At 40.1% G+C, this 71,479-nt stretch overlaps 29 non-coding genes across 29 annotated transcripts; all 29 read right to left on the reverse strand.

Moving 5' to 3' along the window:
• Positions 1-18,769: 18,769 nt before the first annotated feature.
• On the reverse strand, positions 18,770-18,841 carry trnap-cgg. The gene has a single exon. It is a non-coding gene; the product is annotated as a tRNA-Pro (tRNA).
• A 375-nt stretch (positions 18,842-19,216) lies between these two features.
• On the reverse strand, positions 19,217-19,288 carry trnap-agg. The gene has a single exon. It is a non-coding gene; the product is annotated as a tRNA-Pro (tRNA).
• A 386-nt stretch (positions 19,289-19,674) lies between these two features.
• On the reverse strand, positions 19,675-19,746 carry trnap-ugg. Its single transcript has one exon. It is a non-coding gene; the product is annotated as a tRNA-Pro (tRNA).
• A 731-nt stretch (positions 19,747-20,477) lies between these two features.
• On the reverse strand, positions 20,478-20,549 carry trnap-agg. The gene has a single exon. It is a non-coding gene; the product is annotated as a tRNA-Pro (tRNA).
• A 384-nt stretch (positions 20,550-20,933) lies between these two features.
• On the reverse strand, positions 20,934-21,005 carry trnap-cgg. The gene has a single exon. It is a non-coding gene; the product is annotated as a tRNA-Pro (tRNA).
• A 384-nt stretch (positions 21,006-21,389) lies between these two features.
• On the reverse strand, positions 21,390-21,461 carry trnap-ugg. The gene has a single exon. It is a non-coding gene; the product is annotated as a tRNA-Pro (tRNA).
• A 731-nt stretch (positions 21,462-22,192) lies between these two features.
• Positions 22,193-22,264, reverse strand: trnap-agg. The gene has a single exon. It is a non-coding gene; the product is annotated as a tRNA-Pro (tRNA).
• A 384-nt stretch (positions 22,265-22,648) lies between these two features.
• On the reverse strand, positions 22,649-22,720 carry trnap-ugg. Its single transcript has one exon. It is a non-coding gene; the product is annotated as a tRNA-Pro (tRNA).
• A 749-nt stretch (positions 22,721-23,469) lies between these two features.
• Positions 23,470-23,541, reverse strand: trnap-agg. The gene has a single exon. It is a non-coding gene; the product is annotated as a tRNA-Pro (tRNA).
• Positions 23,542-23,925: 384 nt separating this feature from the next.
• Positions 23,926-23,997, reverse strand: trnap-cgg. The gene has a single exon. It is a non-coding gene; the product is annotated as a tRNA-Pro (tRNA).
• Positions 23,998-24,353: 356 nt separating this feature from the next.
• trnap-agg lies at positions 24,354-24,425 on the reverse strand. The gene has a single exon. It is a non-coding gene; the product is annotated as a tRNA-Pro (tRNA).
• A 384-nt stretch (positions 24,426-24,809) lies between these two features.
• Positions 24,810-24,881, reverse strand: trnap-cgg. Its single transcript has one exon. It is a non-coding gene; the product is annotated as a tRNA-Pro (tRNA).
• Positions 24,882-25,265: 384 nt separating this feature from the next.
• On the reverse strand, positions 25,266-25,337 carry trnap-ugg. The gene has a single exon. It is a non-coding gene; the product is annotated as a tRNA-Pro (tRNA).
• Positions 25,338-26,068: 731 nt separating this feature from the next.
• On the reverse strand, positions 26,069-26,140 carry trnap-agg. The gene has a single exon. It is a non-coding gene; the product is annotated as a tRNA-Pro (tRNA).
• A 384-nt stretch (positions 26,141-26,524) lies between these two features.
• Positions 26,525-26,596, reverse strand: trnap-ugg. Its single transcript has one exon. It is a non-coding gene; the product is annotated as a tRNA-Pro (tRNA).
• A 731-nt stretch (positions 26,597-27,327) lies between these two features.
• trnap-agg lies at positions 27,328-27,399 on the reverse strand. Its single transcript has one exon. It is a non-coding gene; the product is annotated as a tRNA-Pro (tRNA).
• Positions 27,400-27,783: 384 nt separating this feature from the next.
• trnap-cgg lies at positions 27,784-27,855 on the reverse strand. The gene has a single exon. It is a non-coding gene; the product is annotated as a tRNA-Pro (tRNA).
• A 356-nt stretch (positions 27,856-28,211) lies between these two features.
• trnap-agg lies at positions 28,212-28,283 on the reverse strand. The gene has a single exon. It is a non-coding gene; the product is annotated as a tRNA-Pro (tRNA).
• Positions 28,284-28,667: 384 nt separating this feature from the next.
• Positions 28,668-28,739, reverse strand: trnap-ugg. Its single transcript has one exon. It is a non-coding gene; the product is annotated as a tRNA-Pro (tRNA).
• Positions 28,740-29,489: 750 nt separating this feature from the next.
• On the reverse strand, positions 29,490-29,561 carry trnap-agg. The gene has a single exon. It is a non-coding gene; the product is annotated as a tRNA-Pro (tRNA).
• A 384-nt stretch (positions 29,562-29,945) lies between these two features.
• Positions 29,946-30,017, reverse strand: trnap-cgg. The gene has a single exon. It is a non-coding gene; the product is annotated as a tRNA-Pro (tRNA).
• A 384-nt stretch (positions 30,018-30,401) lies between these two features.
• trnap-ugg lies at positions 30,402-30,473 on the reverse strand. Its single transcript has one exon. It is a non-coding gene; the product is annotated as a tRNA-Pro (tRNA).
• Positions 30,474-31,204: 731 nt separating this feature from the next.
• trnap-agg lies at positions 31,205-31,276 on the reverse strand. Its single transcript has one exon. It is a non-coding gene; the product is annotated as a tRNA-Pro (tRNA).
• Positions 31,277-31,660: 384 nt separating this feature from the next.
• On the reverse strand, positions 31,661-31,732 carry trnap-cgg. The gene has a single exon. It is a non-coding gene; the product is annotated as a tRNA-Pro (tRNA).
• Positions 31,733-32,116: 384 nt separating this feature from the next.
• Positions 32,117-32,188, reverse strand: trnap-ugg. Its single transcript has one exon. It is a non-coding gene; the product is annotated as a tRNA-Pro (tRNA).
• A 749-nt stretch (positions 32,189-32,937) lies between these two features.
• trnap-agg lies at positions 32,938-33,009 on the reverse strand. Its single transcript has one exon. It is a non-coding gene; the product is annotated as a tRNA-Pro (tRNA).
• A 384-nt stretch (positions 33,010-33,393) lies between these two features.
• On the reverse strand, positions 33,394-33,465 carry trnap-ugg. Its single transcript has one exon. It is a non-coding gene; the product is annotated as a tRNA-Pro (tRNA).
• A 743-nt stretch (positions 33,466-34,208) lies between these two features.
• trnap-agg lies at positions 34,209-34,280 on the reverse strand. The gene has a single exon. It is a non-coding gene; the product is annotated as a tRNA-Pro (tRNA).
• A 356-nt stretch (positions 34,281-34,636) lies between these two features.
• On the reverse strand, positions 34,637-34,708 carry trnap-agg. Its single transcript has one exon. It is a non-coding gene; the product is annotated as a tRNA-Pro (tRNA).
• Positions 34,709-71,479: the final 36,771 nt, after the last annotated feature.

Genomic DNA, 71,479 nt, shown 5'->3' on the forward strand with positions numbered 1-71,479 from the left:
TGGCGTGGTTGAGGTGTGGTCCTGCTCCTGAAACTTCGCTGAATAGCTTCAATATCAGAATCCGAAGTGAGCGCATGTGTTTGCAGCAGGGTACGATCAGCTTGTGACAGGAAGAGTAGAAGGTTGTGTGATGCCATCAAAACCTGCACAAGAGCTACTAATGGATCCTGTTGAGGGATGGTTTCGCCAACTGCTTTTTCCAACAACAAGAACGAACTTTCAATCTCAAAATATAAAGAGGTTGCAAATGTTGGTGGGTCAATAAAATGAGTATTAAATATTTAGAAAGACATTTTGCCTTTTCTATCTAAAGCTTAATTGACAGTGGCATTATAAAGTTTGATTAACAGAACACATTATGGTATGTTGATTTATTGTATCTAAATTCAAAATAGTAGACGCGCACAGTATACTGTAAATATTAGTATATACCATTGTACATACTTTTTATGGAATTGGAACATGGCATAAGTGTGTGCTGATGCCTGTGGGTCATAAACCTCAGAAAGTTGCTGACTGTAAGCGATATGACACCAAATATTAAATATTATGCCTTTAAGTCCATATTAACTTGTTCAATTACTTTTTCTCCCCTAGAATGAAGCTGCTGTGTATAAAAAGCACCACCTTCCTACACTGTTCATCTTACGTGGATGTAAACACCCTGAAATTTAAAGGGGAGAGTCAGCACTTTAACCTCGTAGTCACTGTTTAATTTGAAATCCAAAGTGCTGGAGCACAGAGCCAAACCACTGAAAAATGTGTCACTGTCCTAATGCCTTCTGACTGCACTGTACACAGCAGGACGATAAAAAGGAAAATACGATGAAACTCACAGCCAAACAGCAAAACCAAGCACTGCACACAAATGTGATCAGTGTTCTACAGTGGCTCCCTGCATATATTTCCTTTGGGAAATTTGCATTTAGAGTAGGGTGTGTAGTGCAACCCACGTTCACCTCGCAGCTATGGAGCAATGCAGCATGCCGACTGTAAATGATGCCAGTAGCAGATTAATGACAACCATCAGGATTAAATAATTAGCAACACCACAGTAAAGCAACCTACAGATGCTATTGACTTTGTCTCCCCCTCTCTCTTCCTCTGTGGGTGAGGAGAGGGGGTAAGGCTGCCTCTGTCTGATTAACGAAGAGGAGAAATATTGAAGCCTTATCTCTCCATTTTCTGAGAGAAGTCATCATGAAAAATGTTAAACAGTATTCGTGTGGTGAATCCCGAGTGGGACAGGCCTCAAGGGCTTTGTTCAGACTACAGGCAAATCAGATTTGTTTCTCAAATCAGATCGTCAAGACAGACTTTATGCACTGTTATTTGCAAGTGATCAGATCGGATTTGTGTGTCCAGACATCACCAATCTATCTTCATGGGTTGCTGTAGTAAAGACGTAGGCGTCAGTAACTATGTACGCTGGTGACGCAGCTTTCCAACGTGGCTTTACGTGGAAGCATGAGAAATGGAGATCCGTCATCCCTCCAAAGTGCCAACAGACAATTTATTTCAGCGTCTGACCACACACTCTCTGTGTTGTCTTCCATACTGCTCTGCTAGTAACAGCATGGATTCTGCTCAGCCGCTCTGATGCACTTCCGTCAGCCTGGATTTGACGTCGCCATTATGTGTCCCGTTGTGAGTGACGCAAAAGACACTTTGAAATCTGATTTGAGTGGCCAGAGCATCCGAACTGAGAAATCCGATTGGAATCACATTTCAAACCACCTCCAAATGTGGCTTGGATCCGGTTTGCAAAAATTGCATTTCATGTGGGTTTTTGCTGTCCAGACTTTCTAAAATCAATCTGGATATGCCAAAACAACAGATTTAGGCTGGCCATCTGAACAAGGCCAATATGTCACGTTTTGGTCTTGTTCAGACTGCAAGACCTCCAGTTATTTCCCTTGTGTTTCCATGTGTCTCCCTTTTTCCCTGTGTCTGATGTTTTCCCCCCCGTCTGTCTCTGTGTGTGGGTATGGTTTCCTTCCTTGACACTCTCTGGCTCCCTCCTGATTGTGGCTCATTGGCCCCACCTGCCCAGCCTGCACATCTGCCTTCCATAAACTCATCAACTCAACAGTATATCTTCTCCGGTTCTCCATCCACTCATCACCTGTTTCAACCACAGTGGAGTGGTAGTCTCTTGCTCTTGGCCATTCTGCAATAACATATTCAGTTTTTCCTCATGTTGTGTACATGACCTGTACTTAGCATGTTTTCTTGTGTTTCCAGGATCACTACCCTCCAGTCCCCCTGCCTGCCTTTCTCACCAACTTGTTTACTAAACCCCCCAGCTTATCCTCAGCCAGTTATGCTCACACTCTTGTCCACCTGTCCTGCTCAGCTCAACTCTGCCATCCACCATCCATCTCAGTTTAGCTCTGCCATCCACCATCGCCTCTCTACCTTCTGCCTTGCCTGCCATCCTTATTCCCTTTTTTTCCTATAATAAACCCCTTTTTATACTACTTAATTCCATTGTTGATGTCTGTGTTTGGGTCTGCCTTTACTGATCATAATGCAAAAAGTGAGACACAAACAAACAATGGAAAATGGAGAAAATATTTACTAACAATTTCAAGTTTGCACAAGGGCAGGAATGCTGCTGAAAGCACTGCTGGAGGAAAGAAGTACATAATAAAATGTAGTTTTCTGACGAAGTTTTCAGACTTGAGTGGGCATAGTAATTGCCTGTCCTTGAAAAGCATTTTTGATTTATGAAAAAAAAAAAACAGTTGACAACAAATACCCACAATGGTGTGTATGCAGCATTTTCTTTCTTGTTTTCATCAGTGACATCACAAGGAAAATTTTTGGCTAGTTTAGGTTTATTAGTATATGTTAGCAAGTTAGTAGCCTAATGACATGTTAATAAGTCTGAAGACAATGAAAGAGACACGATTAGAGTCTGGACCCATTGGAGGCTTTGTGATGAAAAATGATTATTTTGTAGTTTTTTTACTGGGGTTAAAAAACAAAGCCAGCTACAACTTAAAACAGTTCGCTATTTCAGTAAAACTTTATATTCACAATTACAGTGAATACAAAGGACTAGATTGATATAGTTTTCCATAGTTTGAAAAAAAAGCCATAACATGCCTTTTGTGAGTTTCTGTTATTCTTACACTGTTATGATGTCGGATGTCTATGTTAAACATGGTCAAATTTACAAAACTTAAGGTGAACATGTGTAAAAATGCCCCTTGAAAGTCAAAAGACAGGGCTTCAACGTGCTCTGCATGCTTCGTTTCTTACCTCCACTTCCTCTCCATGATGACATGGACATTGTTTGCACACGCCCACAGACATCCATCTGTTCTGTCGTCTTTGTTGCTAAGGATGTTCCATGGGTTGTTTGCATTGTCCACTCTCATATTTTGGATCAGATTTCGGCTTGAATGTGTACGGATGTATTTGAGAAGTTGACATTTTGAGTAAAGAACAAGAAAAAGAAGTGAAATCCTATTATTGTTTGTTTACATAAGCACTGGAGCCAATGGAAGCCAGTGGAGCCAGTCTCTGTAAACGTCAGTGTTTATGTGTTATACAAATTTTTCACTCACAGAAACATAGATTTCAATGAGATATTACAGGTGAATGCACTAAAAATAAGGACACACGCAACAAAAATGATAAAACAAACACTACATGTCCCCACAGACAAGGGGTTACATCACAATTTAATTCCAGCTGTATGGGCTAAAGTACCTTGTATAACATGCTATCACATGGAGTCACTACACATGAGGCTTGTTAACATGTCTCAGCTTGAATTATTGTTTGCCAGAATATCCAATAAATCCTCTCTGTTTAATGATTAACCAAATTCAGAAGTACAAATACAATTATTAAAGACAGGAAGATGGCAAATAATTCTTGATTAAATGCATGTGAATACGTTTCCTGCCCAGCATCTCAGGCTGCTCTCGTAGCAAAGCAACTGCTGTCAGTTCCTCATATAAACACAAAATTCTTTGATATCTATGCATAGTTCTGCACTGTCATTTACATATGTAGGTTGTCCTTATTTCACAAGTGTCTTTGCCATGTAACAACCAAGCATCCTCATTTTAGATGTGTAGTTTGATGCACAAATTAGATGAACTATAATATCACAATTTGGTTATGTTAGATTTTAACATGCGAGAATAGTTTAATACAACATTTAGATACATTTACATTGTTTCCTGTTCATATCTCAACCTTTTCTAAATGCAAAGGACTGTGCTGTCTCCCCTCTTTGAACACAAGCTTAGACTGTGTTTTGACTGATAATGAATGGAAATGCTAACAGAGACTTTGCATTTTGTTGCACTGAATATTACATTATCTTATAGCTGTGTTTAGTCAGCTTGAGTCTCTTGGTAGTACTAACACTTTTGTCAAGAATTTAAAGGAAATACCTGCTGTTGGAAAACAGATATTAGTAATACAAGCATCCATTTTGTTGTTTTTTAGCCACGCTTAGCAGTGTGGCTCTAATCAAGTCAAGTCAGGTCAAGTCAGTGTTATTTATGTAGCACCAAATCACAACAAGAGGTTATCTCAGGGCACTTTTCACATAGAGCAGGTCTAGACCGTGCTCTTTAATTTACAGAGACCCAACATTCCCACATGAGCAAGCACTTGGTGACAGTGGCAAGGAAAAACTTCCCTTTAATGGGAAGGAACATCGAGCAGAACCAGGCTCTAGGTAGGCGCCCATCTGCCCCGACCGGTTGGATTGAGAGAGGAAGAGGGAGGGGGAGAGGGGAGAGAGAGGCACAGAGAAGCACAGCAACAATAATAATAACAATAGAAACAATAATAATAGTAGAAATGTGACTAATAATAATAGCGGTAGCAGTGGGCAAAAATAACTAATAATAGCAGCAGTGGAGGGTGATAAGCCGGACAGTTGGTCTGCAGACAAAGGTCTCCTGCGAGACAAAAAAGCACAAAACTACGGGGAAGATGAGAGTTAGTAACATGCATTACTGGTACATGAATGCGTACAGATGGAGAGAGAGAGGAGCTCAGTGCATCATGGGAAGTACCCTGATAGTTTAGGCCTATAGCAGCATAACTAGGGGCTGGTCCAAGGCAAGCCTGGGCTGGCCCTAACTATAATATACAAAAAGGAAGGTTTTTAGCCTACTCTTAAATGTAGAGGTGGCAATGTTGGTCTGTTGGTCCACCACTTTGGTCCAAACTGAAATATCTCAACAATAGTGGATGGATTTCCTCGACAGTTTGTATAGTCATTCATGTTATGTGGGTGATAAAGCCTATTGATGTTGGTGATCCCCTGATTTTTCCACTAGCGCCACCATAAGGGTTACATTTTACGTTTTTTGTGAAATGTCTTGACAACTGCTGAGATATTTGGTACAGATATCTGTGGTGCCCAGAGGATAAATCCTAATGACTTTGGTGATCTCCTGAACATTTCTATTTGTTTTTTAATGACAAAATACTTGCAAAACTATTGACATTTCCACAAGCCTGAGGTGTAGCTGTAGTGCTGATTAGCAAATTTTAGCATGCTAATGTGTTGCACTAAAATTATGAACATGGTAAAAAATTATATCTGCTAATTATTAGCATGTTAAAGTTATCATTGTGAGCATGTTAGCATTTCAATATTAACATTTGGTTCAAAGCACTGCTGGGTCTAACTACAGCCTCACAAAACTGCTAGAATTGCTGCAGAATCTTAGTTTTGTGTTATTACATTCCAAGATGGATAACCAGCCAAACATGGATGAGGAGACATTCCCAGCACAACTACAGTGGTGTAAACAGCTGCTCTAGATCAAACTAATATGTCCTGTAGGCTCACTATTTTGAACTGATGTTCAGTGACCACACAGGAAGAAACTCATTTTTGAAGATGAGATACCAATTTTCCTCCTGAAGATGGTTTTCCACCTTCCCCACCCACAATGTTTGTGATTACTGAAAGGAGGGAAGAAATATTGCATAGTGCTTCCAATTTTTGTAGGGAATGTATACAAAAAAACTCTCCAGTACCACACAAACTTTACTCTGGTCACAAACAACTTACAGCAAGTTGAAATACACCCATTCTCTGGGGCTTGTTGAAAGTCATTCCAGGGCTAAGCAGGAAATCACTCACTGAAGCAGAAGTAGATGAGGCAGGTTGAGTGAGAGTGGGTACAACAAAAGGTAAATTACAGCACTTCATCACAACAAAACCTCTTGGAATACACTGAACATTATAAATCAGTGTAGTATCCAAGGGATATTTCAGCTCTTCTGAAGTTAAATACCATTCATCAAAATCTTGCAGGGATATGTTTATGATGTCAGTGTGGTCAAGATTCAGAAAGCAGCGAATACCTTTTGAATACCTTTTGAGGTAAGTTCACCAAACAATAGAGTGATTATTAAAAGCTATTTTCCTTGAAGGATTACTGCTGCTGAGAATATGTATATAAATCAGGAACCTGTATCAAATATATGGTCACATTTGTTTTTTGTCTGCCTAATTTATGTGTACTTTTCTAATGGTTTGAATGGTTTTATTTCTTAAAGTGTAGTTCACTTACAGCTAGCTTTTTCTTGTATAAAACAGGTTAGTAATGTGTTTTATCTCATCACAGTTTATTTCTAAGGACGTCTAAAATCTTTCCGATGAAGGAAATTGTATGTTTGATGAGGTTTGATCATCTACATCAGTAGCCTAGTTAATACTGTTGACTGTATATTAAGAAAGTGTAACTTATTATTTATCTCAGCGGTTTAATATTTGAACTTGTTATGTGTCACAATGTAAATAAGATCTGTTCAAATGTTCTGGTTCAAATCAAGAGAAAAAAACATAACCCTGTTTTATACCAGTCTGTTAGACAAACACAACTCATGTCTCATGTCTCTGCTTTCTCATCTGTAACATGTGACACTCTATTCTTGACTGTGTGTAAGACATGTTGAGGAAGTAACTGGTTGGATGTCTTGCAGGTGTCATATTGTGACCTTTTCTGTATTACTGCAGCTAGCTGATAATGGCTAAACCAGTCGACATTGCTGCTGGTCACATAACAATATGGTTGTCAGGGGTGTCTGTGTGCAAAAGCAGACAGCACAGAGGATACCAGAGACGTCTCTGACACTATTGATTATTGTGTTGATGGAAACAGGTTGACTGGCTTGACCACATGCCAGCATCTCCAGGCCTGAGTAGAGGCTCACAGAAGCTGGAGTCTATCACACGTCACTCTCTCGGCTCAACAGGGGGACAGATAACCTTTCGCTAACAGATGAGGTTGATGTGAGCTGAAAACATGTACAGTACGTGACTGCCACACTGGTGACTGGTACTGCAGGCAACTCTGCAGCACCTTTCTGGAAATATCCACTGGCACTGCTTGAAAAATGAGTGTCTTCTTCTAAATTATGACACCAATTGACCTCTTTCAGTTAATAGATTGTTACTCCTTAACCTTTACTTGAACTCGTTTAGAGTTTTGTTGCATCAACCAGACTTTTACATTTTCAACTATATGCATTGAATCTTATCACAATGTTTAAAATGTAGCTGCTAGAAACATATGTGGAACCAATATCGCCTGAGAGAAAGGAACAAGCTGTGGAACTTCCCAAAGGCTGAAAGGAATGACTTTTTACCTTACTCTAGAAAAGATCATTTACTTCACAAAAAAACAAGTTTAGCAAGTTTTGAGAGATTTGGAACATTTTCTGGAGAATAATCAGGAGAAATAATGTTTTGATGGAATAACCTGATATATATGTATATATAATTTGTTTAATTGGGATATTTACTTATTATTTAGCTATTTTATTTTATTATTTTACTATTGTCTCATTATGTTGTATTTCAAAACCAGTGTGTGCCTTGATATTTTGTTTTCTCTTTTGTATCATACAATAAAGACAAAAAACAAAACAAAACAACAGCAAAAACAAACAAACAAAAAACACCCCAAACAAAACAAAACAAAACAAAAAAACATATAAACCACCCATCACTAAATCCTCCACCTCCTCTTGATCTCTCCAGTCATTATATATCTGTATCCACTCACCTGTTACTGTTCTATTAATGGCTCTTGTTCCATTTGCAAGCCTCACAGATAACCATCACTTTGGCTAAGAAGCAATGGAAGAGCACAACAGTGACAGTGATAGCAGTGACAACTGTATGAGCACAATATATTGGGAGACACGGGAAGATCTTTGCACCAAAACTTGAAATGACTATGTGGACATTGCATCATCCTTCTCAGTCCATGTTTTCAGCTTCAAGTTTGACAGTGTCATCAGTTAATGTATTAAGACTTGATTCCTTGGACTGGCTAGTCAGCCTTTGATTCAAGAGACTGCAAAGTCAGCATTAACGTTCTCGACTTCATTTGTATTTGTCTCCAGTGAAGCAAAGTCTTTTTTTTAATTCTCCCTGACACCATGTGTGCCTCCAGTAGATTATTCAATGCAGACATGTTGTCATTGCTATTGTTAAGAGTATTTGTATTAGTGCTTAAGTATTTGACATTATTATTATTATTATTATTATTATTATTATTATTATTATTATTATCAACTTTGTGTGTTTTAGATGCAAGTCTGGCGTATCTACGAAATGCTGCATTATTTGTATGTGACCACTTTTCTCTGTAGTAGCAACTTACCTGAGAAAGGTAGCCTCTTTAAGGCAGCTGTACAATTTGGGTATTGTATCTGTAATAAGACATGGAATATGGTTTGTGTCTGTGTTTATCAAGTGGGTTTTAAGAGAAAGACAGCGACAAGCAAATATGTTTCAGAGATTTCCTTCAAAAGATCTTGACTGATACTGCTAAAGCATCATATTAGCTTCAGCTGAAATTTGGAATGCAGAATGAGGGTTGTGGATTTTTTGGGGGGACATAGCTTCAGGGTCAGTATGGACAGTAGGAATTGTTACAATGACCATGAACCATTTCCACGCACATATGAGCATGTCAGTATTGTATTAAGACAGACTTGAAAAAACCTGAACCTGTCATTATCATTAAACATTAGAAGGAATGCCGCCTTCCCTCCATACTCCTGATAGCACAAAATCTGAGGTGTGGTGTGAAGATGGCACACACACAGACACTCATGGTACTTCCATGTCACTGGCCACAAGCAATCTATCTCTCTCTCTATCCTTCCTGCCACCTCACTGACTTTCTTGCTCTCTCTCTCTCAAGTACACAACACACCTTATTCCCAGCTCCATATCCCCTACAGAGCTCCAAGCAGCCCGCTGTCACTCTCCCCCCACCAAAGAGCAGCACTCTCTTTCCCTGCCTGGCCCTGCAGCACTGAGTGTGGGAGCTTTCATTCCTGCCTGTCAGAGGGAGTGAGAATGGAGACGCCAGGGTGGTAATGGAACCGGAGTAACCAGCTCTCACTCCAAGGCTGACAAGAGCATACATGGCCAGTGTGCAAGACTTTCCCTGGAGCCAGCTCTGAAGTCTCATTTGTATGCAGTACATGACATATGATGATTTTGATTATTAAAATCTATCTTGGAGGACAATGCTCTTAAAAAACAAAACACTACATCAAAGTTTTACACTGATAAGAGCTGAAGGAGAAGAGGTGAATGTTCATCACATTCAACACAAGTATTGTATTACTGTTTGTTTTTGGTGAACCAAGACAGTTCAATTTAAATCTTTTTCTTTGTTATGAAAATTTTTGAGAGACCATTACCATTAAGGACCATCAAATGACATGTTACTACTATGTTGGTAGATGATATTACTGCAGGCATATAGTATGATTACTCTTGAAGTGCGAGAGTTTCACACATCATCCACAAACCCTCCCAAGAGAGGCCAGCTCCGAGCTTGCAGTGGTTGCTGAAGGACTTTTGAAGCAGTGGCCACTCAATGTGTGAATGCACTGATGTTCCCACCGTACATTGTAGAAGCTGTTTCATCATAGAGCCTATAGATTGTACATGCCGTGACTACAAAGAGTGCTTGTGCCAAAGATCCAAGAGGGACAAACATGTCGAACTGAGCCAGTTTCTCTTTATCAGTGCTTATTGAATATTTTTTCTGCCAGTGATTCTGAGCGCATTAAGTTTTGGTTTGTGGTGATTTTATTTACAGGCTTAGATTGCATCTTGTTACATCAGGATGTACATAACATTCTAACAAAGCTGAATAGTTGACTGATACTGTATGTATAGATGGATGACAAACTAAAGGAAAAAACAACAAAGTGGCTTAGTAAAATAATCTCAGGACGCCACATTACGGGCAAACGGCAGCAGGCAGAAAATGGAACCCATCCGAGGTGGTGCAGCATGCGAAATCTACTCTCAGGCATGGAGATATTGTAGGCCAAGTGCAGCATGGAAGAAGCGGCTTTGGGCTAGGCACAAGTAGACCCACATGGCACAGAGCAACACCTGCCCAGAAGAGAGGGCTGGTGGTGAAAGAGGTATGGCAGCAGGAAGAAGCAGAATGATGTGCAAAGGCTGTCTCATAGGCAGAACAGGGCCAATGGGCAAGATAGGAAAACCTTGAACACCAGAAGCTTGCCTGGAGGGATCTTTGGGATTGGAAGAAAGCAGAGCCATCTACAATGTTCAGTAGCTTACCTTCCCACCGGAGATCATTACAACCAGTCTCAGTCTGGATCTGATCATGTGGCCAGCCTCACAAAAGGCCCTGTTCATCATAGAAATGACTTTTCCATAGGAAGATGCAGCTGGTGAAGCATACAAATGCAAAAAGCTGAAGTACTCTGATTGAGAAACTGAAGCAGAAAACAAAGAGAGCTAGAAAACAAAGGTGCTCTCCGTGGAGGTCAACTGCAGGGGTTTTGTGGCCAGGTCAACCACCAGGCTGCTGAAAGGGATGAGAGTCAGAGAACAGGATCTCTGACAGGCTATCAAGTCACTGGCAGAGGCTGCCGAGTGAAGCAGCATGTGGCCCTGGCTGAAGAGAAAGGACAAGAACTGGGCGGCATAATGACCATCAGCCAGCAGGAGGGATAGAAGCGGAGGGGGGTGCACCTGGGATGCCAGGTGTCACTGTTGAGCCCCCTGGAGGTGTTGTGTTTATCAATGAATAACCAAGGAAGGAGGGTGTCTACCTGATCACCCCAGTGAATCTTCTACCACCACTACTCCCACTGCTGGTTATGATTTACAGTATGCATAAACAGGACTGAATCATTGACAGAAGAAACCTGGACTCAACTGATCCTCTGGAAAGTCTGTTGCTGCTGGTTATGATTTACAGTACGCATAAACAGGGCTGAATCATTGACAGAAGAAACCTGGACTCGACTGATCCTACTGAAGTTCTGTTGATGATTTACAGTCTACATAAACGGGATTGAATCATTGACAGAAGAAATTTGGACTTGACTGATCCTACTGAAGTTCTGTTGATGATTTACAGTCTGCATAAACGGGATTGAATCATTGACAGAAGAAACTTGGACTTGACTGATCCTCTTGAAGTTCTGTTGCTGCGTGGGCCTATTCACGAAACACCAAGGAAACAGTGCCCAACTGATGACCTCAGTGAAGCATTTATCCCCCACCCCCACTCAAGGAATGATTGCCAATTACAATACGTAATTGTAAAACCAAGTCCTATGAGCCCAACAGTAAGGTGTTGGGCCACTACGTGCTGCCAGACAACCCAGTCTCACGGCATTCCATGAAATAGTCACAAAATTTAATCTATAGATTCATGTACATGGACAAGAATTTTCCATTTTTTTCGTACACTCAACACAACTTTCAAATTAATGTATTTCAATTGGAAAAATGTTTTGAGCCTGCATGACGTTTTTTTGTCGGTTAAGACTCAGAAGCTGTATTGTTTTATTTATTTATTTATTTATTTTTAAACTATAACCACGACATTATTCAACATTTAATCACAAGATTTTATCCTTTTTTTATTTCTTAATTTTCTATTTTATCAGTCTTGTTGGTGGACTGAAGGACCCGCCGCCTGGAAGTATTTTCCTCACCATGTTAAGGTTAAGGATATCTTTAACATTTCTCAACACGGAAGCACAAAAGTGTCCTTGATAACTCAACAATATGATAGGTTAATGCTGCGGTGTCAGTTTAATTATTTCTCCTTCGATTCTGAGAAATAAGGGTTTTTTTTTTGTCAGTATTTGATAGCAGTAGCCTACAGAAGTGCATTGTGTTGTGGGTGGAATTCATGCCTTCGATTACTGTTTTGGGTTCTCTGCCATCAGTGGGCTTCATTCCATTTCAAATTGCTGCCAGTCTGCTGCAACCCGAATCCAAACGCCACTATCTCTTAAGAAAAAGTGTTTTATAGCCTGTGATTATAAAATGTGAAGTTGCTCACTTAATTTTATATTTCCAAGAATATAAATAAATGTGGTTGAGGATATTTAATATAAATTCATCCATCTTAAAATAGAGTCTTCCTCAATTAATACTGAGCCATGTCATCCAATAAAGTGCTCCAACATTTTGTGCGTGTGTGTGTGTGTGTGCGCACACATCAGTGCCACATTGAAGATGGGGTTATCAAACTGGACTTAACATTTCACATCCCTTATTTAATCCCTGCACTTGTCACTTTCATATATTTCATCAAACTGGACTTTACATTGTACATTGCATTCAACCTCCACTTTTACATAATTTATGATTAATTTATTATCATTATTATTATTTCCTTTGTACAGTCCATATTTCATTTCAAGTTTTATATTCCATTTCAAAACTATTACTTTTCCATTCTGTAAATAGATTTTAAGATTTCAATTCAATTTTAATATTACTATGTCTTTATTATTACCTTGCTTTTGTCTATTTTTATTCTTCTGTGTTGTGTTTTTTGGGAGCAAACGCCAAGACACATTCTTTGTATGCTTGCATTGGCTAATAAAACAGATTCTGATTGAATGGACTATGTCATGCTGACATAAATTCCCAAAACCAAGAATCATAAAGATACAAACATCTCCAGGGTTGTATAAATAGTAGCCTATGCATGTGTCAGTATATGATGACCTAGGATTGAGATGGAATTGGTCTTCTCAGCCCTAACCCTAACCCTAACCCTAACCCTAACCCCAACCCTAACTCAAGCACTTCAGGCCTTCCTCCAAGCCTGTAGTAATCCCTAGATTGTCAGCGGTATTTTAATCTCTGAAGGTGACTTAATTTGGTCACGATTTCCACTAAAAAAAAACAAACAAACAAAATAAAGCTTAATTTTAAGCTGAAGTGCTCTCTGAAACTAGGCCTGAGATGACTTGTGTCCATAAAATGATAAAATTAAAACTTTGTTGTAGAGCACAAGAGCACCTTGCCCAGGCCACCTTGACCTGAGACTAAGACACAGCTTTCTGACAATGGGCTATATGTTTCATTCCAAAATGCCTTGATAGTCTTATGATTTCATTTTGTCCTGCACAGATTCAAGGCACCCAGTGCCTGAGGCAGCAAGGTAACCCCAAAACATCACTGAGCCTCCTCCATGTTTCAGGGTAGGCATGGTGTTCTTTTCTTTGAGGGGTTCATTTTTTTCCTCTGTAAACATGGGGTTAGTATGATTTACCAAAAAGCTCTAATTTTATTTAATTTGTCCAAAGCACATTCTCCCAGAAGGATGGTGGATTGTCATCATGCATTTTGGCATTTTTATCTTAATGTATGTACTGTACCTTGTTTGTGTTTTATGTTTTTTCTAAGGGACTCTTAGTTTGACAATAAAGTTGACATCACATAACATAAACGTGTTCAGGACATTGATAACTAATAAGCAGATAATAATAGGTGCTAATAATAGGTGACACCTTAGTGCAGAAATGACAGAGCTTGTCACTCTGGCACAGACCATCAGAAACCTGGATAATGTACGACTCATACAGGCATATCCAGCAGCAGAGGAGAGAGACTGAGATAGCGATGTAACCAACCTGCATGCTGGTATTTGACATGGGTTTTTTTCTTCCCAAAAACAAATAATTTTTGAAATATTTGTATGAAACAAATATTTGTAAAAAAAAAACCTCTATTTGTATTTTGCCGAGTAATGTATTTGTATTTGGGCACACCCCTACTACCTACACACAATGACAGACAGTAACCTATTCAACCTCGATCGACTGAAAACTTAAACAAAGGTCAGACCAGTCATCATCTGGGACATGCTGTTTGCTGATGATGCAGCAGTGGCAGCACACTCCAGGAATACCTGCAAACCCATGGACTGGTTCTCCCAAGAATGCCAGGACTTCAGCCTGACCATCAGCCTGAACAAAATCAAAATCTCCGTTAACATCAACAACTACACACTGGAAGCTGTAAGCACTTTCACTTACCTCGGGTGCACCATTACCAATAACCTTGACACTGAATTCAGCAGCTGCATTGGAAAAGCAGCCTCTACTTTTGGGAAGCTTACAGCTAGAGTATGGGACAATGCCAAACTCACAGTCCACACAAAGATACAGGTGTACAGAGCCTGTGTTGTCAGCACACTCCTTTCTGGTTGTGAAGCTTGAACCCTATACTCACATCAAGAGTGGAGGCTAAACAGCTTCCACCTGCGCTGCCTGAGATGCATACTGGGCATCACCTGGAGGGACAGGATCACATACAAAGCAGTCCTGGTGAGAGCATAGCTTCCCAGTTTGTACTCTCTGCTGAGGTGGTGAGGCGTCTGCTGGCTGAGCCATGTCCGGCCATTGGATGATGGACGAATCCCAAAGGACATTCTTTATGCGGAACTATCATCTGGCATGAGGCGAACTGACTGCCCACAACTACGCTGTAAAGATGTCTGCAAGCAAAACCCTAAGTCCATCAACATCAACCCTGCCACCTGGGAAGATGCCGCTCAGGACTGCTGAGGACCATCTTCAGTGGCAGCAGGCACTCCACTGTGGGCTGCTGATATATAAAACAACAATAGGACACCACCACATCACCAACATCATCGGGGCAGGCTTACACATGAAACATCTGCCACCGAGTCTGCCTCTCATGGATTGGACTTAACAGGCACAGTAGACACTGTACCAAAACCTAATTCCCAGATACAAGAAATCTATGGTCTTTCAACACTGCAATGCCGATGGAAACTCTCAAATGTGCATTCATCTTTGTAATGAGGGGTTTATGCACTGTAACTCTACTATAATATCCCTCTCTATGTAATTGTTGACAGACTGTTCTTGCTGACACAGTCTGATCACATCCTGCATTGACATTCTCAGTCGCCTAAGGAAGAGTTGCTCTTCTGTTTGTCCTTTAGTTACTGTTCCTATTGAAATACCAGCCAGTTGAGCAGTGTTTGTGATTGAAGCTCCTGCGATCTGTATCCCAACAATTAATACTCTTTCAAAGTCACTTAGATCTTTTCCTCTTGCCATCTTGATTCAAAAACAGAATCAACTGGGCCTGCTTAGCATTTTTATACATGCCACAGAGCATGATTGGATGTTAATTGCTTAATTGTACCATGCAGTGCACCCATGTGGAAACATCTGCATTTGTTATGTTTGTCCACCCATTTATTCAGGTTTTTCCTTTAATTTGTCACCCGTATATATATGCACTACTATTCAAACCAGAATATTGTCTTGAATATTTAAACAAATTCACATCCATATCTAATATCTGTAGAAATTGTGTTTGCTGGTTTATGCAAAATCACAAAGCCGAGGGCAAATCTTATCTGTATCTCCATACTGATCTACTTCCCTCTTTGTTTACTGAAACAGATGTAAATATAATAATTACACAATACCTGATAAAACCATGCAAACAAAAAATACAAAGCTGGAGATAAAATATTTTGGAATTCTGATATATTACTAAACTAACATAATCTTTTGTAATCCCTCTGAATTCAGGAGATAGACATTGACAAGAATTATAAATATATTGTTTTTATTGTAGGTGTGATGCACACTAATGTACAATGCTAATGTATCCAGCCTCTAATACTGTATGCAGGAGTACAAGTGCAATATGAGCACAGTTGCAAACAGCTTTTTAAAATACACTACACTAATGTATATGTGACAATTTGATGACTTTGATGATGAGAAACATACATTTTTTCATTTACAGTCATCAAGTTAAATGTGAAGTCATTAGATTAGCTTGATTATCATTAGTAATAATGAATTAATTATAAGTTCTCCTAAGAAGCGCTTGTTGTATAAACAGTTAATGATTGATAACTCAACATAGCTGTAACAATATTTGATTTGATTTCATTTTCATCATTTTGCCTTTATTTAATAACATATTTAAAATATATATATTATTACATGAACGATAGTGTGTCATAAAACAACGGCAGATGGAATTTATTTAGTTGTCAGGGAAAGTGAAATAGTATTTATACATAAGTAAATACTTCATTGACATATACAATTGATGAATATTGTTATGAAATACTTAATATTTCACATTCATGTGAAATAAATCTAAAACTCTTACATTAGGTTATTAATCATTCAGCAACTATTTATCCACCATTTAAAAGTATTTCACTAGTCACTTCCAGTTGTCAAAAATCTTCTTTCCAGCTCAAGGCCATTACATTGAACTGAATGATATGCATATTTCATCACCTACATGTAAAATTGATCATTGTTATGCCGTGTCAAATTGATGGGTTGCAGTTGGAGAAACACAAGGTCAAAAACTACTCTTTGTTGTAAAAAATCAGAAGTCAGAGTTCCAAGCAGCAAAGTGTTCTTTAATGCCGGCAAAAAAGGAGAGCAAACAGTGTACACAAGATGCACCAGGTTGCTCTGAGGTTTCTGGCCTCAGGGCGTAGTCTTTTATACCCTTGGGTCTGCATAGGTCACACCTATTGTCCATCCTCTTTATCATAGCCAATTACACCATTATAATTTATCCTCATCATTCGTTGGAAAAAACTCTCCACGATAGGTTTTGAGTTGAGCTGGATATGCATTGGCATATCCGGTTCTATCTAGTCATGTTCTTTTTTTTATATAATTGTTGGGGATCATTTTACACCATTATTGCCAAATTGTCTCCTGGCCTTATTTTTTTTTAAGGCCAGGAGACGTTATTCTTGCCATTTTACACCCTTATTTCTTGATCTTCTCCAGAGAATATTTTAAAAAAAGGTGAAGACTTTAATGCAAACCCAAGCAAAGTGACATTGAATACAAACACACTCAAATTTGTCCAGTGTATGAATTAAGATTCTTTTAACACACTACTGTGCCCTTATATTGATTATATGTGATCTGTGAGGTTATACATGCATCATAATGATAATTCAACACATTGTTACTTATTACTAATAATACTTATAAGAATCACCCTGCGCTAATGTCTTTTCTGTCAGCACACCATGAATCTTAATGAAATTACACCACATCTCAGCTTTTATCTCGGCTTTTACAACACAGTAGTATACTTTTCATTGAGATTTGTCTGGAACAGACTGCAAAGCATGCAGTGCTGGCTGCTGTAATCCACTCCATAGAGCTACAGCACACGGATGACCAGCCTACATCCATTAATTGGCTTTTAAACTAGTTTGGATTTGATGAAAAAAAGCACCCAGAATGGTGAAAACCAGTAGGAAACGGTGTGTGCAGAGCACATCTTGATTGCTCTCTCTCTCATTTTAGAGGTGTGACACTGTCATAACCTGGCCCACTGGCCATGTCAAAGAACAGGACTGGACACACCAAAAATGCCAGCAAATTAAGATTTATTATAATAAAGAAAATGAATTTAAACCAGGGCTGACAACTTTTGACTGGTATTTTAGTAGTACTTTTTTTAAAATAATAAAATGAGAATTATTCATGGTAAATTGACCCACTTGACCTCTCTCTGGCCTTGTTTAGTGCTGAACTGCTGCAATACGTAGGCCAGCTCCACAACTTCACACCGAAAGATCCTGAGTAACACCTGACGAATAAGATTAGACAAATGACCATTACATACCTATCAAGTTAACGTGACTGAAACGTGAGGTCAGTGATTGAACCAGCCAACCCCCACTGTGCACACACACATGAAATAAGACAACACATGCAAGCATGGGTATCTGGTTGTGTTTTAAAATGAGGGAGCAAACTTGGAAATATACATAATTGGTATGATGCAGCTTTTTTTTCTGGGGGTAGATTACCTAAAAACTTATTAGCCTATTGGGAATTGTGAGAAAGTCTCAAAACGACAGACACACAGAGCGACTCTAACTTTCCCCCTGAAGGTCTGAATAACTCGTTGCTGCATGGTGCTGCTGTTGTGCTGTGCTGCTCTGTCTTATCTGTTCATGTCCTCTGTCCTCCTGTCATGCTGCACATTATCAGTTGTGAGTTTGTTTTTCACTGCTTAGACCAACGAGCCACAGGAAGTGTTGGACTTTCGATAGCAGCTCGGTGAAGTTTACACAGTATACATTTAAACCAGCAACCACTGTTGGATCCATTCATCCACCTGTATTCACTTTCCAGGTCAAGTTGCAATGGTTGTATGCTCAGCAAAGATGTTTAGATGCGCTCTTCCCCTTCATGGTCTTTCTGCTCTTCTTACGGGATCCCAAGGCATTTTGAAAACAGAGGGGATATGCAGCCATTTCAGTATCCTCCTGGCATCTACTGAATTTTCCTCCTGAGTGGATTTATCAAGCTGCCAAGCATGCAGGAGTTCAACTCCAACTACCTTGTTAGCTTCCCAACAGTTCCAAACTAGTCAGGTAGCCCAAAAGAAGCAACCACATTGCTGCCATCTGGGCTCATCTGGGATTTGAACCCAGGACCTCTCGCACCCGAAGCGAGAATCATACCCCTAGACCAACGAGCCACAGATAGAGCTAGCCATTCAATAGCAGCTCGGTGAAGTTTACACAGTATACCTTTAAAACAGCATTCATCTATCCATTCATCTATGTGTATTCACTTTCCAGGTCAGGTTGCAATGGTTGTATGCTCAGCAAAGATGTTTAGATGCGCTCTTCCCCTTCATGGTCTTTCTGCTCTTCTTACGAGATCCCAAGGCATTTTGAAAACAGAGGGGATATGCAGCCATTTCAGTATCCTCCTGGCATCTACTGAATTTTCCTCCTGAGTGGATTTATCAAGCCGCCATGTCAAGCATGCAGGAGTTCAACTCCAACTACCTTGTTAGCTTCCCAACTAGTCAGGTAGCCCACAAGAAGCAACCACATTGCTGCCATCTGGGCTCGTCCGGGATTTGAACCCGGGACCTCTCGCACCCTAAGCGAGAATCATACCCCTAGACCAACGAGCCACAGGAATTGGGAGTCATTCGATAGCAGCTCGGTGAAGTTTACACAGTGAACCTTTTTCCCAGCAACCACTGTTGGATCCATCCATATATCCATCTATTTGTCTTCACTTTTCAGGTCAGGTTGCAGTGGTTGGATGCTCAGCAAAGATGTTTAGATGAGCTGTTCCCCTGCATGGTCTTTCTGCTCTTCTTACAGGATCCTGAAGCATTTTGAAAAAGGAGATTATATGCAGCCATTTCATTATGCTCCTGGCATCTATTAAAGTCTCCTCTTAAGTGGATGTGTCGAGCTGCCATATAAGTAGCAGTTCAACTCCCTCCTCAGCTTGCCAACAGTTCCAAACTTGTCAACTAACCCACGAGAAGCAAACACAATTCCGCCATCTGGGCTCGTCCGGGATTTGAACCCGGGACCTCTCGCACCCAAAGCGAGAATCATACCCCTAGACCAACGAGCCATACCAAGCAAAAGCCATGTGATTGCATCTGGGAGAATTTGACTCAGCGTACCTTTCTCCCAGCAACCACTGTAGGATCCATCCATCCATCGTCCATTTGTCTTCACTTTCCTGGTCAAGTTACAGCAGCATCTACTGAAGTCTCCTCCAGCATCCACGTGTCCAGCATACCTCCCAAACGTTAGACTAGGAACTTCAACATGTAGGTGAAGCGGTTTGACTCTCACCTCCTTCTTAGTATATCTTAGTTTCCCAACTGTTACTAAAAGTTTCAAAATTAAACAGACAACTCAGAAGAAGCAGCCTAATTCTTGAACCTCAGGGCTCGTCCAGGATTTGAACCCGGGACCTCTCACACCCTAAGTGAGAATCATACCCCTAGAGCAATGAGCCACAGAAAGAACTAACCATTCAACAGCAGCTCGGTGAAGTTTACACAGTATACATTCAAACCAGCAACCACTGTTGGATCCATTCATCTATGTGTATTCACTTTCCAGGTCAGGTTGCAATGGTTGTATGCTCAGCAAAGATGTTTAGATGCGCTCTTCCCCTTCTTACGAGATCCCAAGGCATTTTGAAAACAGAGGGGATATGCAGCCATTTCAGTATCCTCCTGGTATCTACTGAATTTTCCTCCTGAGTGGATTTATCGAGCTGCCATGCCAAGCATGCAGAAGTTCAACTCCAACTACCTTGTTAGCTTCCCAACAGTTCCAAACTAGCCATCTGGGCTCGTCCGGGATTTGAACCCGGGACCTCTCGCACCCTAAGCGAGAATCATACCCCTAGACCAACGAGCCACAGGAAGTGTTGGCCGTTCAATAGCAGCTCGGTGAAGTTCACACAGTATACCTTTAAACTAGCAAACACTGTTGGATGCATCCATCCATCTGTATTCACTTTCCAGGTCAGGTTGCAGTGGTTGTATGGTCAGCAAAGATGTTTAGATGCGCTGTTCTCCTTCATGGTCTTTCTGCTCTTCTTATGAGATCCCAAGGCATTTTGAAAACAGAGGAGATATGCAGCCATTTCAGTATCCTCCAGGCGTCTACTGAATTTTCCTCCTTAGTGGATTTATCGAGCTGCCAAGTATGCAGCAGTTCAACTCTAATCACCTTGTCAGCTTCCCAACAGTTCCAAACTGATCAGGTAGCCCACAAGAAGCAACCACATTGCTGCCATCTGGGCTCGTCCGGGATTTGAACCCGGGACCTCTCGCACCCGAAGCGAGAATCATACCCCTAGACCAACGAGCCACAGAAAGAGTTAGCCATTCAATAGTAGCTCGGTGAAGTTTACATAGTATACCTTTAAAGCAGCAACCACTGTTGGATCCATTCATCTATGTGTATTCACTTTCCAGGTCAGGTTGCAATGGTTGCATGCTCAGCAAAGATGTTTAGATGCGCTGTTCCCCTTCATGGTCTTTCTGCTCCTCTTACAGGATCCCAAGGCATTTTGAAAACAGAGGGGATATGCAGCCATTTCAGTATCCTCCTGCCATCTACTGAATTTTCCTCCTGAGTTGATTCATCGAGCTGCCAAGCATGCAGGAGTTCAACTCCAACTACCTTGTTAGCTTCCCAACAGTTCCCAACTAGTCAGGTAGCCCACAAGAAGCAACCACATTGCTGCCATCTGGGCTCGTCCGGGATTTGAACCCGGGACCTCTCGCACCCAAAGCGAGAATCATACCCCTTGACCAACGAGCCATACCAAGCAAAAGCCATGTGATTGCATCTGGGAGAATTTGACTCAGCGTACCTTTCTCCCAGCAACCACTGTAGGATCCATCCATCCATCGTCCATTTGTCTTCACTTTCCTGGTCAAGCTACAGCAGCATCTACTGAAGTCTCATCCAGCATCCACGTGTCCAGCATACCTCCCAAACGTTAGACTAGGAACTTCAACATGTAGGTGAAGCAGTTTGACTCTCACCTCCTTCTTAGTATGTCTTAGTTTCCCAACTGTTACTAAAAGTTTCAAAATTAAACAGACAACTCAGAAGAAGCAGCCTAATTCTTGAACCTCAGGGCTCGTCCGGGATTTGAACCCGGGACCTCTCACACCCTAAGTGAGAATCATACCCCTAGAGCAATGAGCCACAGAAAGAACTAACTATTCAATAGCAGCTCGGTGAAGTTTACACAGTATACATTTAAACCAGCAACCACTGTTGGATCCATTCATCTATGTGTATTCACTTTCCAGGTCAGGTTGCAATGGTTGTATGCTCAGCAAAGATGTTTAGATGCGCTCTTCCCCTTCTTACGAGATCCCAAGGCATTTTGAAAACAGAGGGGATATGCAGCCATTTCAGTATCCTCCTGGTATCTACTGAATTTTCCTCCTGAGTGGATTTATCGAGCTGCCATGCCAAGCATGCAGAAGTTCAACTCCAACTACCTTGTTAGCTTCCCAACAGTTCCAAACTAGCCATCTGGGCTCGTCCGGGATTTGAACCCGGGACCTCTCGCACCCTAAGCGAGAATCATACCCCTAGACCAACGAGCCACAGGAAGTGTTGGCCGTTCAATAGTAGCTCGGTGAAGTTCACACAGTATACCTTTAAACTCGCAAACACTGTTGGATGCATCCATCCATCTGTATTCACTTTCCAGGTCAGGTTGCAGTGGTTGTATGGTCAGCAAAGATGTTTAGATGCGCTGTTCTCCTTCATGGTCTTTCTGCTCTTCTTATGAGATCCCAAGGCGTTTTGAAAACAGAGGAGATATGCAGCCATTTCAGTATCCTCCTGGCGTCTACTGAATTTTCCTCCTTAGTGGATTTATCGAGCTGCCAAGTATGCAGCAGTTCAACTCTAATCACCTTGTTAGCTTCCCAACAGTTCCAAACTGATCAGGTAGCCCACAAGAAGCAACCACATTGCTGCCATCTGGGCTCGTCCGGGATTTGAACCCGGGACCTCTCGCACCCAAAGCGAGAATCATACCCCTAGACCAACGAGCCATACCAAGCAAAAGCCATGTGATTGCATCTGGGAGAATTTGACTCAGCGTACCTTTCTCCCAGCAACCACTGTAGGATCCATCCATCCATCGTCCATTTGTCTTCACTTTCCTGGTCAAGTTACAGCAGCATCTACTGAAGTCTCCTCCAGCATCCACGTGTCCAGCATACCTCCCAAACGTTAGACTAGGAACTTCAACATGTAGGTGAAGCGGTTTGACTCTCACCTCCTTCTTAGTATATCTTAGTTTCCCAACTGTTACTAAAAGTTTCAAAATTAAACAGACAACTCAGAAGAAGCAGCCTAATTCTTGAACCTCAGGGCTCGTCCAGGATTTGAACCCGGGACCTCTCACACCCTAAGTGAGAATCATACCCCTAGAGCAATGAGCCACAGAAAGAACTAACCATTCAACAGCAGCTCGGTGAAGTTTACACAGTATACATTTAAACCAGCAACCACTGTTGGATCCATTCATCTATGTGTATTCACTTTCCAGGTCAGGTTGCAATGGTTGTATGCTCAGCAAAGATGTTTAGATGCGCTCTTCCCCTTCATGGTCTTTCTGCTCTTCTTACGGGATCCCAAGGCATTTTGAAAACAGAGGGGATATGCAGCCATTTCAGTATCCTCCTGGCATCTACTGAGTTTTCCTCCTGAGTGGATTTATCGAGCTGCCATGCCAAGCATGAAGGAGTTCAACTCCAACTACCTTGTTAGCTTCCCAACAGTTCCAAGCTAGCCATCTGGGCTCGTCCGGGATTTGAACCCGGGACCTCTCGCACCCTAAGCGAAAATCATACCCCTAGACCAACGAGCCACAGGAAGTGTTGGCCGTTCAATAGCAGCTCGGTGAAGTTCACACAGTATACCTTTAAACTAGCAAACACTGTTGGATGCATCCATCCATCTGTATTCACTTTCCAGGTCAGGTTGCAGTGGTTGTATGGTCAGCAAAGATGTTTAGATGCGCTGTTCTCCTTCATGGTCTTTCTGCTCTTCTTATGAGATCCCAAGGCATTTTGAAAACAGAGGAGATATGCAGCCATTTCAGTATCCTCCTGGCGTCTACTGAATTTTCCTCCTTAGTGGATTTATCGAGCTGCCAAGTATGCAGCAGTTCAACTCTAATCACCTTGTCAGCTTCCCAACAGTTCCAAACTGATCAGGTAGCCCACAAGAAGCAACCACATTGCTGCCATCTGGGCTCGTCCGGGATTTGAACCCGGGACCTCTCGCAACCGAAGCGAGAATCATACCCCTAGACCAACGAGCCACAGAAAGAGTTAGCCATTCAATAGTAGCTCGGTGAAGTTTACATAGTATACCTTTAAAGCAGCAACCACTGTTGGATCCATTCATCTATGTGTATTCACTTTCCAGGTCAGGTTGCAATGGCTGCATGCTCAGCAAAGATGTTTAGATGCGCTGTTCCCCTTCATGGTCTTTCTGCTCCTCTTACAGGATCCCAAGGCATTTTGAAAACAGAGGGGATATGCAGCCATTTCAGTATCCTCCTGCCATCTACTGAATTTTCCTCCTGAGTTGATTCATCGAGCTGCCATGCCAAGCATGCAGGAGTTCAACTCCAACTACCTTGTTAGCTTCCCAACAGTTCCAAGCTAGCCATCTGGGCTCGTCCGGGATTTGAACCCGGGACCTCTCGCACCCTAAGCGAAAATCATACCCCTAGACCAACGAGCCACAGGAAGTGTTGGCCGTTCAATAGCAGCTCGGTGAAGTTCACACAGTATACCTTTAAACTAGCAAACACTGTTGGATGCATCCATCCATCTGTATTCACTTTCCAGGTCAGGTTGCAGTGGTTGTATGGTCAGCAAAGATGTTTAGATGCGCTGTTCTCCTTCATGGTCTTTCTGCTCTTCTTATGAGATCCCAAGGCATTTTGAAAACAGAGGAGATATGCAGCCATTTCAGTATCCTCCTGGCGTCTACTGAATTTTCCTCCTTAGTGGATTTATCGAGCTGCCAAGTATGCAGCAGTTCAACTCTAATCACCTTGTCAGCTTCCCAACAGTTCCAAACTGATCAGGTAGCCCACAAGAAGCAACCACATTGCTGCCATCTGGGCTCGTCCGGGATTTGAACCCGGGACCTCTCGCACCCGAAGCGAGAATCATACCCCTAGACCAACGAGCCACAGAAAGAGTTAGCCATTCAATAGTAGCTCGGTGAAGTTTACATAGTATACCTTTAAAGCAGCAACCACTGTTGGATCCATTCATCTATGTGTATTCACTTTCCAGGTCAGGTTGCAATGGCTGCATGCTCAGCAAAGATGTTTAGATGCGCTGTTCCCCTTCATGGTCTTTCTGCTCCTCTTACAGGATCCCAAGGCATTTTGAAAACAGAGGGGATATGCAGCCATTTCAGTATCCTCCTGCCATCTACTGAATTTTCCTCCTGAGTTGATTCATCGAGCTGCCAAGCATGCAGGAGTTCAACTCCAACTACCTTGTTAGCTTCCCAACAGTTCCCAACTAGTCAGGTAGCCCACAAGAAGCAACCACATTGCTGCCATCTGGGCTCGTCCGGGATTTGAACTCGGGACCTCTCGCACCCAAAGCGAGAATCATACCCCTAGACCAACGAGCCATACCAAGCAAAAGCCATGTGATTGCATCTGGGAGAATTTGACTCAGCGTACCTTTCTCCCAGCAACCACTGTAGGATCCATCCATCCATCGTCCATTTGTCTTCACTTTCCTGGTCAAGCTACAGCAGCATCTACTGAAGTCTCATCCAGCATCCACGTGTCCAGCATACCTCCCAAACGTTAGACTAGGAACTTCAACATGTAGGTGAAGCAGTTTGACTCTCACCTCCTTCTTAGTATGTCTTAGTTTCCCAACTGTTACTAAAAGTTTCAAAATTAAACAGACAACTCAGAAGAAGCAGCCTAATTCTTGAACCTCAGGGCTCGTCCGGGATTTGAACCCGGGACCTCTCACACCCTAAGTGAGAATCATACCCCTAGAGCAATGAGCCACAGAAAGAACTAACTATTCAATAGCAGCTCGGTGAAGTTTACACAGTATACATTTAAACCAGCAACCACTGTTGGATCCATTCATCTATGTGTATTCACTTTCCAGGTCAGGTTGCAATGGTTGTATGCTCAGCAAAGATGTTTAGATGCGCTCTTCCCCTTCTTACGAGATCCCAAGGCATTTTGAAAACAGAGGGGATATGCAGCCATTTCAGTATCCTCCTGGTATCTACTGAATTTTCCTCCTGAGTGGATTTATCGAGCTGCCATGCCAAGCATGCAGAAGTTCAACTCCAACTACCTTGTTAGCTTCCCAACAGTTCCAAACTAGCCATCTGGGCTCGTCCGGGATTTGAACCCGGGACCTCTCGCACCCTAAGCGAGAATCATACCCCTAGACCAACGAGCCACAGGAAGTGTTGACCGTTCAATAGTAGCTCGGTGAAGTTCACACAGTATACCTTTAAACTCGCAAACACTGTTGGATGCATCCATCCATCTGTATTCACTTTCCAGGTCAGGTTGCAGTGGTTGTATGGTCAGCAAAGATGTTTAGATGCGCTGTTCTCCTTCATGGTCTTTCTGCTCTTCTTATGAGATCCCAAGGCGTTTTGAAAACAGAGGAGATATGCAGCCATTTCAGTATCCTCCTGGCGTCTACTGAATTTTCCTCCTTAGTGGATTTATCGAGCTGCCAAGTATGCAGCAGTTCAACTCTAATCACCTTGTTAGCTTCCCAACAGTTCCAAACTGATCAGGTAGCCCACAAGAAGCAACCACATTGCTGCCATCTGGGCTCGTCCGGGATTTGAACCCGGGACCTCTCGCACCCAAAGCGAGAATCATACCCCTAGACCAACGAGCCATACCAAGCAAAAGCCATGTGATTGCATCTGGGAGAATTTGACTCAGCGTACCTTTCTCCCAGCAACCACTGTAGGATCCATCCATCCATCGTCCATTTGTCTTCACTTTCCTGGTCAAGTTACAGCAGCATCTACTGAAGTCTCCTCCAGCATCCACGTGTCCAGCATACCTCCCAAACGTTAGACTAGGAACTTCAACATGTAGGTGAAGCGGTTTGACTCTCACCTCCTTCTTAGTATATCTTAGTTTCCCAACTGTTACTAAAAGTTTCAAAATTAAACAGACAACTCAGAAGAAGCAGCCTAATTCTTGAACCTCAGGGCTCGTCCAGGATTTGAACCCGGGACCTCTCACACCCTAAGTGAGAATCATACCCCTAGAGCAATGAGCCACAGAAAGAACTAACCATTCAACAGCAGCTCGGTGAAGTTTACACAGTATACATTTAAACCAGCAACCACTGTTGGATCCATTCATCTATGTGTATTCACTTTCCAGGTCAGGTTGCAATGGTTGTATGCTCAGCAAAGATGTTTAGATGCGCTCTTCCCCTTCTTACGAGATCCCAAGGCATTTTGAAAACAGAGGGGATATGCAGCCATTTCAGTATCCTCCTGGCATCTACTGAATTTTCCTCCTGAGTGGATTTATCGAGCTGCCATGCCAAGCATGCAGGAGTTCAACTCCAACTACCTTGTTAGCTTCCCAACAGTTCCAAACTAGCCATCTGGGCTCGTCCGGGATTTGAACCCGGGACCTCTCGCACCCTAAGCGAGAATCATACCCCTAGACCAACGAGCCACAGGAAGTGTTGGCCGTTCAATAGCAGCTCGGTGAAGTTCACACAGTATACCTTTAAACTAGCAAACACTGTTGGATGCATCCATCCATCTGTATTCACTTTCCAGGTCAGGTTGCAGTGGTTGTATGGTCAGCAAAGATGTTTAGATGCGCTGTTCTCCTTCATGGTCTTTCTGCTCTTCTTATGAGATCCCAAGGCGTTTTGAAAACAGAGGAGATATGCAGCCATTTCAGTATCCTCCTGGCGTCTACTGAATTTTCCTCCTTAGTGGATTTATCGAGCTGCCAAGTATGCAGCAGTTCAACTTTAATCACCTTGTTAGCTTCCCAACAGTTCCAAACTGATCAGGTAGCCCACAAGAAGCAACCACATTGCTGCCATCTGGGCTCGTCCGGGATTTGAACCCGGGACCTCTCGCACCCGAAGCGAGAATCATACCCCTAGACCAACGAGCCACAGAAAGAGTTAGCCATTCAATAGTAGCTCGGTGAAGTTTACATAGTATACCTTTAAAGCAGCAACCACTGTTGGATCCATTCATCTATGTGTATTCACTTTCCAGGTCAGGTTGCAATGGTTGCATGCTCAGCAAAGATGTTTAGATGCGCTGTTCCCTTTCATGGTCTTTCTGCTCCTCTTACAGGATCCCAAGGCATTTTGAAAACAGAGGGGATATGCAGCCATTTCAGTATCCTCCTGCCATCTACTGAATTTTCCTCCTGAGTTGATTTATCGAGCTGCCATGCCAAGCATGCAGGAGTTCAACTCCAACTACCTTGTTAGCTTCCCAACAGTTCCAAACTAGCCATCTGGGCTCGTCCGGGATTTGAACCCGGGACCTCTCGCACCCTAAGCGAGAATCATACCCCTAGACCAACGAGCCATAGGAAGTGTTGGCCGTTCAATAGTAGCTCGGTGAAGTTCACACAGTATACCTTTAAACTCGCAAACACTGTTGGATGCATCCATCCATCTGTATTCACTTTCCAGGTCAGGTTGCAGTGGTTGTATGGTCAGCAAAGATGTTTAGATGCGCTGTTCTCCTTCATGGTCTTTCTGCTCTTCTTATGAGATCCCAAGGCGTTTTGAAAACAGAGGAGATATGCAGCCATTTCAGTATCCTCCTGGCGTCTACTGAATTTTCCTCCTTAGTGGATTTATCGAGCTGCCAAGTATGCAGCAGTTTAACTCTAATCACCTTGTTAGCTTCCCAACAGTTCCAAACTGATCAGGTAGCCCACAAGAAGCAACCACATTGCTGCCATCTGGGCTCGTCCGGGATTTGAACCCGGGACCTCTCGCACCCAAAGCGAGAATCATACCCCTAGACCAACGAGCCATACCAAGCAAAAGCCATGTGATTGCATCTGGGAGAATTTGACTCAGCGTACCTTTCTCCCAGCAACCACTGTAGGATCCATCCATCCATCGTCCATTTGTCTTCACTTTCCTGGTCAAGTTACAGCAGCATCTACTGAAGTCTCCTCCAGCATCCACGTGTCCAGCATACCTCCCAAACGTTAGACTAGGAACTTCAACATGTAGGTGAAGCGGTTTGACTCTCACCTCCTTCTTAGTATATCTTAGTTTCCCAACTGTTACTAAAAGTTTCAAAATTAAACAGACAACTCAGAAGAAGCAGCCTAATTCTTGAACCTCAGGGCTCGTCCAGGATTTGAACCCGGGACCTCTCACACCCTAAGTGAGAATCATACCCCTAGAGCAATGAGCCACAGAAAGAACTAACCATTCAACAGCAGCTCGGTGAAGTTTACACAGTATACATTTAAACCAGCAACCACTGTTGGATCCATTCATCTATGTGTATTCACTTTCCAGGTCAGGTTGCAATGGTTGTATGCATCAGCAAAGATGTTTAGATGCGCTCTTCCCCTTCATGGTCTTTCTGCTCTTCTTACGGGATCCCAAGGCATTTTGAAAACAGAGGGGATATGCAGCCATTTCAGTATCCTCCTGGCATCTACTGAGTTTTCCTCCTGAGTGGATTTATCGAGCTGCCATGCCAAGCATGAAGGAGTTCAACTCCAACTACCTTGTTAGCTTCCCAACAGTTCCAAACTAGCCATCTGGGCTCGTCCGGGATTTGAACCCGGGACCTCTCGCACCCTAAGCGAGAATCATACCCCTAGACCAACGAGCCACAGGAAGTGTTGGCCGTTCAATAGCAGCTCGGTGAAGTTCACACAGTATACCTTTAAACTAGCAAACACTGTTGGATGCATCCATCCATCTGTATTCACTTTCCAGGTCAGGTTGCAGTGGTTGTATGGTCAGCAAAGATGTTTAGATGCGCTGTTCTCCTTCATGGTCTTTCTGCTCTTCTTATGAGATCCCAAGGCATTTTGAAAACAGAGGAGATATGCAGCCATTTCAGTATCCTCCTGGCGTCTACTGAATTTTCCTCCTTAGTGGATTTATCGAGCTGCCAAGTATGCAGCAGTTCAACTCTAATCACCTTGTCAGCTTCCCAACAGTTCCAAACTGATCAGGTAGCCCACAAGAAGCAACCACATTGCTGCCATCTGGGCTCGTCCGGGATTTGAACCCGGGACCTCTCGCACCCGAAGCGAGAATCATACCCCTAGACCAACGAGCCACAGAAAGAGTTAGCCATTCAATAGTAGCTCGGTGAAGTTTACATAGTATACCTTTAAAGCAGCAACCACTGTTGGATCCATTCATCTATGTGTATTCACTTTCCAGGTCAGGTTGCAATGGCTGCATGCTCAGCAAAGATGTTTAGATGCGCTGTTCCCCTTCATGGTCTTTCTGCTCCTCTTACAGGATCCCAAGGCATTTTGAAAACAGAGGGGATATGCAGCCATTTCAGTATCCTCCTGCCATCTACTGAATTTTCCTCCTGAGTTGATTCATCGAGCTGCCAAGCATGCAGGAGTTCAACTCCAACTACCTTGTTAGCTTCCCAACAGTTCCCAACTAGTCAGGTAGCCCACAAGAAGCAACCACATTGCTGCCATCTGGGCTCGTCCGGGATTTGAACCCGGGACCTCTCGCACCCAAAGCGAGAATCATACCCCTAGACCAACGAGCCATACCAAGCAAAAGCCATGTGATTGCATCTGGGAGAATTTGACTCAGCGTACCTTTCTCCCAGCAACCACTGTAGGATCCATCCATCCATCGTCCATTTGTCTTCACTTTCCTGGTCAAGCTACAGCAGCATCTACTGAAGTCTCATCCAGCATCCACGTGTCCAGCATACCTCCCAAACGTTAGACTAGGAACTTCAACATGTAGGTGAAGCAGTTTGACTCTCACCTCCTTCTTAGTATGTCTTAGTTTCCCAACTGTTACTAAAAGTTTCAAAATTAAACAGACAACTCAGAAGAAGCAGCCTAATTCTTGAACCTCAGGGCTCGTCCGGGATTTGAACCCGGGACCTCTCACACCCTAAGTGAGAATCATACCCCTAGAGCAATGAGCCACAGAAAGAACTAACTATTCAATAGCAGCTCGGTGAAGTTTACACAGTATACATTTAAACCAGCAACCACTGTTGGATCCATTCATCTATGTGTATTCACTTTCCAGGTCAGGTTGCAATGGTTGTATGCTCAGCAAAGATGTTTAGATGCGCTCTTCCCCTTCTTACGAGATCCCAAGGCATTTTGAAAACAGAGGGGATATGCAGCCATTTCAGTATCCTCCTGGCATCTACTGAATTTTCCTCCTGAGTGGATTTATCGAGCTGCCATGCCAAGCATGCAGGAGTTCAACTCCAACTACCTTGTTAGCTTCCCAACAGTTCCAAACTAGCCATCTGGGCTCGTCCGGGATTTGAACCCGGGACCTCTCGCACCCTAAGCGAGAATCATACCCCTAGACCAACGAGCCACAGGAAGTGTTGGCCGTTCAATAGCAGCTCGGTGAAGTTCACACAGTATACCTTTAAACTAGCAAACACTGTTGGATGCATCCATCCATCTGTATTCACTTTCCAGGTCAGGTTGCAGTGGTTGTATGGTCAGCAAAGATGTTTAGATGCGCTGTTCTCCTTCATGGTCTTTCTGCTCTTCTTATGAGATCCCAAGGCGTTTTGAAAACAGAGGAGATATGCAGCCATTTTAGTATCCTCCTGGCGTCTACTGAATTTTCCTCCTTAGTGGATTTATCGAGCTGCCAAGTATGCAGCAGTTCAACTTTAATCACCTTGTTAGCTTCCCAACAGTTCCAAACTGATCAGGTAGCCCACAAGAAGCAACCACATTGCTGCCATCTGGGCTCGTCCGGGATTTGAACCCGGGACCTCTCGCACCCGAAGCGAGAATCATACCCCTAGACCAACGAGCCACAGAAAGAGTTAGCCATTCAATAGTAGCTCGGTGAAGTTTACATAGTATACCTTTAAAGCAGCAACCACTGTTGGATCCATTCATCTATGTGTATTCACTTTCCAGGTCAGGCTGCAATGGTTGCATGCTCAGCAAAGATGTTTAGATGCGCTGTTCCCCTTCATGGTCTTTCTGCTCCTCTTACAGGATCCCAAGGCATTTTGAAAACAGAGGGGATATGCAGCCATTTCAGTATCCTCCTGCCATCTACTGAATTTTCCTCCTGAGTTGATTTATCGAGCTGCCAAGCATGCAGGAGTTCAACTCCAACTACCTTGTTAGCTTCCCAACAGTTCCCAACTAGTCAGGTAGCCCACAAGAAGCAACCACATTGCTGCCATCTGGGCTCGTCCGGGATTTGAACCCGGGACCTCTCGCACCCAAAGCAGGAATCATACCCCTAGACCAACGAGCCATACCAAGCAAAAGCCATGTGATTGCATCTGGGAGAATTTGACTCAGCGTACCTTTCTCCCAGCAACCACTGTAGGATCCATCCATTCATCGTCCATTTGTCTTCACTTTCCTGGTCAAGCTACAGCAGCATCTACTGAAGTCTCATCCAGCATCCACGTGTCCAGCATACCTCCCAAACGTTAGACTAGGAACTTCAACATGTAGGTGAAGCAGTTTGACTCTCACCTCCTTCTTAGTATGTCTTAGTTTCCCAACTGTTACTAAAAGTTTCAAAATTAAACAGACAACTCAGAAGAAGCAGCCTAATTCTTGAACCTCAGGGCTCGTCCGGGATTTGAACCCGGGACCTCTCACACCCTAAGTGAGAATCATACCCCTAGAGCAATGAGCCACAGAAAGAACTAACTATTCAATAGCAGCTCGGTGAAGTTTACACAGTATACATTTAAACCAGCAACCACTGTTGGATCCATTCATCTATGTGTATTCACTTTCCAGGTCAGGTTGCAATGGTTGTATGCTCAGCAAAGATGTTTAGATGTGCTCTTCCCCTTCATGGTCTTTCTGCTCTTCTTACGGGATCCCAAGGCATTTTGAAAACAGAGGGGATATGCAGCCATTTCAGTATCCTCCTGGCATCTACTGAGTTTTCCTCCTGAGTGGATTTATCGAGCTGCCATGCCAAGCATGAAGGACTTCAACTCCAACTACCTTGTTAGCTTCCCAACAGTTCCAAGCTAGCCATCTGGGCTCGTCCGGGATTTGAACCCAGGACCTCTCGCACCCTAAGCGAGAATCATACCCCTAGACCAACGAGCCACAGGAAGTGTTGGCCGTTCAATAGCAGCTCGGTGAAGTTCACACAGTATACCTTTAAACTAGCAAACACTGTTGGATGCATCCATCCATCTGTATTCACTTTCCAGGTCAGGTTGCAGTGGTTGTATGGTCAGCAAAGATGTTTAGATGCGCTGTTCTCCTTCATGGTCTTTCTGCTCTTCTTATGAGATCCCAAGGCATTTTGAAAACAGAGGAGATATGCAGCCATTTCAGTATCCTCCTGGCGTCTACTGAATTTTCCTCCTTAGTGGATTTATCGAGCTGCCAAGTATGCAGCAGTTCAACTCTAATCACCTTGTCAGCTTCCCAACAGTTCCAAACTGATCTGGTAGCCCACAAGAAGCAACCACATTGCTGCCATCTGGGCTCGTCCGGGATTTGAACCCGGGACCTCTCGCACCCAAAGCGAGAATCATACCCCTAGACCAACGAGCCATACCAAGCAAAAGCCATGTGATTGCATCTGGGAGAATTTGACTCAGCGTACCTTTCTCCCAGCAACCACTGTAGGATCCATCCATCCATCGTCCATTTGTCTTCACTTTCCTGGTCAAGTTACAGCAGCATCTACTGAAGTCTCCTCCAGCATCCACGTGTCCAGCATACCTCCCAAAGGTTAGACTAGGAACTTCAACATGTAGGTGAAGCGGTTTGACTCTCACCTCCTTCTTAGTATATCTTAGTTTCCCAACTGTTACTAAAAGTTTCAAAATTAAACAGACAACTCAGAAGAAGCAGCCTAATTCTTGAACCCTAGGGCTCGTCCAGGATTTGAACCCGGGACCTCTCACACCCTAAGTGAGAATCATACCCCTAGAGCAATGAGCCACAGAAAGAACTAACCATTCAACAGCAGCTCGGTGAAGTTTACACAGTATACATTTAAACCAGCAACCACTGTTGGATCCATTCATCTATGTGTATTCACTTTCCAGGTCAGGTTGCAATGGTTGTATGCTCAGCAAAGATGTTTAGATGCGCTCTTCCCCTTCTTACGAGATCCCAAGGCATTTTGAAAACAGAGGGGATATGCATCCATTTCAGTATCCTCCTGGCATCTACTGAATTTTCCTCCTGAGTGGATTTATCGAGCTGCCATGCCAGCCACAAGGTAGTTGGAGTTGGAGTTCAACTCCAACTACCTTGTTAGCTTCCCAACAGTTCCAAACTAGCCATCTGGGCTCGTCCGGGATTTGAACCCGGGACCTCTCGCACCCTAAGCGAGAATCATACCCCTAGACCAACGAGCCACAGGAAGTGTTGGCCGTTCAATAGCAGCTCGGTGAAGTTCACACAGTATACCTTTAAACTCACAAACATTGTTGGATGCATCCATCCATCTGTATTCACTTCCCAGGTCAGGTTGCAGTGGTTGTATGGTCAGCAAAGATGTTTAGATGCGCTGTTCTCCTTCATGGTCTTTCTGCTCTTCTTATGAGATCCCAAGGCATTTTGAAAACAGAGGAGATATGCAGCCATTTCAGTATCCTCCTGGCGTCTACTGAATTTTCCTCCTGAGTGGATTTATCGAGCTGCCATGCCAAGTATGCAGGAGTTCAACTCCAACTACCTTGTTAGCTTCCCAACAGTTCCAAACTAGGCATGTGGGCTCGTCCGGGATTTGAACCCGGGACCTCTCGCACCCTAAGCGAGAATCATACCCCTAGACCAACGAGCCACAGGCCGTTTAATAGCAGCTCGGTGAAGTTCACACAGTATACCTTTAAACTAGCAACCACTGTTGGATGCATCCATCCATCCATCTGTATTCACTTTCCAGGTCAGGTTGCAGTGGTTGTATGGTCAGCAAAGATGTTTAGATGCGCTCTTCCCCTTCATGGTCTTTCTGCTCTTCTTACGGGATACCAAAGCATTTTGAAAACAGAGGGGATATGCAGCCATTTCAGTATGCTCTTGGCATTTATTGAAGTCTCCTTTTAAGTGGATGTGTTAAATAGGCAGCAGTTCAACTCCCACCTCTTTGTTAGCTTCTCAACAGTTCCAAACTAGTCAAGTAACCTACAAGAAGCAAACACATTCCTTTCATCTTGGCTTCTCCGGGATTTGAACACGGGGCTTCTCGCACTCAAAGCCCGAATCATACCCCTAGACCAACGAGCCACTTTCCACGTGCTGTTGCAGCGGTTGCATGCTCAGCAAAAATGCCTAGATGCTCTCTTCCTCTGCCTCCTCCTCCTGCCCTTCACAGTGGATTGTGAGGCGTTTCGAGAAAAGAGTGGATATGCAGCCATTTCAGTATGCTACTGGCGTCTTCTGAAGTCTCCTAGGGGGACATGCGTAGCATACCTCCCAACTGACACCGTCAACATGTAGATGCATCTATTGAAGTCCCGTCCCAATCGGATGTGCCGAGCTGCCAAGTATACAGCAGTTTGATTCTCATATCCTTCTTAGGATGTCTTAGCATCCCAACAGTTCCAAACTTGCAAAATCAGTCAGATAGCCCACAAGAACCAACCACATTCCTCCCCTCTGGATTTGCCCGGGATTTAAAGCCGGGACCTCTCGCACCCGAAGCGAGAATCATACCCCTAGGCCAGCGAGCCACTAACAACGTGCTATGTAGGATTTCCCCTGCAGTGAATGCTGTTCAGGTTTGACTTACTTTAAAATAATCTTCGACGTGTAGGTTTTTCCTTGACTCTTTTCATGACTTCACTTATGGATTCAGCTTTGTGATAATTGTCTAGAAATCAGAAAAAAAATTGGTGGAATGAATAAACTATCTTACAAAGGAGGTCCATACACTGAGTCTTGAACTCAAGTCTTCAATATCATAGACGACTGTGCTGATTACCAAGCCAAAGAGAATACCTTGCCAATGTACAGACAGACCTCTACCTATTTATACACTCATAACACAGAGACAGCACAGCGTGTAACATGTAGAGAAGAACTTCAAAGGCGATTCTTGTTTTACACTTTTCATTTACTGCATATTTTTTACAACCTAACTTTGTGGAAAGGAGAAGGGGAGCAACAGGTTATGGAGAGTCCCTTGGGAGTTCTTAGCGTGTGTCAGTAGCTCAGCTTTGGCCCTGTTTACACCTGGTATTAACATCTGTCTCGGGTGATCCGATCACAAGTGGGCAGCTTTAAGTACGGGTGTAAACGCACCCAAGACGCATTGAGGACGGATTGAGATCTGATCACTCAGACCACATTCGAAGGTGGTCTGGGCCACATGTGGCCACATTCTTTTAGTAGTGTAAACGCAATGCGTCCTGGGCCACATTGAAGGACCGCCTACTCAACTGATGTCCTCTATTTTCCGGCAGACTAGGCACAAGACCCTCCGTCCAAAGCTGTTCAAGTTGTTTGATAACAGGATAAACAAATTATTTTGTTTTTCATGTGAATTAAAAACGGAACCCACCTCCTGTTTTTCCTGTTTTTCTCGTTCCCCTAACCGGTTTCCCTCTTCAAATCGACAATTAGAATATAAATTAAACCATTCATTTTTCGCTTGTCTGTCTAAAAAAATATTTCAGAAGCTAAACGTTGCTGGATAGTCTCTTCTGTCCCGTCAAGTTGATAACAATAGTTTTTAGTTTTGCTGCGTTGCTCAACATAATGAGCTCAATATTTATCAGGAGGATGACTGCTTTACTCCAAACAGTTTCACTGTATGAACCTGGACTTTGTGTGTAACAGATGACTTACTGCATGTGTAGAAGAATACAGAACATTAATTAACATTAGATCCTGACTGACCCTGTTGGTGTGTCGGATATTTGAAGAATTAAGTTATGCTGCTGTGTCTTGTGCGTACATGCATACAGTGTCTCTGAATGGAGAGACACAGCTGCTCAGAGATCGTTGCATAACTCTCTCTCTCTCTCGCTCGATGCGGAATGTTTATATATATCCTGAACATTTATCATGTCTGTGTTTATTTGCATATAGAGTGGGGAAGTGAGATCTGATCACAAGTGGTCACTCAGGATGCATGTGGAGATGCATGTTAATACCAGGTGTAAACAGGGCCTTCATCTCTGGGGAACACCCATAACTCTGAGAGAGATGTCCAAACAGGGAAATGTGTGTCATGCAGCAGGTGGATGTGACTCCCCTCATTGAGACATGCTGATAGATGTAACAGTGGAGCACAGGGGAGAGACTGAGATAGCGATGTAACCAACCTGCACGCTGGTATTTGACATGGTTTTCTTTTTCTTCCCAAAAACAAATAATTTTTAAAAAATTTGTACAAAAAAATGTTCATAAAAAAACACTATTTGTGCTTTGCCATATAATGTATTTGTACTCAGGCACTCCTAGTGCATAAGGTGACGTAGAATGTTGTAAGACCAAAAGCCAAACAAAAGCAAAGAGTTGGTAGCCGGGGAAGAAGAGAGAGCCATGCTGATGACTGGGGCTTTTATATCCTACGGGAGCACTGGGCCCAGGTGCTCCACATCAGGTTGGCCACCACAATCAACTTCTCAGGCACCTTAATGACAGCACAAGTTAATACACACACACACATTCAGACTGTGCAGGGGTTGTCACAACACATACGACACAATCATACAGTGCATCTGCAAGGCTGTAGCTGCAGTCATTTCGTACAGGTTTCTGAATAAAGGAATCCACCGGAGAGATGTAATAGCTCATCTGAATGGATTCTTCAGTAATGTTGTCAGATGGGGAAACCTCAGCATTTAACCCTATGAGATTGAAATGCCTCCTCCTGATGAAGACATCTACTAAATGAGGTCATATTTTAGGACACACTCAGGACAGAAGGAGCCACTCTGAAGAAACCGAGAAAAACAGACATCAAAATTACTGTCAGTGGAGTCATTTTGCCACTTTAGACACCTTTGGATGATCCTGATAATCACATAAAATGCCATTCAGTTTCACTTTATTCATTGAAACTGACATCGTGTTAATGGGGTTATTTTGTGTGGTCTTGCCCTAATTAATCAGTAGCCAATGAAACATCCATCTGTCGACATAATCTTCATTTGGTACAGCTGCTTATTTTTAGGATGGGATACCTAAAATGTAAAGAAAGAAAAGGTAATGTAGCATCTGACTAAAATGTAACTATATAAATGTAAGCATAAGATTTCACAAATTTCACTTGATGCCAACATTGGACCATAATTACAGCATATGAAAAGGACCAATAAATATTAAGTTGTCACCGAAAGACAGGCTAACACTAAAATGAAAATCTTAACCATATTCTGATTTAAAGCAGGGGTAAACCCAGCTGCTCAAGAAGCTCAGCGCTCCTATTGTTCTAATGAAAAGCTGTTATCTGTCTAATTAGCATGTGAATGACTGACTTTGTTTAAAAATGTGTCAATTTTAAACTAGTTCTATGATGTACATCCTGTTTTAACAAACAGCTTCCACGCGTCATGTGATGTATGTAAGATGATATGCTATGACTCAACATGAATAAACAAAGTGGACTCTTAAAAACACAGATTAACTCGAAGACCTCTGAAGATTTATTTGTCTGCATTTGCACAAACAAGTTCTGTCTGTTTCTTGTGGAAGAATGCATTTGTTATATGACTGGAAACACTGTCATGATGTTGTGTCTAATCTCACAAAGGGCATATGACATCACCTACTGCAGAGCCGTACACTGGAGATGGAGTGTAAACACTGACAATGACACATATAGTGGTAATGTGGCCACAAGCCCAGAACCAGCAGTTGAGCAGATTAAATCCTCATTCAGATGGGATTTGTTTTAAGGACAACGTGCTAAAATAAGTGCTAACAAAGGACATCTGCTGCTTGGAAATTTATATGGGATAAGACATCACTGTAAACACTCAGTCATGGTGTTGTCTACTTCATTTACAGGTTGTCCTCACACCGAAAATCTAACATGTGAAATGTTACAGTAGATGTTAGAAGAACAGAGCAGCTCTCTGAACAATGGAATAACAGGAGGTGTGCATTCTAACATGCACAAATTAATTAAAGTTGTGCTAATATTAAACTAATAAGATATGACATTTAATAAAAAAAAATCCAACTGATGAGAAGCCTAAATAATTAAAGTTTGATATAATTCTTTATGTATATATTCTAAGGCCAAAGATCATGAGTTACTATAGAAACATTTTAACATATTATAGTGATGTTATAAATTAAAATATATTAACATGACTCTGACTCTACCACATACTTTTTAAGCATCTAGAGAAGTAGTATGCATTGGTTGAAATGATGGGTAAGGCTTTATTTCATGAGTCTGTAAATTCCTAATAATTTCCTTGGAGGTTTCCTGGAAAGGACGATGTAATTTGTATCTAATTATACAAGTTAATTGAAGGTTAAAGAGAGACAATGTTCAATCGGTACACTTCCAGTTAATTAATTCCAATTAACTGCTGCTAGTGTAATTTAGAGTCTTTTAGTCAGTGCACAGCAGGTCAGCTGAACATGCAAAAATGTAAAATTTGTCCACAGGCAAGCAAACAATTAATATAAAATAAACAGTATATAAAGACTAACATTTCCAACAATAAATTAAAGCTATAATATGTAACCATTCTCCAATAAAATGTCTATTACAACTAGAACTATGTTATATATTTTGTTAAGTTGTGTACTTACATTATCCCAAATGTTTCTAACAATTTTCAAACCTAGAGAAATCAGTCATTTTAATCAAGGTAATGGTCCCTTTCATTTGGTCGCCTGTCAATGGCGTCAGACCCCCTCTACCAAAGAGTATACAGTCACAAGATGGTGATCATCTTATGTGCATGCGTCGGTTGATGTCATGGTAGTAAACAGCTACACCGCTGTCTACTAAAGAGTATATGCGTACAAGATAATATGTGGATGTTGTTGTTATCCGCCAGAAAATTGACTTTTATCAGTTTTAAGGAACATTTTTATGATGAACTTTTTAGATCTTGGTTGTTGTTAAATATATATTTTAACCGGATGAAGAATTTTAGTCATCAGACGTCTCAATCTTACGTTATCAGAGAAACAAGCTGAGCAAACGTTAGCGGCTGCTTGGCTCACACACAGTCCCTCCTAGATGTCCTCTGTCTGCCAAAGAGCCTTAGAGAAACACTGATTTTTAACGTGAAACAGCTTTATTCATTGTTTTTACTGGTTGTAATCTCTGTGTTCGTTTTGGAGAAGAGGAGACAGATAATTTGGCTACCAATAAAAACCTTTTGAATGATGAACTCTGAAGTAATCCTAACCGAGAGAAGCTGACTGCAATGATGGCAATGGTGGTTGTTTAACAATGAAGACAACAACTCTCATGATCCCATGCTACTTCACAACGTCATCAAACTCCGTCTTTTGTAATTGTTTTGAGAGACCCCTAGTGGCAGAAATTACATACTGTGCGTTTAATGATGAATACACAACTAAATCAAATAACTATTGATTTTGTACAGCAGAGTATTGGGGCCAGTTTTTGGAAAAAAATAATTGGAAATTTCGAGAATAAAGTTGAAATATTTTGAGAAAAAAGTTATAAAAGTCAATATTTCAAGAAGGAAGTCGTAACATTACTAAATTTTAACAGTCCAACGTATTAAAAAGATGAGTACAGTCTGTCAGCCTTTACATGTCAAATGAGTGATATTGATAACCTGAAGTTACAAGTTTCACCAATAAGCACCTTATTATCAGATATTTTAGGATATTGAAATGAAATGATAGGATGTATGAGTCAGTAACTGGACTTGTTTTTAAGCAGCAGCTGGACCATCTCACTCAGAACGACACAGTGATATGACTGTCTGACAGACACACAGCCCAATTTGGGACTGTCTGAGGAGAAAACATTTGGGGAAGTGGCTATATGCTGCTGTTTATTGGAGGTGGAAAAATTAATAAGACGTACATTTGCCAAACCAACCACTAGTCCTGATCCTTGAAGCCTCTTCTCTTAACCAAAACAAAACACTTATAATAAGTAAGCAAATCTCGTCTTTATGTGGTTTATTGTCCACACAAATCTTAACTTCCCCACCTCTGTTACAGCACAGCACACTCTACTTCCCTATGTTTTTTAATGGGAAGCATCCTGGAGAGAGTGACAGTCCCAAATTGAACTAGGTACCTCTCTTCAGATGGAGCTAGTCATGGTGTCAGGCATCTTTAAAAAATATTACAGTTCATGCCATTAATGTTTCCCCTAAGCATAACATGTGTCACCTACAAACTGAACCGGCAAGCCACAAAGCTAATTTATCAAGTGTTGTCCTCAGGGGTTAAGACGCCGAACATGAACCTTGACGACCCCAGTTTGAGTCCAGCCAGGGATATTTGTTGCATTTCTCTCTCCCTTATTTCCTGTCACCTCCCTAGTGTCTGTTATAAAGGCTTCCAATGTCCCTCAAAAGTGTTTTCTTTGTATTTTGTGACTCTAAAACACCTTACCTTTTGCTGCTGGGTAATGCAACCAAACAATGGAAAGTTGGCTATTAAAGCTGCAGGTTATTGATGGTAAGTTAGGTTACATTTTTCATGCAGGCTTGGTGTATCACAACACCGATCTCATGCTGGTTTATATGGCAGATAATCAATTCTACATAATGATAATTTTATAATGATTTCTTGTGCACAAAATGTTATTGGAATATGTAACAGATACTTTTAGAGGCCACTGTTTGTGCTGATGATGAACATTTAAGGCTGCTCTAATAACAGACTCTACAGTTCCACTCAGTTCTACTTTTAGCTCATTGTTTTGATTTTATGGCTTGCAACTGAACAGTTTCTGTTTCACTCATACCTCTGTAATCAACCTCCTTCCTAGCAGCACAGAGCTGTTTTCAGCAAACAAGTTCTGATGTATCCACTGTGTGCTACATGTGAGGAAACCAAATAGTGGACAGACAAAGATAGTCTAGTTTAGGGACTAGTCGTTGAACACAGTGGGCCATTTAGCAGCTAAAGATAAATATATATATATGTATATATATACATATATCTATTTCCAGAGGAAAATAGATTGTGTGAGAATTGTGATTTGGGTGAAGTGGAAAGTGAGTCCCATTTTCTATTGTACTGTACAAATTATGATGGCTTAAGAGAGCTACTGTTTCATGAAATTGCTCGACTAAACCCTGAAATATTTTGGTGTTCAGATGACCAAAAACTGGAATGGCTGTTTAATTTTGATGTATTTAAGTTTGCTAACTTTATCTCAAAAGCCTGGAAAAGAAGGCAAGATAGATTGTTTAATTAATGTTTACTAGACTTTTCAGTAATATATGGCAAGCTCCCAACTGTAATTCAGGATGTCTGTACTATTTAATGATTGTCTCTAGATCTGAAGATGAAAGATTTTCTTTTTACAATATATACATTGTACTCTGGTCCTGGCTTGTTGGAATTCATGGTGTCTTGTAAGCCCATGTGGGCTGGGCATACAGTTGTATGCATGACACAATATTAAAAATGTCATTCATTCATTTCATTCATTCATATAAAGGAGTCGGTGAAACCCAAAACAGAGCTTAAAGGAGAGTGAATTTTGGACTAATTTATTGGGTGACAGACACACGGCTCCAAATGAGTGCTGATGTTGCTCAATGTCTGCTGGATATTAAATTAGGCAAGTTAGCTAACAAGTCCCCCTCCACTCAAAAATGTGTTACTGTTGTTACTTTTTGATGTTTGAGCTTCACTGCACTGAAGAGGTTGACACTGGAAAGCTGTTCTCTCATTGATCTGCTGAAGGTGGAAAGTTTCTCTGTGCTCACCTTAAATTTAAGTAAAAGGCGTGTTCCTACGAGCCAAACGTGGTCCAGTGTACAACTTACACAAGTGTGATGAGGAAACCTGAACCTCCAGTGCTCATACACTGAGAATAGACTTTTCAGTGAAGTAGGAGACATCTTGTATCCAGCAGTTGAACTTTGGAAATGAAAATTATTTGCATATTCATAGATTCTGGATTTTTTAATGAGGGAAAAGGAGTAGATGTCATTGGTAAGAATTTCTAGCAAGGTAATTTAAATTTTTTGTGGAATAAGACATATCAGACACAAAATATTATTCAAAGCAGTATTTTTATATGTCTTAAAGAGAGCCTTTAACAACTTTTTAAGATAATAATATGTCAGTATTGTGTTACAGCCCTCAGTGGTCCAAAACATCAATCTAAACTCAGCTGATGCGTTAAAGACATTGTGCTTTATTCAAATTCAATAACAATGCCAATACCTTTAATGTTTAGCATTCTCAAACTAGAGCCCTCTCTTTCTATAAAACACAAACACACAGTCTTGATGGACTCTCAGTGACATGCTTAATGGAGCCCACAGTTTGTATGTGGCTCAGTGATGAATATCAGCCAGTGACATCCCATCCTCAACCTTTTTCATGCTAATTATCCTTCCAGAGCAGGGGAGACGGATTTGGTGTTTCTGCACAGACTGGCATGAGCTCATGGTCCTCCTGGTGAATAATGGCTTTCTAATGGCAATATTAACCTACTGGACAGACAGAAGTGCTTAATGTCTCCTATGATTAAGCCGTGAGAGCTGTAATGTCAGAGGTCAGATGCTCTAGGCGATGAGTGGGATTATCAAGACACTATGCGAGTGATGATTTAAGCACAGAAAGCGAGGCCAATTGAACAGTGTGCTACTATAAACTGCAGAGTGATTTTCTTTTGTTTTGTTTTTCGGACTGTAGCTCACCGCATTAGCTCACAGTTTGGGATGTACAGTAGTGGAGGGTGAGCACACAGTTTCCTACTCTTTCATTTGGGGAACAAAATATCTGGTTAGGCTGATCTTCATGACCTAAATTGACTGCACACATTGTAAAAGATCATTTATTTTCAATCTGGCTCTACATATTCGCTCTTCACATTCAAATTTTAGATTAAGTTCATATAACTAAGCAGACTTTCATCACAAATACTTAACAGTCAAAAAAAACCAAAATGAAATAGCACATTGAAAAGACATAGCAATTTATCACATTGTGCTAATAAAGCTAATGTTACCAAGCATAAATAGTCGTACATGATTAAGAGAATACAAGGAATAAAAAAACATCCAAGAAATTAGATTAGAGTTTAATTAATTTTCAGATTAATTAAAAAAGTACAATACTTGCTTGGCAGATACAGAGAAGTTTGTTTGAATAGATCACAGAAAGAACACTAAATTTTTGACAGTGGGTAGTGACAGTGAAATAAAAAGGCATAAAGAAAAGGGTAGATGCACACAGTCACAGCAGACACATTCAACCAACATGCACAATCATACTGATAGCAGGCATAGATTGAGTGTTGAGATGCAGCAAACAGGATGCAGAGTTTCAGTGAGTCCCCAGCTAGATGTTTCTGCATCACTGCTGTCAAGACTAGAATCATATAAGAAGACTGTATTACTCTGATGTGTGGAGTTTTTCCCTCATGCCTGAAGAAACAAGGCCATGAAAGCTACAACAAACACAACCCTAACAATCAACAACAACAACTAGTCAGCAGGTGGACATGGGGTCTCCTTGGACAAGCCAAGAGGAGGAGGAGTCAAGATAAAAGTAGTAAAAAAGAAAGGGGTGTAAAAATAAAAATACTCACTGCACACTATGAGGATTAACTCCTCCAGAAATCATGTTTGTACTATGTGCAGAAGGTTTTTGACTGTCTAACTGAACATTTCCACAGATCTCCCTTAATCAGACAGATAGTTCCAGCAATGGGCTGCTCAGTAATTTGAAATACATATTTTGCAAGGAGTGTTTCCTTTGCCTAAAACAAAACAAAACAAAACAAACAAACAAACAAAAAAATGTAGCCTTTGAACATAATTCAGATAGTTTTTCCAACATAATTAGGAAAACAAGTTAATATACAAATGCAGTTTCTAGGAGACAAGGCTGATTTCGGAGTGTTGTATGGGTTGCCAAGATCCCTGTTAAAATAGACAAAGAATTACAGCAAGCTTATATTTAATTTTGTGTTTTACAACACAGCAACATTATATACACAATTATGGAAAGACAGAATAAAGGTATGTTCAGACTGAATGCAAAGTGGATTTAGGAGTAGCAAGAATTTTTGCACAAAAACGTGCAACCCCAGTTTATGAATGTAGAGAGACAAGGACAAAAGTGAAGGGTCTGGAAAACAATAACAGAAGGAACTGGAGTTCCTGTTGAGTCTTGAGATCAGTCAGAGGCTGAACAGCCACAGAAACACATGTGTGTACATTTCTAATTATCTTATGTCTACAGTCAGTACTGTGTGTAATGTGAGAGGTGTTGCTTGTAGTAATGAACCCACAGAAAATTATCACCTGACTCTGCAGTTCCTCTCAGTTCTATGAAGCTTTTTTTTTCATCGTTCAGCTTGTTTTCATTTGCTGGCCCACTTTAATGTTTTGATGAGCTCTCACTGCTCTGATCACTGCCATTTTCAGCCACAGCATAAAAACTCTGAAAATCCACTGTACAGTTAGTTCCTGACCAGCACTGAACAGCAGACACACAAAATCAGTGACTACTTGGTGAAGCAAGTAGAACACTTAGTAGTTTAAGAGCCAAATATTTTTTCTGAGAATGAATGCTAGTTATTTTTAGTTTGTTAGATGTGTAAATAGCAACTGTCTGCTAAAAAGTTCACTCTATCAACTTAAAAAGTGATAATATGTCAGTCTTACATATAGTTGGGCAACATGGTTAGGGTAAGTCTCTATTTAAACCAGGGAGTGTCTACTGGGGCCTGATGACAGCTATGAGCTAACAGAGAACTTCAGCCTGTGTTTCTAAGGATAGCTTTCTTCACTAGGATTATATTTGGTTGTGTCAGTCTGTGTTATGTTCACAGTGTAAACAAATGTGTTGGAATGTGATTTTGTGTGGCCACTTACTGCTGCAGGACATCTCATCCAGTTTTAATACCAGATACATAATAGACAACAGAGGGATTTGAGACCCAAGAAATAAGCTCCACATTTTCTTGAGTCATGAATTATCTTGAATCTGAAGGGATACCAAGGCTCCCACTGCCCATTCCTCCTTAAGGTTGAAGTTTGTTGGCATCTCTGTGGGGAGTCAAACTGATTGACAAATTTAATTGTTTTGTTCTCACTGATATGAAGTGTAATAACCTGATTCACATCAGTTATTTTGTATTTTTTTCTCTCATCTTAAATATGTGAATTATTGCCAATTATTGATAAGATACATAAGTCCTCTTCAGCTAATTTATTAGATTTATTGAAATGCTTCATGTATCTTTAATAAGTTATCATTCAACTATCCGTATACCACTATGTTCTGACAGTGAATTGGTGATTTACAGTAAATATACACTCACCTGCCACTTCATTAGGTACACCTGTGCAGTCTAATGCAATCCAATACAACAGCTCTGCCATAAATTCTACTTTTATGAAACTAATACATTTTCAATTTTAGTTGACATTGTCAGAAAGGTGATAATTCTTCTTCATGTTTATTATTGAGGTCGTAGTGAGTGGTGGTGGTGTACTGGAATACATTATATTGAAAAGTGTTCCTAATTTTTTGCCTCCCTCATGTATTTTAATGGCATGGACAAAATATTAGGAACACCATTCAAAAAAGCTGCAGCGAAGAGTGCAGACAGATCTCCGCTGAAGCTGGCTTATGCTTGGGGAAATTCAGCAGCACTGAAATGACTGTCAGCGGGAGGGAGTGTCACATTGGTTAACAGCCCCCAGAGTATTAACCATTAGAGGGCCCTGCCTGTGCTTATAGAACTAGGGTTACAAAATCATAACCTTTGCTATTGTCACTGTTAACCCTCTGTTTAATGAATTAATTTAAAGGAGGTGGGGCAAACCCATGCAAAACCTTATACATAAAATGCAATATTTAAAATTTTTAAAGTTCTTAAAGCTCAATAAATGATATTTTCCAGTAAGTTACAATGATGGAATGAGAGTGGTTTGTTTTTTTTAAATCAAAAACTTTTATGACTTTCTTGAAGAGCGATTCTGTTGGTTTAAATGTTGTTACACCTGTAAGTGACCAGTTAGTAAAATGGTACTTTATGTGTGAAAAAAACATTGATATTTCAAGATGCATTCAGATGAATAAAATTAATCTGCAAAAGTAATTTCTCCTGTGCTCAGCCTTTTGAAATTCAGTTGTCAGGCCATGGATCTGCTGCATTTGATGAATTTAATTGGAAGGTCATGAAAGGAAGCACACTTTAGATTCATGAAATAAAACTATAATCAGTTCCTCTCTGTTGTGAGGCTCTGAACAGATGTGTGAAGTGAAAGATGACATTTTACATAAACAAATAAATTGAATTTCTTTTGTGTTGGGTGCATCTCTCTGTTTTTCAGAAAGAGATAAAGACACATTTCCTCTTATGCACAAATGTCAATGGAAAAATAATATTCAATCTGAAAGACTTACAGTCAACAAAAGAATTTATTATGTTCCAGCTCAGACATATCCCAGGAAAAGGTCGGTTATGAGAATCTGCTGCTTTAGTTGCAGAGAGGTGGTTTTATTGTACTGATTCACTGTTTCTCTCACAGTAGGCACACAATTCATTAAACATTGTAATGGTTTAGAGGCTCAAAGTAGACCAACCATGCAACAATTTAAAATAGGTGTCTACAGTCTTGCTTTTTAGATTTACAACACCTTAGTAATTGCTATTGCCATGAATAAGAAACATGCAGTGATTTCTTCGTTTAAAGAAATGGTTTGACACTTTGGGAAATACTCTTATTCACTTTCTTGCTGAGAGTTAGATGATACCTCTCTCATATCTGGCATTTAAGTCAGAGACAAACTAGCAGTTTCCCCCTGTTTCCAGTCTTTATGCAAAGCTAAGCTAACTGTCTCCTGGCGCGGAGTGGTATCTATCTTCTTATTTAACTCTTGGCAACAAAGGAATTGAGGATATTTGCCAAAATATCCAACTATTCCTTTAATACTGGCAGTTTTCATCTTATCCCTGTACTCATTCACACATATCAGGCTAACCAGTTTTTAAGCAATTGGAGTCTGAAACAAACATGACTTTTTAAAATAATTCACAGGTTCTTTACTCCTATAAGACTGTCTTATACTTTGGCACCTTAAAGCTGCACTAACGACTATTTGTTAGTGCATTTTACCGTCTTTTAGCTCATTGTTTCGGTTTTACAGCCTGCAACTTTACCTCTTTTCCAGTCATCACAGGCAGCTGTTTTCATTGAAAAAACTCATATAAACCCACTGTAAGCAACCTGATGAGCACCAAACGGAAGACAAAGTTGAACATAGTAAAAAGGCAGATATTTTTCTCAAGAATTGCTACACACTAAAACAAAACCAAAGCCCAATACTTTTAATGGCACAGAAGTGCCATTGAAAATAAACAAATAAAATGCTGGAGTTGCTGTGTCTGTTGAATGTGAAAATAGGCAACTGCTCACTAACCAATAATGTTTACTATATTAACGACATTTTTGTGTTTGCAGCTGAAACAAAGTATAGTATATCCATACTGTTGAGGATTTAAGTATGGAAGAATCTTAAAACAGGCCTCAATGAAATATTTCTCATCATTTTCTTTTGGAGTCTAACTTTAGCTTATTTTGAAAAGTAGGTTTTATTCATTAATAATGAGCATAATCTTCTTGAATCAAATGAATATAGCTGCAAGACATGTGGGCTGTTCTGCGGCCAGACTGGAGAATTGGGTCCAGGTACCAATTCTGATCACATGGAAGTTTCCAAATACAAAATCTAAATGACCCACATAAGCACAAGCACTCATACTCTTCTCTGACAGGTATTAATCTTGATGGAAGCCACAATATTGATTTACTTGTGAGCAATTCCAGACACCCCCAAATATGGTACCATCTCTGACCGAAACAATAATAAAAATGGGTAAATGCAATTTATTTCTCTGTCTGTCTGTCTCTCAGACTCTGACACACACACATACTCACTCACCCATACAGAAGCTAATAATAAAAGCATTGGCCACCTACCATTTTGGTGAGTAGACCAAGCCTTTCTAATTGAGCATAGTTTCGTAGTGTTTTTCTCAGAAACCACTCACCCCCTGTAATCATGTCTTGATTGCATCAATCAAGAATCACACAGCCTTAAATGACAGGAATTGATCCATTGAGACCAGACATTCATCGCCTGTTGTCTTGATTCTGAAATTTTGGCCAAATTTTGGGGTATTTTGAGATACTGATGGATGGACACTCCTCCACTTCAATATTCCAGGCACCGTTCTTTTAGTGGGGTGTGAAAAAGCACACAGCACGCATTGGCATCAAGGTGGTCTCTATGTGTGCAAAGTCATGGTTGCTAATTATGTTTCTGGTCTCTTTATCTCAAGGTTATGATTTATCTGGTTATCTATTATGTTGCCATACTAAATGGTTGTCATAATTAGTTTAGTTTAAGACTGTCATCCAAATAATTAGTACAAAATCACTGCAATAAAAAGTCAACATTTTAATACAAGATACTGTAGCCTGTAATGTTTCTACAGATTTTCTGCCTTTAATTCTCTCCACCAGAGCAAAACAAAATGCACTATGCACTGATGAATGGTGGTGTGTTCTGGCATCTGGTATTGACATGAAGTCAGCTCAGCCACAGAGCAGGAAAATGGAAAATAAGGGGGTGGAGGTCAATGAATTATTAATGCCTTGTTCTGCCCACTATATGGCCTATGTGTCATGCTGATGGTCTGCCTTAATAATTCCTGTTTCATGCTGCAACATGCTCCCTAAAACATCACTGTCCTCTTCTTTCTTTCTTTCTTTCTTTCCACAATGTTAGACTCTGCCCTTTTTCAGAGACCATAAACAATATCTACATTTAACCATAAGGTCACAGTAGTTTTTCAAATATTAACCTACACTGAGACAACAGAGTCAACAAGGCATCACAGTGATGACCTTTCCTGTGCTAAACGGCTTTTATTCAATTTTCCAGTCAGTCAATTATTAAAATAAAAAAGTGATTGAGCTCACCCACAAGTTGCATATCTCCACCAGCCACTTTGTTAAAAATGACTGAAGGCACATTTGTTGTGGTGCAATAATACGGTACAAGGACAGACAGGAAGACAAATTGATGCAAGAATTGTAAGTTGTTTTGTAGCAGTACATTTTCTTGACCTAAGTTTAGGATGCACAGAGGCTGCCATCCATTAAAATACTAACTTTTAGGAAAAGGAAAGTGGACTGTGTTGGTCAAACTGCAAATTTCAAATCTTATGCCACCTGTCTGAGTGTAACAACACTACGCACAAAGATAAGAGACAGCACAGCACTGAGATAAGAGAAAGAGAGTCATAGACAGACAGACTTTGAGTGGGTGAGGTATGAGCTGCAGATCAAAAAAAAAAACATAAGGATCACTAAACTGGACATACACAGACAGCCAGCAAACATAATCCGTGGTGTAAGTAATAGGTATGTAGCCAGGTGAGGAGCTCACCAATAGCTGTGGTCAAAGCCTGTGAACTGTCGTCTTCAGTAAATGGTTGTAAATAAGAGTTTAGCGGTGTGTAATGAGAAGGTAACAGCAAGGAGAGGATAAATAATTCACATCGTCTCTCTCCCTCATCTTTTCATTCTTTACTGGCATTTTGCTGTGATACACACACACACACACACACACACACACACACACACACACACACACACACACACACACACACACACACACTAGAGCTAGAGCTGTGCTTACCTGACCCAACAGGTTCTGACAAAGTGTGATGTTCTAGGTCGGGTTTGGGTTTGAATATTTTCAAATGTTTTTTCTATCTCTGTGTGGACCAATGGTCTGCTTCCATGTGTGTCATGGAAGTACGAATAAAGAAGAAGTCAGAGAGTGTAGCCTATGTGTAATATCAGCCATTGGGCTACCAGTCAGTAATGCAAAAAACTAAAGGGATGCTTCTAAAAATCCCCAATGATTCAGGGATGACTTCTTAATTTTGGGAACATCTGGTCAATATTGCGAAAGCGCCAAGTTAATCTGGATATGGACCAACAAGTGAAGCAGATGGTTTATTATTTTGGGAAGCTATTGTGACACATGCTGGCTGCATTTTTTGTGGTGGTATTGCCAGTAAAAATTGAACCTCAGTCTAAAAGGTTTGGTTAATGCAATAAAAGCCACTTGTGTTTTGTGCCATCGGGCAACAATACATTCTGAACATTTTAATTCATGAGAAACCAAGTTTGTGCACTTAATGCAAGTTCCAGTGTACCTCTTTGACAAAGGGAATAACTAAAATGTAAAACTGGGTCAGGGTCGGTTCTCAGATTCATGCTCATACACACACACGCACGCACACACACACACACACACACACACACACACACACACACACAGAGTTGTGTTTCCATCACTTCTGAGAGCATTACATTGTTTCCTTATACGAACCTCAACCATAATCACCACTTGCCTAACACTAATTGTTACCTGAAAATGAATTGTGGACTGCATGTTTGTGTATGGGAGACATGATCAATATACATTTAGCCCTAATAAGTTTAGTCAACTTGAAAGCACTGTTTATTCTTCGAGAGAGATCATCAGGTAGGTGTATAGACACTGGTTGGCTCCTATGTGTTCATATGGCTGGGTTTGCTGTCAATAAATGGAATAATAAATGACAAGAATAAATGGAAGCAAAAAACTCACTTCACTCATAAATCAACACTAGAAAGTTTCACTGCAAAGATAACACTTAACATTGCATATAGTAATGACAGTATATTAAATTTAACATGTTCATGACAGTAAAGTGTTGTGTAATAACTACTCAACAATGGACCAATATGGCAGCGGCTGAGAGTCTCACAACCTCAGAATGCAGCATCTACTGAATGTGTATCTATCTATGGTGCATTTCAACATTGTGTGTTAGCTAGTTATATTTGATGGACAGTAGAATTTAAAAATGAGAAGAAGCTTCAAAAACATCATTAGCAATATGATAAAATAGCAAGCTAATACACACTTATCTTAAGCTCTAAAATCACATTACATTAACATTTCAAGTAATTAGCTAACACTGCCATCACAAACTGCAATTTAACATGAAAATGGAAGTGTAAGGAAAGGTGTAGATAAGAAGAGAAAATGAGACTTCATGTGGAGCTATTTCAAATTTACACGGATGAGAATAATTCATTGGAGAGAAGATGATGTGAGTTTCTGCTGGAAAAAAAAATTGTCAACAGGAAGGTCAGGGAGAAGGTCACTCATTCACCACTGGGGAGCCAGGAGGGAGAAGAGTTGAGACAGTATGGTGAGATAACCAGGTAGGAAGGGAGCTAAGTGGCCTCTGACGGCAGAATACTGAGCACTGTGAGGTTGTGGGGGTTTGATATGAACAGAGAATGTAGGAGGGGAGTGACAAAGGACAATTAATGAAGGTTCAGTTGAGGTGCAGCATTCTGGATGAGTAGTAGGTGTTGAAGGGGATCTTTTGGGAGGATGTCAAAGAGAGAATTGTAGTGCAGGCACGAGACGAGTGGGCCTGAACAATGAGCCGATCGTAGGATGGTAGATGAGTTTCTATTAGATGCATTTAAGTCAAGAATAAAATGTAAGTAATGCAGCAAATCCCACAAAGTAGAGGAATAAACTTCATAAAGTGTATGTTTAAACTAAACCTAAAATATCAGGGAGCAGTCTCAACACATAAAGCCAAGCATTTAACCAAACAGTAAGCTTTTCTGTGCTGAATGCAGTGGTCCATTTTTGGACCTTTTTTGTGTGTGTCATCTCTCTCAATGTACCTGTGAAAGTGAAGTAACAACAGATTTTGCTCCCCGTACTTGTCTCCGAGGAAGGAGACACAATTTATGTTGACAACTCTATCCTTGCTATTTTCTGTCCTGCCTACTTTTTACCACACCAGGCAAAATATGTTAATTGTCCTGCCTCAACAGGTGCAATAGACTAGTGAGAGAGATAACAGTCAAACCAGGGCCCCATTTTCCAAAAGCATCTTAAGGCTAAGATTACCGTAAAATACATCTTACAAATCTTCTTAAGCTAAAGAAATGTTTTAACTACTTACATGGAAAACAGGTTTTCTTCAGGTTTTTGTTCATTTTTAAGTTTTTATGTTCTCTAAATGATGTTTAATGTAAAATAATAAATAATGTTTAGATTACAAATAAAACTAAACTAAGACACACAAATTAATTCAGCAATTTATTTGCGCAGTTGATCTGCCAGTTTCTGTACTTATTATCATTTCTCTCCCTCTTCTCGTCTAATATTCATCTCTTCTGGCTGAAGTGCCACTTTCCTGATAGTATATCTTCAGGTTCCACATCTTTTTGATACATATGTTAATTGCCACAGCACGTCTAATACAGAAAGCAACTGCATCATTTTACGTTTAATAGGAGTTTAAGAGTAAGGTATAATTTACATGGTTTGTGGTTTATGTATTTTCACTTTATCTTTTTGTAATATATCTCTTACCGTCTAAGATCGATTATTGTGAAAACACCTCTGTGGGTGGATCATGAGTCTAGGGTTTTAGACATTTTGTGATGGTGCGTAATGTACCTTTTTCATTTGATATTACTCTGGAGCTCAACAATTTAAATGAACTAAGTACTTTTTCCTTAGCAAGGGGGAAAATTTCATAATAAGTAATCTTCCTTAAATCAAAAAAGAAAAGCAAAAACAGAAATGAAACATGTTTAGACACAGAGTAACAGGAAGCAGAAATGAAATATAATAAAAATTGGTCAAGCAAAACTTTGGATCAGCAGTCCATCAACCAGTTTTATTTCTCTAATGAAGTGATTTCACTTCCTCATAGATTGCTTGATGAGTGCTAAATTAGAGAAGCTGATTAGAGCCATACAGAGTACAATCATTGTTCTTTGGATTTTCTATTGATGACGTTTGAGCTCATGTTCTGTCATTCTTTGTCTTTTTCAAACATAACAGCTAGCTGTGGTCATGGTTACTACTTAATTCATCTTCTGCTTTACTCTAAAGGAATCACTGCTTCTGCTACTGGAAATACAAAGTATTTTACTTCCTTTGTGAAGACCTACACAAAACTTGGTGGTAACAACAGGAACATGATGAAATCTAAAAGGAGAAAGGTGACTGCAATAAAACAAACCATATGAAATGTCACAAATTACAATGTAAGTATTCACCCCTTATGTTGATTTGGAAGATTTCATTATTATTATTATTTTTTTAAAAAAGCTTTGATGGCATATGCAAATACTTGCAAAGGTGAAAAGAAATTAAATGCATTTTTATTTTCACATTATTTCAAAATGCCAAAGTGAATTTAATTTACACTCTACTGTTGAGTTAAATCTTAATGAATGAGATTGTTTTTGTTCCGGCTTCATGTGGCTCATAATCTAGCTCTTGCTAAATGTCAGCACTTAAGTTTCCATATACATTTTACAAACGTTCCTCTCTGATTTTTATTGAGTGTTTCAGCATGTGGCGTTGACAAAAGGTCGATTTCATAATTGAAGAAAATGGGTTCACCGGGTCTGATATGCATCTTGATTAATGACTTGTCATTTGGGTGTTTTTAATGTTTCCATCCCTTCCCACTTTTCATATTTTGGATGATAAAGGTACTTGTTCTATTGTGATTTTGCAGATATAGTTATTATTATGATAAATACACCAAGGGGACTTTTAAAACTGAACATTTTAACTTTAATGTTTTTAAGCAATAAATCAAGCTTAAAAATGATAAATACATCCAATCCTTAGCACAGTTTAAAAGCAATATAAAATTACGTATCATGATGTAGATTAAGTGAACTGTGTCTCATAATTTATCATCAAGATATATCACAAACTTAACGGTAAACTATGCAGGATTTGAGGGTTGGTATTAGTAAACACACAGCATTCAAAGTTGGCCCCTCCTCCCCAGCTCAATGAGCGAGAGAGAGAGAGAGAGGGAGAGAGAGAGAGAGAGAGAGAGAGAATGTTATCTTCTGATTGTTTCATGGCGGTTATGCTCTAAAGCACAAATAAACACACCCTTACCTCTGCACATCCCTACAAGTGGGTGCTGCATTGCCGGATTTTGTATGAATGCAGAGCTTCATCCTGTCTGCTGTGGCCTCTCTGTTCTGCATGTGTGTAGCTGAGCTAAGCCAGTGATGTAACTTGGTCACTATGCTATGAGTCCCAACCTCTCACCCTGCGTGCTGTTATTGGCTGGGGTTACTCACCCGCTGCCCAAAAGGTTGATACCCAGAAGTGTCCTGAATACAGCAAAATAATAAGAAAATCCAGGCAGAGGTAGATACATACACCACCACACATTTCTAAAGGGTCGTAAGTGATAATTGAGAGGGATTACTTTTATATGAGTCTATACATTGTTTTTAGGAAAATCTTGCATAGTATACCTTTAACATACATTTTTGTGACGTTCTTCTGTTACTAGAAACTTCTGAGGGGTTTTCATGTTTTACGGAAGCCAAATAGAAGAGACCTTCCTTGGTTGAAATTAAGTTTTTATGGCAACATCAGTTGGTTAGTCAGTCCAGCACTTAGCTCCAAACTGATCTTGACAACTATTGAACATATTGCCATGGAATTTTGTAGACATTCATGGTCTCCAGAGGATGATGCCTACTGACTTTGTTGGTTACCTGACTTTTCCATTAACTCCACCATGAGGTTGACATTTTTGACTTTTAGTGAAACGTGTCAACCACTATTGGATGGATTGCTCTTTTTTTTGTCCCATTTAAAAAAATGCTTTAACAATAAAACACTTAATGATACATCAAGGGAAGAACCATGTACAGTGAAAGAGTTAAGCCTAGGTGCACAGTGTGTAGAAATTTTATGCTGTGTTTTTCTTCTCCTTATTCTATGTGATATAAAAATACCTGAACCAGATGTCTCTCTGTAGGAGTTCATTAGCAGATCCCCTGGACAGAGACATCAGAGGAAACCAGTGCCCTCCTATAGTTTTTGTAGGTCTACATCTAACAGCATGTGAAGACATCATGAGCACTTTGTAGAGAAATTCATCCTTTTAGATTGATTTGAAAATTACACAGAACAATTATCTGTTCTTTCTGAAATACAGGTGTTATTTTTTCTGACAGGCATCATGTTGATTGTGTCTAAGAACCATGGCATAGATAGCAATTCAAAATGACATAAGGTTCTGAAGATATAAAGGTAAATTTTCATCTTGTAAAAAGAAAGTACTTTAAAATAACAGCCTTCATATTAAAAGAGACAGTTAAAAATGGACACTGTTAAAAATGTCTGTGAAATCCACAGTAATTTACTGTGTTTCTACACATTTAATTACTGTACTAAAGAAAATGATCCTCAGGCAACTGAGGATATTCAACCTGCCAATGACAATGACGGCCCAGTTTTACACAGCTATTGAGTCCATCCCTCCTCCTCAATAACTGTCTGGTATGGGCCTATCAACAGCCAGGATAAGGCCAGACTCAACAGGTCATCAGAGCAGCAGAGAGGTGTATCCTGTCCAACCTCTATACTTCCAGGTCAGGAAGAAGGGCAAAAAAGATTACCAGTGACCCTTGTCAAGGGAAATATTATCCCCTCAGTAACCTGGATTGATTCAGATGTCTGTGAATACAAGTCTTTATCCCTTACACATTTACATGAAAAAAGGACTCTTACATGAGAATCATGTAGAGGTAGAGAAGTCTCTCTGGAAAGAGGATCTTAAAACTTTCTTTTATACAGTGTGACAAACAAGTCTAAGCGCATGTGGTTGTGTTGCAAGATAATCTTTCTCATTAGCATAGGATCTGTATAAAAACTTCTCTTGACTTTACGAGCTTCCTCTTTCCATTTGGGAGTAAGCACACTATGTAAATCTGAGATAAGCACTTTTTGACCTGCACCCCAGATGGACAGACATACAATTCACCCAAAGGTCTTCCTTTCAGTAATTTTTCATTGCTCTAACACACAGACACATTTAAGTTTAGCAATCACACATCCTTAAACTATTCATCCTACATCATGACAATAGGTCATAAGGCACACTTACTTCTAAATGTTACAATCATGATGAAATGCAATATTTTTCCTACATTTCCGATCCAGCCCATCACATCTCCCAGGCACTCCCCTCTGGAAGGAGGTTCTGGACTGTAAAGTCTTGAACCACGCGCCACAAGAATAGTTACATTCCACATGCAATAAATGGTTAAATGGTTAATCACTACTACACTGCACCTTCCCCCTTCCCACTCTCATCATCACCACGTATCACTACAACTCACAGTTAGCTATTTATTCATTCATTTTATCAAACAAATGACTTAGTGCAATAACTACATTCTGTATGTTTCTGATCTCATCTTTTCTTCTACCCCTTCATATGTATACTGTTTTACTTGTTTTTTGATATACATTATTTGTGCTGTTTTACATTGTGTCTTATTCTTTCTGTCTTTAAATGCACACATTCAACCACCCATCCAAATTCCTTGTATGTGCAAATATACAGTACTTGGACAATAAAAGTGTTCTGATTCTGAACATAATAGGAGGGTTAAAACTGTCTCCCTCTGGCCATGCTGACCTCTGCTTGGCACTGGGTTTGTCTTTGGGCCTCCAGGATTTTGATGTTAATCTGAAAAACAGTTAGCAAATGATCCAGTCTTTCCTTGCACTGTCCTAGATAGTGCACTTTTTCCAGAGGGGAAAAGATTGACCACACTAACCCTTTAATAACCTCCCATTTCTCCCCTTGAAAGTAACTTTTGCTTTCTTGCCAAGGTGATCTACTGACCCCAAATAACAGACTGTTGACCTTTAAATCTATGGTAAATGCAATGGGAAAGAGTAATGCTACTCAATATATCACTGTTTAACAAATTCCAAACTTTTATATGCAAATACACAAATGTCATTCAACATTTAAGTTTGATGTGAAAGTATATCATTTTAGCAGATGTTTCTCATCAACTTACCTTGGAAATACACTGCATTTTTAATGTGGCCATCCAGGTGTCTCCATATTGTCTTCTCACATGTGGTGTTAAATTTGGGACACAGAGGACAACCCCGCTGTGAACTGTTAAAGGTTGTACTCTCTAACTGGCTACATTATGAGTTGGTTTCCTGGACAGTGATTAAGCCAGACCCTACACTATAGATGGTTAGTTGTGGTAATAGTCATGCTAATGTCAACTGCATGCTGCACTGCAAGCTTTAACGTTAGACATTAGCCAGACTGAGCCTCCAAGCAGCTAACCCCTGCTGCCCATTAGCAAGCTCATGTAATGTGTTTCACACAGTTTGTACTCAACACTATACTGTCCATTTTACACTAATTCAAACTCAGGATTCATTTACACAAATATTTTTAAAATGTGCTTACATGACCTGCAAAAAACAAGACAAAAACTGTTAATGTTAGATGCTTGGAACCACCTGGAATTTTCAAATGTATTTTGTCCATATTGGTATACCTATGCTCGCTGGATTCTTCAATGTATTAAAATTTGATAGACAAAGTTTAATAAAACCATAGACTGTATAAAAATAATGGAAGTAGCCACCATGATCTGTGACCATCATCCATTGTTTTGTGGACTCCTGTTTTGAAGCCTCGAAGCTGGCATTTTGACCATCACCATCTTGGATTTTTGGAGCCAGAAGTGACCATATTTGGACGAGAGGGTGGAGCTGACCCTAAAGCTAGCTGCTAGCTCGGTTAGCACGGTGCATTTACAGTCTATGGTTAACTGTGATAATACAAATGCAAATTTTAGCTCGCAAAAAGAGGCTTAAACCAAAATGTACGTACCAGAAAAACTGAACAGCTGACCCCTTAGAGGGTGTTTTAATATAACCGAACGCTGGACAAGACTTTTTTAGATGACCAAAATGTCACAGTTAACTTTCATGAACTGACTGAAAACAGACTAATAGTGCAACAGCTGCACCTATAGTCCTATTATTATCTGGGATACCTAACATACGCTAAGCTAAGCTAATCGGCTGTTGGCTCCAGATGCATATCTAGCATACAGGCATGAGAGTGGTATCAGTCTTCTGTAACTCTCTGCAAGGAGGCAAATAAATTTATATCCAAAAATGTTTTAAAGTTCCTTTAAACATTCATTTCATTTTAAGTGGTAGTTGTGACTGTACAAAGTGCATGCACAATAATTTGAGGAATCTGCTATTACTTTAGTCAGTATAAATAGACACATGAAGAATAATTTTTAAATAAAGTTAAGACTATCTGCATCTATTCCTAAGAGACATTGATTGTACATCTCTACCATTCATACATAAAATGATTTTACTGTCCGACGGCACAAAATGACCACAATATATCTGTGGAGGTCGATTAGGTTGTTGATCAACACAAATGACCAGGTGCTGAGATTTCTGGCTGTTAAAAAGTCACTTTTCAACTTGTGCTGAATTTTGGAGGTCTCTCACCCTCAGCCAAAACAAGGAAACATTATTATTATTATTGTGCACTGTGGCATTTCTGTGTGCTGTGTATCTTTTTTTGTTCAAATGCAAGTGTATTAACTGATTGTACTGTGCCAGAGACCTGGTGATGCTGAAAACAAACAGCTGGTCATTTGTTTGGGGTAAAAGAAAGCTGCAACACATACAAAATATCCCCACAAACTAACTGGAAGGAAACATCAATATAATCCTCTCAGGGATCATTTCAGTAGCTCTGCAACAGCAGCTTTATTTTGGTTGCATAAAATAAAATAAAAAATCCAGTAAATATATTCTGCAACACAACCAGAGGATTTGTCTTCACCAACACATACAGAGCTCAGATGGTTGAAACTTGTTGTGCCTTGTAGAAAATAATGATATAATAATTGCATAAAATGTAATAAAGACTGATAATGTAATTGTCTGCCAGTAATGTAATAAAAATGGTGAGCACAAAACGTAATAACCTTTTGCACATAATGTAATAAGTTATTACATTTTATGCAAATTATTAAAATATGAGTTTAGTTTCTTGTAATAACAAATTAAAATATAATCAGGTCCAGTATATATTGCATTTCATACAGAGCACCTTTTCCATCCCAACCATCACATCATGGTCTGCATGATCCACATTTCAATTTTGCCTTAATTGTTCCTTTGTCTGCATTTTAGGAGTTTTATGTACTGAAACAATGCACACTGTCTGAGAATCCACATCAGCAAAAGGCCAAAACCAAAAACATAAACAAGATATTGGCAAACCTAGTTCAGTCTATGAATGCATAGTTTGTCAGAACTTGGATCATCCTGTTACGTAGGTTTTACAACATGATTCTTTTCTTCTGGAACAACAACAGCAACAACAACAAAACTTCAGAAACAACATCAAAATGTATTCATGTGAACCTGTCAATACAAAAAAAGGTAGTTAACCTTTGATTTATTTTTCAGTAAAAGTACTAACAAGATATAGAAAACATTTCTGATCATTTCATACACGGAATCAGAATTTTTATTTATATAATTTTATTGAAGTATCAACTGTTTTTTAGTTTGTGGATCTAATACGTTTCATATTTTAGATTCCTTTCCTTAGCTTTTCACACTATTGGCAATGGAATTGTGTTCAATGAACAGGTGTGCCTTGTCGAAAGTTAATTGGTAGTATTTCTTGCATCCTTTTTGAGACCATTTGTGTTGTGGCAGTGTCCGAGGCAGTGTTGGTATACAGCAAATAGCCCTATTCGACTACTGTAGTAATCCATATTATGGCAAGAACTGCTCAACTAAGTAAAGAGAAATGAAAGTCCATCATTTCTTTAAGACATGAAGGTCAGTCAGTGTGGAAGATTTCAAGAATTTTGAAAGTGTCTTCAAGTGCTGTTCCAAAAACCATCAAACGCTACGATGAAACTGGCTCTCATGAGGACCACCCCAGGAAAGGAAGCCCAAGAGTTACCTCAGCTGCAGAGGATAAGTTCATTACGGTTATCAGCCTAAGAAATCGCCAATTAGCGGCACCTCAGATTAAAGCCCACATCAATACTTCCCAGAGTTCAAGTAGCAGACACATTTCAACAACTGTTCGGAGGAGACTGCGTGGATCAGGCCTTCATAATTGAATTGTTGCAAACAAACCACCACTGAGGGAGACCAAGAAGAAGAAGAGAATTGTTTGGGCAAAGAAACACAAGGAGTGAGCAAATATTCAAAAGTCACCCAGTCCTTGAGATTATTATGCTGTTTCTTGAACCACTGCTGACCCCAGCCCCTCTAATCTTGTGGGAACTTTCATTATTAAACATGAATTAATATACATTAATGTTCACATTAACGCAGTGTGCAGCATTTGCAGATAGGAACAGGATCATTGAAAAGATCAGGTGCACCCTTCTATTGCCTGTATTCCTGTATCTCTAGAGGTCATCAGAAAGCTGAGGACTTTGAGGAAGTTACAGATAATTATACAATAAGAAGATCATCCTTTGTGTGACATCTTAAATGATCATGAGAATACTCTCAGTGGCTGGCTTTACTGATGCATAACCATGAAGTCCAGAGTGTCCAGGGCTTCATAACAAAAGCATTTAGCAGGATATATCAGGCAGGATAACAAGATTGAGCAAAACAGAAATAATAGCAAAAAAGCAAAACATCAGTTAAGAAAAGAAGTATTTTAAAGACTAAAATCCACACATTTTAAACAGAGAGATTATCCATAATTCTTAGAAGTATGGATGTGATTTATTTACACACAGTGAGGCTTGATATCATACATAAATGTCCTGTGTGATTTCTGATCAGAAACCATTTAGAAAGTGCTCTTAAGATTACAGATCAGTTACTGTATGGTGATATCTATGGAAACTATTAATGCAACTACAGATCAGCAACACTTTGAGCCAGTTAGTGTTCAAAGGTACCAAAAAAAAAGTGTTGAGAAATACAGATTACTTAGTCAGTCAACAGTCCTGCATAACACTGATTGTGAAAGATCAAATAGAGAGGACACAAAGTGTTCCTAAGCCTTGGCTGATGACCTTACAGAGCTGTGCTTCCTCCAGCAGAAATACCCAAGAAATACTGTTTGCACTGGAATAAGGAACAAAAGCAGACACTGGATGATAAAAAATGGCTGCTCTGATTTCAGTTCCTGCTGTTTCAGGCTGATAAGAGGAAAGGGGGTATAGAAAAACCAGATGACTACACGCATCCATCATAACAGCAAGCCGGTGGTTTTGATTTGACAGAGGAGTGTGTGTGTTATTTGGACTTACTGATAAAAGTGATTCAAAGACTGAGCATTATCCATTTGTTCAAATCAGGTCATCTTTGACACGGTTGTGCTGAAATGATTAATCAATTGACAGAGAATTAATTGACAACTATTTTTAAAACTGATTTATCATTTAATTTATAAAGTTTGTTTCAAGCTTTTTCAATAGAAGGATTTATGTATTTCTTATTTTATAATTTTACATTTTTACTGGACAAAATCAGGGTTTTGGAAAATTGTGAGGAGATTTTTTTCAATATTTTCTGATTGTCCATAGACTAACAAATTAATTGAAATAATAATAGTGAAAATAATCATAATTTGCAGCCCTACAACATGGACTATCCTTGGCGATAAGCAAATGATTATTAAAATGATCACATGAAAATAATAATAATATGAAAACTTAAATCTCACAAATGTGTTTATTTAAAAAAAGATTGTTCAGTTAGGTGATAAAATCCAATGATCATTAGTGTGAATGCTGTACTGTATATAGGAGTAGCCTGGGTGTATTTAGAGTCTAACAGTGGGCCAGATTTTGACAGCCAAGTATACAGTGATGGCAAGTCCTCAGAGGAAACACGGAGGCACTGTGGAAGTCATGATTCCATTACATTTTGACATTCATCAGTGCTGGCAGCTTGGGTGATTATTTTCCAGTGGCTGCAAAATTAAATAAATGCTGCAATCTGTTCTTTGTGCTGCAAGTTCAAGTCAGCATTTCACCAAATTTTGTCCCAATAACACATACCAGGTAAAATGATTGCAACAGTCCAGTAAAATGTGTGTGTGTGTGTGTGTATGTGTGTGTGTGTGTGTGTGTGTCTGTGTGTGTGTCTGTATGTGCATTTTGTTGTTCAAATAATTCAGCTCATTTGTTACGCGACACAAAATCAGAGGACTTTCGGGTGATGCTTGACAGCGATGCAGCTTTAATACAAGCCTGTCTCCCACAATACAGTCCCTTAATGTGAATATTTTATTCTCTCCAACCTTGAAAACTTTTTTAAAGGAGCAATTACTGTACAGCAACAACAGAGACGAACGGGACAAAAGAGGCGGTGAATGCCTTTTTCCCTTGAGGAAAAAAGGATTTGCTTCAAGGGTGCCATGAAAAGCTGGGAAATTATCTTTTAACTTTTGAACACAATATTATCACCAACTACAACAATTCTGACATTTAATCGTTTTTGTACTTTGTGTGAATTACAAGAGAATGCATAAATCCCAGATATTCTACTGTAAATAACATTACAGTTAAAATCTTAAAGCTGCATTTGACTTTTTTGCCTCTAAAGAGCAGAAAGTACTCAAATACACAAAAAGCATCCTCAATGAAGTATATGAGTTTATCATGTCTGACTTGACGGCTGCACTTACAGATCCAGCAGAGTCAGAGCAAAATGAACATCACATTAAAGACTTCTTTCTTGCCATTTATGGAATATAAGCCCAATATTCACCAGTGGTCTAGGTTCTTGGTCCACCAGCTTCTTAGAAAATGTCATTGGTGTGTTTATAGCTTGCTAGATGTTTTTTTTTTTTTTTTAACTAAACTTTACTTTGGGTCCCTGTCATTTTTTGGTGCGTGAGAAGGGTCCATTTGGCTAGTGTGAGCTTGTCCACCAGGAGTAGCTAGTGACAGGTTTATATGGAAGGTTAGTGAGAAGTGAGGACTCCCTAGGTACTAAATTATAGACCTTCTATTTTTCTCTCTCAACCTATAAAGCTACATTGTAATATACATAGAAAATGTCAGTCTTGTAGTGGATGAGGCAAGACCCAACACATTGTCTTTCACACTCTAGCATCATATGTGATTTCAGGAAAAGGTCAAATCACATCCTCTTTCGCTGCTCTACACTGAGCACTGATGTTGGTTGGTGCATATCACTATCAATCCAAAGACAGAATTTGAAATATTTGGTATAATGAAGGAAAAATATTATAGTGTGTCCTGCTACCACTACCCAACTCCCTTCCAGTACTAACCATATGGTTACAAATGCAGCCAACACAGGGGCAGCTCAGAATTGATCTAATTTGAACCAATTGTAGTTGCTAAATTATGGCTATTAGTTAATTTTAGAACTTTTTTTACATGGTCATTGGACTGTAAGTGTAACATTTTAGAAGACCAAATTGGACAGTTGAATAGTAGCAACTGAATATTAGTAGTGTCTCGCAAACCAATATAAGCACACTGAAATTAACAAATCAATCAAAATGGCACATGTGACTGTATTAATTGCAACAACATTAAAAACACCGTTTTCTCATGTATTGTATTTCCCACATATTTCTTAATCCTAAGCAAAAGACAGTTAAAAAGATGGTATGACTGCATGAAACAGCACCATACTGTCCATGCCTAGCACCATTTAATTGGTGCTAGTTATTATTTGCTGAGTGTTGACAGAAAACTCTCAAATAAATGCAGTGAGGATGGCCCCTAGATTTAAAGTTAATTTGCACTCCTCAGGTGGGCAGTACAGGAACCCTTTCAAGTTATATGAAGTACACTTATAAGTGTTAAAATAAAAATATTGCTTAATCGTTATCAGTCCACTCTTGTCTCCTCTCTCAGAGTATTGACTGCCACCATATTAGACACTGACATTGTTTTCTTTCACTTGGCAGAGACTGTCAAGTGAATCCCTCCTGAAATACCAATTATATGTACAATTTGACAATACCTGGTTGCATCAGGTCACTCTGTCTCTCTCTTGGATGGTTGCACTGACAACCAATATGTGACACTCTTGACAACTTTAAAAATTTTGTTGCATTTACCCGCGGACATGTACTGCATGTTGGAATGCTCAAATCACAAGGACATATGTCAGAACTTTGCAGAGTCTAGATTCTTACCTGTCACTTTTCTTACTTCTCTCAACAAATCTCTCTTTCCCTATGTGATTTCCTCATTGATAACCACTAAGTGATTTTTTTTGTTTCTACATTTATCCCATGAGTTTTTGCAGTTGGAACACTTATAAAGCCTCACAGAAGCCGTAGTTGTTGCCAAGTTGTTTCAATTTTATGAGCCAGGAGAGTAGTTGACACTACTAGAATTTAGCTTAGAATATGAACAGTAATCCCAGGAACATGTTTCAGCTTTTCAGAAACAACAATGAAAGAAACCCTCTATAAACAAGTTTCCTAATTATGCAGGGGGGCAGAAAATACGTAACCACAGTGTTCTGATAGCTTAAACAGTAATTGAACATTTTCAGGATTTAGTAATAAGGCAACTTGCAGGAAACCATTAAAATTAAAATTACCAAAATTACGGTTTATGGGTGAATTTTGTATGTGACACTCACTTGTATTTCTGAAACTCTTGATTTCTGTATTTTTTAACCACACACCACACTTCAGGAGCTAATTGTGTCACCCATTGTGGCAATAAATTAATGTAAATATAGAATTAATTAGTGATGGCCTTAACAAATCACTCAGTAAAATGTTGATGTCGCCATGCATGCAGCTAGTAACTAAGCTGAGAGTGAGAATACCTCAATGACTCTTTTCTGTGCTCCCCTTGGCTCTCCATCCTACAGCTACTATCTGCTGATTTGGAGGAGGAGGAGGGTAGCTGGCTAATATGCAGCTTTATGGATTTTCATGGAGAAAGTTCTTACTCTATGTAGTTACAGACTTCACCGATCATACTCAGTGCCCTGTATGTACTGTAACCTGAATTTATAATGATGCAGAAAAGATAGGCCACTAAATGAAATTGGGAGAAGGTTATACATTACTCGAGGATATGCTTCACCAGTCTCTAAATGAGATTAACAGCTAACTGTAAAGAATATGCTCCATTCACTATCCATATGTTCTGGGTATTTTCTTTGATTAAAAGTTTATAGAACCCAGTTATTTCTCTGCTGAAAAAACATTTAAAGTCTCATGTAAAACATAAAATAAAAAGTGCAGCATGTGTATGTACAGCAGAAAACACCTTATGATATAAAAGTTAATAAAAATTAACTTTTAAGATTCACAAAGCTGGTATTTAATGTTTTGTTATTGCATTGATGTACAACGCTTTTGTTGAAGATAGAAGAAAAACTTGTGGATGTTTTCAGGTTTATACTAGTTTGAATAACAACGGGATGACATATTTAAATTCATTTAACTTGGAAATTCAACACTGCAGATTTTGCCTTTTGTGGTCACTGCACAGCAATTAAAGTGAGCAACAATAGGAAGCAACTGTTAAAACAGGAAGTTAACCTTGATGTCCTGTCAAATGCTTATGATATTGCCTCTATCTGCACCTTTAGTCTTCTCACTAAGGGCTTCCTCACAGGATTAAACATGCAACAACAAGGGAGCACATGAACACCACCATTTTTAGGTCACATCTTTCGTTAGCTTATCAGTATCAATCCACATCACAAACACCACAGACGTTTTAACATACATTATTCTTTTTTGTTGTGTTGCCTTTGTCTGGGCTGTACACCTGTACTGAAATATTTGCTCTTGAGACTTGATAAAAAAAACACCACCTTTGGTCTCAAAAATGCCTTTGATAGATTAAGGATGCAGGGAAATACATGGTTACCCTTGGTGTGCCTCTGTATAATCACCAACTATACATAAAGTTTATTATCTCTAATGGCTCGGTCCGCTGCATACTGTATACTGATAATTGTTGTGCTGTGGATCGGCTTTGTTTATTGTGATAAAAAAAAGTCTTTTGAACATCAATTGCACTTTTCTAAATGAAAAATGTCACTGAAATATCTGGAGTAACAGCTGCTGAGAGTATGCAACACCATGAATCAACAGGGGGTGTTAGGCTTTATTTACTACCCAGCAGTTGCACTGTACAGAGCTGCAGTATTTTGTTATTCATGCTGTTTTCTTTCACACACTGCTTTTGTTTGATTTTAGCGCTATTAACACCAGCATTTGTTTTCAAATTTGTGTCACACAATTCATGTTTGGCAATTCTAATAAGAGCACTGTGGGACAACCGCAGGGATGGACACATACACACATACACAGACAGTTCAATCAAACCAATTTATTCACTTTAATTTCATCAGTTTTAGGTTCACAGGTGAGGATAACATTATTGATTAACAGTCCTCTTTTACCAGGTTCTGTTGCCATTGTCTCTGCCTTTGAAAGAGTCTTGACAACATGGACGACAAATTGTGGGAGGGTTAACAGGATCAGATGCTACTTTTGTCATAAGAGGCCACCTCTAATCTCTCTCCACCTTCCAAACAAAGCCTGACATCACTCTTGCTTGCAACACACATTTTTGTGACTCAAAAATGAAACATGCAGCATTGCATTTTAAGAATAGGAATGTCATTTAGAAAGCCAAAATAGTGCCAGTGTGGCACTGTGGCTCACTGGTCAGCACTGACACATTTTTGTGTGGATTTTTTCTTTCTGTTCCCATGTATGAAAGGAAATCAGGAATATCTTCATTCAAATTTACTGCCAACGTTTTTTTGGAGCTGAAACTAGTAAGTGATTGTCAGAAAAATAACTGTCAACTATTTTGATAATCAATTAACAGTTCCAAGTTATTTTTCAAACAAAAATGCTAAATGTTCTCTGTTTCCCACTCTCAATTAAGAGGATTTGCTGCTTTTTTATATTGTTTGATAGTACTCTTTTGTCCGCAGTGTAGTCCAATACTAAATTGGTGGCGTAATCTATATTCTTACTAGAGCAGTAAAATATACTGTGGTACCAGAGCACACTGTTTTTACTTTTGGTTAGGTGTTAAAGTTTCTAGAGTCAAAATAGTTTCTTTTACTTCAGTGGCCCCTCCTGGGCACCTAAAGCACATTTCTTACATCATCATATTCCCCAGATCTGGGTCAAACCAGGTTGTGTAAAATCACAGAGAAAAGCAGATTTGGATCTCCTACAGCGATGAGATTATGTCTTTACTCTCTTCAGCTTAACCACCATTTTTAAACCCTCCTTCTTTCTCCACATGAAGGCAAGAAAATTTCAAGGGATTTACAAAAAAATGATAAAACCTTGCCCTGGAACTGCCATCTTATCACAGTGAAGGGCTTTCTGTGTCCCTTTGACCCCAAGAGGTGTAGTGTGAGGAGCTTTAAGCTCTTGGTTCCCAGTGATGGCCCAGACAGAGCAATTTATTTGTTCCTGTGTCAGAAGGGGCCAAAAGTAAAGTGAGGAACTCATTCTGGGGAAACCGAGGGCCCATCCTGGAGCCAGGCTGGGGCAAGGGAGCTGTCTGGTGGCTGGGCAATCCACTGAGCTCAGCCAGAGACCAGGGACCAATTACTTTTACACTCACCACCTTCAAAGAGAAAAATAAAGGTGTATTTTAATGCTGCATTTACCTTGGAAGTCAGAGCTGGGAATGATGTCACACCCGAGTTGACCGCATTCCAATACAAGTCGGAAAACCAGTTTTAGCCAGGTTAGCCATTGTTAGCAATACCAGTTGATAACAATGCATTATATGTTTTTTTGCGCATACAAACACAGTAGACAATGAGAAGTTAGACAATGAGACACAAATAAGACAGAACTGCTAATAATCAGTATATGACTACAGCTTTCACACTATTGATCTGTGGAGCAGCCATCTTGGATTTTGAGGTCAGGGTTAGTGAGGTTCTTCCCACTCAGAAATCCGATTTCAGGGGGCATTCCAGTTGAAATTTCTGACTGGGAACTCAGAAATTCTGACTTCCCAGTTCAAATGGAACACACCACAATTTTCTTCCATTAATATGACTACTGGAGTATTGTAGTCTGTGTTGATTATCTACAAACACCCAGTGCAGAGACAGAGGATGTTAGCTAACTAGCAGCAAGCACTATCAATTTATGTAAAGCTTAGACTTAGAGTGATCTCAGAACTTACCAGGTACTTAAATTGTTTTTCTTATTTTCCTCAAGCATCCTTCCTTTTTCTCCATCCATGAAATGAGTCCCGTCGATACTGGAAAAGTGTATTTTTCTCCCAAGTTGAAACATTTTTAACTGAGCTAATCCATCTGCAGATGAAGGTCACATATGTGGCTGAAAACTCAGAAAAATAGGCATCAAATTGCCATTTCCGAGGTCATGAATGAACCTCAAGCACAAAATCTATAACTTGTGCAGATGCTTCCTTGTCTCACTTTGTGCTGCTCAGAAAGTACTCGTGTCTTTTAGTATCCATCTGTGTCTTGTCATGTATTTTTTAGTCCATTCCACCTCTAAAATTTGCAAAAGGTCTTAAGCTTTTTCTCTTTTACAATGGAGTACACATAATAAATATGTAACTTCTCAACAATTAAAGAATATAAAACATACATCAGTTGTTATTAAATATGCAATTATGAAGAGATATGCACGTCTTGAAATTTATAAGAACTTGGCTTGTTTATATAATAAAGCCTTTATTGCATTAGTGCTTTTAATCGATATGGGCTTCAACACATCCTTACTCACTGTGTAATAATGCAATGATTCTGAAAAACATCTGAGCCTATCAACACACTTTCATGACCTATTTTTGTACATTTGATTGAGCCTCAAACCCTGAAAGTGTGCTTTTATTGAATGCTTTACTTAGACATCATACATCAAAAAAACAACACAAGCTTTCTGTCTATAATTTAAAGTATCCATGGGTGTCTGAGTGCCACTAACATTTTTACTTAGGGAAGGGATTTACCTCATATGAAAGACCATCGCTCTTTCAAGCATCATCAAGGTTTGATGATGAGCTCCACAGATGCCATCAACTAAGGCCAAAACACTGTCTGACGTAAAGCCATGCAATAATGATGCAGAATGGAATTTCCTTTGATTTTAACGGGAACAAATTGCTGAGATCTGAGCTGAGGATAGGAGCCAGCTAGTCATGACTGGATGTGTTAAATCGCCATCGGTTGTGCCGCAGTGTGTTGCCTTCATTAATCACAACTTCTCTTTCAATCAGCTGTTTCTCATCTTGGGGGTTATTTTAAATGAGGTGCTCAAAGATCATGCTTGGTAATTACAGTGTGGTTGAAGAGTTACTCTAACAGATACTTCCAATGTTGGTAATTTATCAAAAACAAGAAAATTGAAATGATGAAAAAAAAAGTAATATCATATATCTGATACACAATACTCATGCATGCTAATTGTAATTAGCACAAACAGATAATAAACATGCACTGCATCATTTCTGCACTATATACATTTGTGTGCCAACGCATTCCTTTAGCTAATGACTGTCTTTTTTCCCCTCAGAAAGAGTCAAATATAGCAGTAGCACATGTTTATTTCAAACAGCCTACAGCTAAATACACATTAGCAGCATTACAGTCTCCACCATGATGGGATAGGTTAATGGGACAGGGCCTGTGGGAATAGTTCACACAGTAGATGCCCATATCCTTGGCAGCAGACACATAAGCTTACTAAAAAAGATCCCACTTTGAATCTGTAGGGTATTTTGGTAACACTTTAGTTGTCAGTGGTGTTATTAGAGCAGAATTACAGAAGGATAACAGAAGGATAACTCTTACTATTCTCATGAGGACTCCCCTGTGCCTGCAGTGTTGGAGTATAGTCAGAAGTGAAATCACCTTGTTACCACTGTAATTAAAGACAAAACAGTTTTCTTATTCTATTCAAGCAATCTTTTTCTGAGACCTTTTCAACAGCCTGGAGCTGTAATGACAGACAGAAATCACAAGTGAGACTAATGACTCTTCTGTCTGTCTAAGTCTTGTTTAAAATAGTGACAGGTTGGTTGGTCTAGATAATTAGACATTATGGCCAATTATCAGTGGGTATCACAGAATCCCAGGCACATCCACGATTGTGTGTTAACACTCAAAACTTCTACGAACTTGTGTCTTTTCTCTGATATTTTGATTCTAAAAATAAGAGGAAATAAATGAAGCGTCAGTAAAATTACAAAGCTTAGTATAGCATACATCCTGCTCCGTGAGCAGGCACAACACCAGCACCAGTGAGTGCAGTAGAACTCAGGAAAACAATTTACAAAATGGACAGAAATTAGGCAAATTTACCATGTGGGGAAAAAATAACATAAAAACCAAGAGGTACCATTGTTTGTATGAAATAAGATGACAAAATGAGCTATTAAATCAATTTCTAATTATGAATTATCTTGGTTAACTAAGCTTGCTCTATTTATTTATAGTTATATACTGTATGTATGTGCATATGTAAATA

This window comes from Thunnus albacares, chromosome 3 (genome assembly GCF_914725855.1).
Source record: "Thunnus albacares chromosome 3, fThuAlb1.1, whole genome shotgun sequence".
Classification (NCBI taxonomy): domain Eukaryota; kingdom Metazoa; phylum Chordata; class Actinopteri; order Scombriformes; family Scombridae; genus Thunnus; species Thunnus albacares.